The 70,111-nt window shown below is 39.4% G+C and overlaps 8 protein-coding genes across 17 annotated transcripts in view; all 8 read left to right on the forward strand.

Moving 5' to 3' along the window:
- LOC310729515 (telomerase protein component 1-like) overlaps positions 1-251 on the forward strand; it is a 50,641-nt gene extending 50,390 nt beyond the window's left edge. The window contains exon 56 of the mRNA XM_083547721.1: positions 39-251. Coding sequence (XP_083403847.1) covers positions 39-158 — 120 coding nt within the window. The 3' untranslated portion in view covers positions 159-251. The remainder of the gene's footprint in view (positions 1-38) is intronic.
- A 3,749-nt stretch (positions 252-4,000) lies between these two features.
- Positions 4,001-7,142, forward strand: LOC310730059 (uncharacterized protein). Of its 2 annotated transcripts, none has more exons than XM_083548812.1 (3): positions 4,001-4,098; positions 4,409-4,496; positions 5,869-7,142. In XM_083548812.1, exon 3 carries the CDS (start codon positions 5,914-5,916, stop codon positions 6,370-6,372), a length of 459 nt encoding a protein of 152 aa, XP_083404938.1. In that variant the 5' UTR covers positions 4,001-4,098; positions 4,409-4,496; positions 5,869-5,913; the 3' UTR covers positions 6,373-7,142. The 2 variants fall into 2 exon arrangements, with proteins under 2 accessions (XP_083404938.1, XP_083404939.1); XM_083548813.1 differs by having other exon boundaries at positions 4,014-4,098; positions 4,439-4,496.
- A 2,836-nt stretch (positions 7,143-9,978) lies between these two features.
- Positions 9,979-23,652, forward strand: znf414 (zinc finger protein 414). 4 transcript variants are annotated; one of them, XR_014534607.1, is made up of 8 exons: positions 9,979-10,095; positions 14,584-14,628; positions 17,557-17,667; positions 18,310-18,415; positions 18,944-19,404; positions 20,506-20,573; positions 22,108-22,257; positions 23,194-23,652. XR_014534607.1 is itself a non-coding variant. In XM_083548125.1 (8 exons), the coding sequence occupies exons 2-8, from the start codon at positions 14,622-14,624 to the stop codon at positions 23,268-23,270; spliced, it is 975 nt and encodes a 324-aa protein (XP_083404251.1). In that variant the 5' UTR covers positions 9,987-10,095; positions 14,584-14,621; the 3' UTR covers positions 23,271-23,652. The 4 variants fall into 4 exon arrangements, 2 of the variants coding, with proteins under 2 accessions (XP_083404251.1, XP_083404250.1); XR_014534608.1 differs by having other exon boundaries at positions 9,987-10,095; positions 20,509-20,573; XM_083548125.1 differs by having other exon boundaries at positions 9,987-10,095; positions 22,113-22,257.
- On the forward strand, positions 10,330-13,349 carry LOC310729605 (tigger transposable element-derived protein 4-like). 2 transcript variants are annotated; one of them, XM_083548002.1, is made up of 2 exons: positions 10,330-12,062; positions 12,500-13,349. In XM_083548002.1, exons 1-2 carry the CDS (start codon positions 10,896-10,898, stop codon positions 12,734-12,736), a joined length of 1,404 nt encoding a protein of 467 aa, XP_083404128.1. In that variant the 5' UTR covers positions 10,330-10,895; the 3' UTR covers positions 12,737-13,349. The 2 variants fall into 2 exon arrangements, with proteins under 2 accessions (XP_083404128.1, XP_083404127.1); XM_083548001.1 differs by having other exon boundaries at positions 10,330-12,416; positions 12,466-12,658.
- Positions 23,653-24,189: 537 nt separating the features above from the next.
- LOC310729643 (protein ENL-like) lies at positions 24,190-30,620 on the forward strand. 2 transcript variants are annotated; one of them, XM_083548079.1, is made up of 9 exons: positions 24,190-24,889; positions 25,803-26,128; positions 28,107-28,299; positions 28,431-28,515; positions 28,836-28,929; positions 29,069-29,156; positions 29,242-29,301; positions 29,412-29,483; positions 30,261-30,620. In XM_083548079.1, exons 1-9 carry the CDS (start codon positions 24,767-24,769, stop codon positions 30,387-30,389), a joined length of 1,170 nt encoding a protein of 389 aa, XP_083404205.1. In that variant the 5' UTR covers positions 24,190-24,766; the 3' UTR covers positions 30,390-30,620. The 2 variants fall into 2 exon arrangements, with proteins under 2 accessions (XP_083404205.1, XP_083404206.1); XM_083548080.1 differs by having other exon boundaries at positions 24,579-24,889; positions 28,434-28,515.
- A 9,724-nt stretch (positions 30,621-40,344) lies between these two features.
- mmp13b (matrix metallopeptidase 13b) lies at positions 40,345-46,855 on the forward strand. The gene is made up of 10 exons (XM_083547650.1): positions 40,345-40,465; positions 41,379-41,617; positions 41,703-41,851; positions 41,948-42,073; positions 43,004-43,159; positions 43,266-43,386; positions 43,498-43,631; positions 44,738-44,897; positions 45,023-45,147; positions 45,634-46,855. Exons 1-10 carry the CDS (start codon positions 40,367-40,369, stop codon positions 45,732-45,734), a joined length of 1,410 nt encoding a protein of 469 aa, XP_083403776.1. The 5' UTR covers positions 40,345-40,366; the 3' UTR covers positions 45,735-46,855.
- Positions 46,856-52,238: 5,383 nt separating this feature from the next.
- n4bp2l2 (NEDD4 binding protein 2-like 2) lies at positions 52,239-57,340 on the forward strand. 4 transcript variants are annotated; one of them, XR_014534596.1, is made up of 6 exons: positions 52,239-52,561; positions 52,964-54,081; positions 54,524-54,648; positions 54,736-54,824; positions 54,938-55,882; positions 56,395-57,340. XR_014534596.1 is itself a non-coding variant. In XM_083548003.1 (6 exons), exons 2-6 carry the CDS (start codon positions 52,964-52,966, stop codon positions 56,733-56,735), a joined length of 1,527 nt encoding a protein of 508 aa, XP_083404129.1. In that variant the 5' UTR covers positions 52,240-52,561; the 3' UTR covers positions 56,736-57,340. The 4 variants fall into 4 exon arrangements, 2 of the variants coding, with proteins under 2 accessions (XP_083404129.1, XP_083404130.1); XM_083548003.1 differs by having other exon boundaries at positions 52,240-52,561; positions 54,938-55,014; positions 56,618-57,340; XR_014534597.1 differs by lacking the exon at positions 52,239-52,561 and adding an exon at positions 52,573-52,619.
- A 4,340-nt stretch (positions 57,341-61,680) lies between these two features.
- pds5b (PDS5 cohesin associated factor B) overlaps positions 61,681-70,111 on the forward strand; it is a 40,747-nt gene continuing 32,316 nt past the window's right edge. Inside the window, exon 1 of the mRNA XM_083547803.1 lies at positions 61,681-61,905. The gene's annotated coding sequence lies outside the window, so the exon portion shown is untranslated. The remainder of the gene's footprint in view (positions 61,906-70,111) is intronic.

Genomic DNA, 70,111 nt, shown 5'->3' on the forward strand with positions numbered 1-70,111 from the left:
TCTCTCTCTTTCTCTTTCTCTTTCTCTTTCTCTCTCAGCTGGGTCTGTTTGTGTGTAAGGCTCCGGTCGAGGTGCTGCAGTTGAATCCGAATGACCCGAATCAGATCGTATGTGGAGACGCACTGGGGCAAATCTACTTCCTGTCCTGGAGAGGATGATCAACACCTCCACACTACACACACATGCACTTTGTTTTTATTCAGGGCTGAATGTTATTTTGAACCATTAACCCAATCCTTAGAAACACAGCTGTATTTATAGGGATAAAGGACATTAATATGCATAAATATGCAAATGAGACACTCATTTTATCCTGCCTTTCCAAATATCTGGCTGTATTTCAGTGTGTAATTTTAAGGTTATCATTAAAATTTCGTTCGAACAAGCACTTGATAGAATTAATATTTAATAAAGAGCATGATACAAAAGACTTTGCGTTTATACATGTCCAGTAAAATTGGATTGTCAAATGAAACGAATGAATTATATTATTGAAATTCAGTAGGGTTTAGTTAAGAGCTCTATAGCAGAAGATCCTTCTCTCCAAACCATATAAACCATATCCTCATGGAGCTGGCTTTCAAATTAAATCAAATCAAATTGTATGTGTCCGTGTGCGGTATGGTGTGGTGTAAAGTGTCCATAAAGTGTCCCTGTGCGGTATGGTGTGGTGTAAAATGTCCATAAGTGTACGTGTGCGGAATGGTGTGGTGTAAAGTGTCCGTGTGTGGTATGGTGTGGTGTAAAATGTCCATAAGTGTACGTGTGCGGAATGGTGTGTAAAGTGTCCATGTGTGGAATGGTGTGGTATAAAATATAAAGTGCACTGTGCCGAGTCCAGAGTTTAATGTGTCGTGGTGCGAAAGGTGAGATATGTACAGAGAAGTGTGATGATGGAGTTTTTAGATCCTGGGTGTCTCCTGGTTTAAACTCTGAATGGCCTGCGGGATGAAGCTCCTCCTCATTCTCTCTGTGTTTGCTTTCAGGGAGCGTAAGCATTTCCCTGACCGCAGCAGAGAAAAGAGTCCATTATTGGGATAACAGTGGTCCTTTATAATCTTCCTGGCTCTGGTCCGGCACTGCGTGCTGTAGATGTCCTGCAGGTCAGGGAGCTCAGTGTGGATGGTACATTCAGCTGAACGCACCACCCTCTGGAGGGCTCGCCTGTCCTGCATGGTGCTGTTCCCGAACCAGGAAGTGATGCTACCCGTCAAAATGCTCTCAATGGTGCAGGTGTAGAAAGTCTTTAGCACCTGAGAGGGAAGTTTAAAGTCCCTTAAGCGTCTCAGATGGTACAGACGCTGCCGGGCCTTCTTCACCAGGGTGTTGATTTGACAGGACCAAGATAGGTCCTGTGTGATGTGAACACCAAGGTACCGGAAACTTTTTAGCAGTTGGTATGACCGCTCCTGCTTCGTGCTGAAATCCACGATCAACTCCTTAGTCTTGCTGACGTTCAGGAGAAGGTTGTTCTCCTGGCACCCTCTCTCTAGGTTTTTAACCTCCTGTAGGTAGGCCGTCTCGTCGTTGTTGGAGATCAGGCCCACCACAACGGTGTCGTCAGCAAACTTGATGATGGTGGTGGAGTTGTGCACATGAGGTTTGGGTTTCCAAGTTCGCAGAGAGAACGCTACATTTTTTTATACTGCATCTTATGTGTTCCTCCAACTTTGTGGTAATAGCTTGGAAAAGAAACCACAAACTGGGCTGGATCTGGCTGAGGTTTGGCAATGAGTTTGGCCCACATACCACATTGTATTAACAGCCCAAGATTGGACCTACAGTGAGGAAAATAAGTATTTGAACACCCTGCTATTTTGCAAGTTCTCCCACTTAGAAATCATGGAGGGGTCTGAAATTGTCATCGTGGGTGCATGTCCACTGTGAGAGACATAATCTAAAAAAAAAAATCCAGAAATCACAATATATGATTTTTAAACTATTTATTTGTATGATACAGCTGCAAATAAGTATTTGAACACCTGTCTATCAGCTAGAATTCTGACCCTCAAAGACCTGTTAGTCTGCTTTTAAAATGTCCACCTCCACTACATTTATTATCCTAAATTAGATGCACCTGTTTAAGGTCGTTAGCTGCATAAAGACACCTGTCCACCCCATACAATCAGTAAGAATCCAACTACTAACATGGCCAAGACCAAAGAGCTGTCCAAAGACACTAGAGACAAAATTGTACACCTCCACAAGGCTGGAAAGGGCTACGGGGAAATTGCCAAGCATCTTGGTGAAAAAAGGTCCACTGTTGGATCAATCATTAGAAAATGGAAGAAGCTAAACATGACTGTCAATCTCCCTCGGACTGGGGCTCCATGCAAGATCTCACCTCGTGGGGTCTCAATGATCCTAAGAAAGGGGAGAAATCAGCCCAGAACTACACGGGAGGAGCTGGTCAATGACCTGAAAAGAGCTGGAACCACCGTTTCCAAGGTTACTGTTGGTAATACACTAAGACGTCATGGTTTGAAATCATGCATGGCACGGAAGGTTCCCCTGCTTAAACCAGCACATGTCCAGGCACGTCTTAAATTTGCCAATGACCATTTGGATGATCCAGAGGAGTCATGGAAGAAAGTCATGTGGTCAGATGAGACCAAAATAGAACTTTTGGGTCATAATTCCACTAAACGTGTTTGGAGGAAGAAGAATGATGAGTACCATCCCAAGAACATTATCCCTTCTGTGAAGCATGGGGGTGGTAGCATCATGCTTTGGGGGTGTTTTTCTGCACATGGGGCAGGGTGACTGCACTGTATTAAGGAGAAGATGACCGTGGCCATGTATTGCGAGATTTTGGGGAACAACCTCCTTCCCTCAGTTAGAGCATTGAAGATGGGTCGAGGCTGGGTCTTCCAACATGACAATGACCCGAAGCACACAGCCAGGATAACCAGGGAGTGGCTCTGTAAGAAGCATATCAAGGTTCTGGGGTGGTCTAGCCAGTCTCCAGACCTAAACCCAATAGAGAATCTTTGGAGGAAGCTCAAACTCCGTGTTTCTCAGGGACAGGCCAGAAACCTGACTGATCTAGAGAAGATCTGTGTGGAGGAGTGGGCCAAAATCCCTCCTGCAGTGTGTGCAAACCTGTGAAAAACTACAGGAAACGTTTGACCTCTGTAATTGCAAACAAAGGCTACTGTACCAAATAGTAACATTGACTTTCTCAGGTGTTCAAATACTTATTTGCAGCTGTATCATACAAATAAATAATTAAAAATCATACATTGTGATTTCTGGAATTATTTTTTTTAGATTATGTCTCTCACAGTCGAAATTAACCTACGATGACAATTTCAGACCCCTCCATGATTTCTAAGTGGGAGAACTTGCAAAATAGCAGGGTGTTCAAATACTTATTTTCCTCACTGTAATTCTGTTTACTGAAAGTCAGCCAGACTGATGCTGGAAGCAGACGAGAACACAACTTCACAATGCTCCCAAAAGTCAGTCCTAGCTGGCTCACAACACTGCTGGAATCCACAGATGTCAAGACGAGTCAAACTGCCACCACATTTCCTCGAGAACTCAGCCACAACATGTCCAGAGGCACCAGAAAATATTAAACCAGAACTAAACCGGAAATTAATGTTATATAATATTTATATATTTTGCAAGGTATAATAAAATAATATATAGTGTTTTATTTATGCAAAATGGGAAAAAAGCCAAAAGCAACAAATAAATGGACACAATACAATAACAAAAAGACAACAACAAATTAAAATTAAAATACTACACAATTAGCATATTGCAATTTATTGTAAATAGGCCACTTATGCACTTGTGATCAGATGCTAACTGTATTTCATTGGCTCTGTACATGTACTTTGCACAAATACAAAATCTAATCTAATCTACACGTGGTATTACCAATATGACACATTATACAGTTATTACGGTAAAACAGGTTGGGGTTGGGAACCGTTAACTCTTGTTTAGAAAAGTTTGCTTCCGGGTTCCGTGACGTCACGCGAATCGTGTTTTTCCTATTGGTTAAAATTGTTGGCTGCGTCTGATGTAGTGCGCGCGCGTGCCGCTACACATCCTCGTGGAAACGAAAGCATTGGGCGGCTCGCGGAGGTTTGTGTTGCTTTAACACTCGAGAAATTAATCAGAGATCAATTGCATTAATTTTTTTTTATCGAATAAATACTTTATTTACAATAATAAAAGGCGCCCAGAAAGTGAGTCGCGTGCTAACTAGCTGGTCGCCATGTTTATTCAGTAGTTAGGAGGAGACCCAATCATGTGTTTTTGTTTATTTTATGGTGTTTGTGCGCATTTATATGTATACAATGAGCTAATTTTTATACACTTAGGAGTAAATATAGCTTTAGAAATGCATTCTTTCCCATATAAAAGTGTTGATTTAGTGGTTTGTCCTGTTCAGGTTGAGGTTTCTTGTCTGATTTCTACCTAGAAGCTGATCCAGGGTCATCCGGATGTTTTAAAGGATCATCATTATCAACTATATCAAAGTACGTGGGATGTATATATATATATATATATATATATATATATATATATATATATATATATATATATATATATATATACGTTCTACGTATTCACTCCAGCTAACAGCATGTTTTTGAAGGTGTAAAGAAACCAGAAAACCCAGAGGAAACCCATGCAAACGTACAGAGACCACAGACAAATAAAAGCACATACAGAAATCAACCCAGAATTGAATTGGGAACGCTATACTATTGTGCTTTCGAGCAGGAAGAATAATTAATATTTGCATCAGTCCAAACATAGAATGTATAAATGAAGGTATATAATGTTGCACCCATCATGATTAGAGGTTGAACAAGTGGATTATACCCATAGCAGATTAATCGATCGATTTTTTAAAAATGGATACTGGATAACAAACATAACAGGTAAAATAGTATTGAACTTTATTACGGAAAAAAAAACAACACTGGATCATGAAAATGTGCTAAATTAAATCTTTTTCTTTTGGCTGCTCACAGCAGATCATCCATACTTACTCTGTCCTCTACATCTGCCTCTTTCTAACCATGTCTTCCCTCAACACATCCATCCTCCTTGGTCTTCCTCTGTTCCTCCTTCCTGGTGGTTCCATCCTCAGCATTCTCCTACTGATATACCCCGTCCCTCCTCTGCACATGTCCAAACCCTCTCAATCATGCTATCTTAGCTATCTTACGTATAAAAACAAGCAGCATGTCATGTAGGTGATTCGCCTCTAGAGGTCACTTTTGACAGCAGAATTTTTTTAGCCTCTACAGCAAACCGGAAAAACTATCAGTATGGATTTTTGCAGATTTTTTCAGCAATCAACTATCGGTTCTGGTTAATTGGCAAAAGCAGGGAATCGGTCGTCTTCTATTCATGATGTAGAATCACTAGCTAGTCAGTGTAAAAAAAAATTATAATAAAAACACATGCCCACTGCCACATACATATATACTGTATAGTTTATACAGTACGCTAGTGTAAATTGCTCAGTTTTGCTAAATTATGTAATCTGTTAAATTATTAATGTCTCCCTGTCTCGATATTTTCAAGTAACGATGGGGTCATCAGAACAGTGATGGACACTTGAGGGAAAGACATCCAAATGTATTCTTAGGGTCTTTAATCCCCTTCACAGCGATTTTAGAGACCCTTAGGTTTCTCATGTGGAACCTTACTCATCTCTGAACAAAAAAATGAGTAGATAATAAATCACAAGTGCAGATTTTGTTTTTATAGTCTTGTTGTGTTTTTTCTTTTTTTTTTTAAACCCACCCATTTTTTGTGATGTAATCCAACATTATGGAGCCTGTGACTAACATGTTGTAACCGTTAATAACCCTGAATATCTCCTCTCGGTTTCAGTCCTGGATTTCTGCTGTGAAGAGTACAATTGTTTTTTAAACCAACATGAAGACCAGAGAGCTGACTATGGAAGAGAAGCAAGACATTGTAAACCTGAAAAAGGAGGGAAAAACAATCCGAGCCATTTCCCAAGCACTGGGAATAGCTAATACCACCATCTGGAACGTCGTGAAGAAGCAAGAAACCACCGGAGTCCTAACGAGCAGACATCGATCGGGCCGGCCGAGGATCACGACAGCCGTCGATGACAGGATCATCGTGAGAGCAGTGAAGAAAGACCCCCAAACAACGGTCAGCAACATCACCAACAACCTCCACAAGGCGGGAGTGAAGGTCTCTCAGTCCACCGTCCGGAGACGTCTTCTGGAGCAGAAATACAGGTTTCATTACATAACGTGCACGCCTCTAGAGGACGCCGAGAAACAGGAGGACGGATCGGAATTGGAAGAGAACGCAGAGATGAGAAACGAGGAGTTAAAAGAGGAGCGGTGTCTCAAATCGTAGCATCGGAATTGTGTCCCGCAGGACAAAATGGGACGTGGCCTGGGAAAAAAACGAAAGACGAATAACAGCTTCCATGTTGCGTAGCCTTCCAACAAGAAATCTGTTTCAGGGGTCACCAACCTTTATGAAACTGAGAGCTACTTCTTGGGTAACGATTAATGTGAAGGGCTACCAGTTTGATACACACTTCTAAAATAACTAATGTGCTCAATTTACCTTTAATTATGTTATTATTATTATTATTGAACGATATTCATCTATGTGAAAACACTGATCATGTTAATGACTTCTCACAGTAATTATTAACAATGACTTAACAAGGTAGGAAACAGAGAAATATAAATATATTTATACCAATGCGAGTGTGATTTAAAAAAGAATAGCAACAAAAAAATTTGCTCACTGGTAAGTGGTGCTCTGGTGAGCTATTTTTAGAAAAGCCCAGACTCACGTGGTCCTTGCGGGCGACCTGGTGTCCTCGCGGGCCCCATGTTGGTGACCCCTGGTCTATTTACTGTTATGACTATATGAATGTAGGTTTCTTCATCATTCCAATATGGCAGAAGATACTAAATGTCCAATACGAAGAACACTTTCAGTCTGTTATGGGGTTCTCTTTGGGATCATCTTACTGTACTGTGCGTTGGCTAATTATCGCAAAAGAACGCAGTTGCACAGGTTTACGCATTAAATAATAAACCAGTCTGTGTAATGCGAAGGACTTGGCTTGTGGAGGATTTAATGAACATTAAAAACAGCATTAAAGACCGGTTTGTTGTGTGTGAAGTGTTTTTTTTTTTTTTTTACTCAACTTACAAGGACGTTTACAAGACGGATGTTGTGTGAAAAAAGTAAAAAGTGTAAAAGGTTCATACTGATGTTATTGGGGGAGGTGCAGCTGTGGTTACATCGAAAGGAAACGTGTTGAATTGTGTCTATTGGCGTTCTTGCTTTAGAAATGCCATCATTCCCACTGTATGAGATTCCTGTCTGGGATGCAGCACTCTGTTATATTGCGTTTATCATATTGATGGTTTCTACAGCCGTGTTGTCATGACGACTGTAAGCTGTGGATTGATTCAGGTAGGACACCCCCTAAAGGCCTGGGTGTGTAACGCACGCCCCCCCACATATATCTTGTGTGTGTATATATATTTATAAAGATCAATAATGTTATGTAATACAAAAAAAAAAAAATCACCCTGTTTAGTAGTTAAAAAAAGAAAAACAGATTTTACTGTGTTAGAAAAAAATCATTTTAAAATAGACAGGGTTCATTGTGAGGGTTTTTATCACCCTCACTAGCCGTGCATGCAGCAAATATGAGCATACATTATTAACACCCTGTTACAAAATCCAGTTACAGATGATTAGAATTATACTGCATGGTAAAAATGTAGGTTGTTTGGACTTTTTGGTTCTTGAGAAGAAGAAAAAATGCTATTTGAAGCCAATAACAGATATTCAGGTTTTATCTTCTTTCGGCTGCTCCCATTAGGGGGCGCCACAGCGGATCATCCATCTCCATACCCCCTGTCCTCTACATCTGCCTCTTTCACACCAACTACCTGCATGTCATCCCTCACCACATGCATGAACCTCCTCCTTGGCCTTCCTCTTTTCCTCCTACCTGGTGGCTCCATCCTCAGCATTCTTCTACCAATATAATTCATGTCCCTCCTCTGCACATGTCCAAACCATCTCAATCACACCTCCCTCACCTTGTCACCAAAACGTCCTACATGGGCTGTCCCTCTAATAAAATCATTTCTAAGATATTCAAATTTCATGATTGTAGCTAAATGTCAAATACCTGCTTAATATAATACCTGATTTGATATCAACTAAATCTATATTTCTGGTGAACACTGATATCAAAGCAATAGCACATGTCTACAAAATGACATTCTCACCCCCACACAAACCTAAACACTTCCTGCCATTGTTTCACAAAATCCTCCCCAGGACCTTCATTAGCATAACACCTTCAGGTGGTCCACCTGACTTGGGGTCCACTCTGACAGTAACTACACTGTGTGTCTAATTTTTATGAACAGCAGCTACGCTAATTGCTCTCCACTGCTTCTCTTTCTCTCTCCATCCCGAGACACCCTGGAATTTGGCCAGCTCCGGTCACCTCCCACCTCGTGATGATTACGGACCTTTGAAGAAGTAGATGCCGAACTCGCAAACATCCCGAACCATCTAGACATACCAGTGCCAATTGGATCCCGCTACATGTGTGGAGTTTTGACATTGGACCTCCTGGAGTGTTTAAAGGCTCTGGCATGGAGAAGCTGATGCTGGATCTGTGATGATCACAAATGCTGAGCTCATAAAACTAGGAGCTACTAACCATATAGACTGTATAAGACTGCAGAAAGAACATCACTTATAATCTTATACTCCAGTAATCATGCTAGTTCTCACTCTCCAGTGTTCTGTATTGTTAAAAGATTTATGATCAAACTCTTGATGTCACCCATATGAGGATGGGTTCCCCTTTGAGTCTGGATCCTCTCAAGGTTTCTTGAAAAGGGAGTTTTTCCTTGCCACTGTCGCCACGGCTTGCTCATCAGGGATAAATACACACCATTTACCTTAACTGTTGATTTGTGTAAAGCTGCTTTGAGAGTGTCACATCTATATCGTCTCATCGTCTTGTCTTTATTCTGTCTCCATTGTTCTGTATTGTTTAAAGACTATAATCACACTCTTGATGTCACCCAAATGAGGATGGGGTATCCTTTTGAGTCTGGTTCCTCTCAAGGTTTCTTTCTCAAGACATCTAAGGGAGTTTTTTCTTGTCACAGTCGCCACGGCTGCTCATCAGGGATAAATACACACTGTTCACCTTGCACTTTTTGTTCCCTACTTAGTATTATGGCTTTTTTTTTTTTTTCTTTTTGCATTATCCTGTATTTTATTTTATTTAATCCCAATTTAATCGACTACTCTATTGAATCAGTTAAATTTATTTATTAAAAAAGGTATTGCATAGGTATTGCATTAATTGATTTATTCTATTTTATTTGTATATATTTATATATTATTATAATATTATATTTGTATATTTTAACATATCTGAAATATTATTTTATATATTATTTAACCATTTTATGTAAAATTGTTTTAAAATGTAAACTGTTCACAAATGTTAATAATAATAAACTGCGTTAATTAAAAAACGACAAGCAATTTTAGGTTTTGTGTGTGTGTGTGTGTTAATCTTCCTCTCTCACCAGTCACTAATTTGTTTATTCTACTGCCATGCGCCCATTCATTCATTGTCAATGTGTATTATTGAAAGATTTATGACCAAACTCTTGATGTCACCCATATGAGGATGGGTTCCCCTTTGAGTCTGGTTCCTCTCAAGGTTTCTTCCTCATATCATCTAAGGGAGTTTTTCCTTGCCACTGTCGCCACGGCTTGCTCATCAGGGATAAATACACACCATTTACCTTAACTGTTGATTTGTGTAAAGCTGCTTTGAGACAATGTCTGTTGTGAAAAGCGCTATACAAATAAACTTGACTTGACTTGACTTGACTTTACTTCCGGGCTTCGTTCAAGACACGTTTTCCGATTGGTCGGAGCGTCTTGCGTGCGTCTGACGTAGCAGCGCCGCCGCCATTCCCCTGCGCGTCGTGGTGCACGTACAGTACGGCGTGTAGATCCTTGTCGAAACAAAACAAACACTCCATCTGCAAATTTGTGACGGTTTGTGATTTATTTATCAACTAAAATTCAATTTTTCTAATTATATTTAATCGCCTTTGTAATAAATTGTGTTATTTTAATAACAGTAAATAAGCTAGCTGCGAGGGTTATGTTGTTTATGTTGGTGTTAGCGTGCTAATTTATCTTTCAGCAAATAAAATAAATACAAAATAAACATAAACGAAAGATAATACATGAAACATGATGTTTATATTTAAATTGCATACTTGTACATATTATTAAATACTAAATATAACTATATACAGTCGAACCCACTTATCTCGACCTCGGTTAACTCGCTTAACTGTCGATTCTTCTATAACCCTAATATCTCGACCACAAGGGGGCGCAAATTTGCCACTTAACGTCGGTTATCTCGATCTCCATGACCAATCGCCGGCTTTTGAAAATATTAGTTATCGATGCCACTTCATCATCTCACTACCGTGTTTTCGCATATATAAGAGGCGTCTTATACAAAGTTTTACATACCCCTTACCCAGGGTGCGTCTTATAAGGCGTGGGCGTCTTATCTAAGTATTTAATTTACACGAACGGTACAGTGTGCGATATTGAAGGGCGATTATTGCGGTCGATATTTACGTTTCACGATTTTCATTCCGTGTTCAGGAATCACCACAATGATCGTACTGTACTTGGTTCACTGCGCAAGAGTTCACGTATCACGTGATCAGGGTCCGCATGGTCGTTCACTCCAATGACAGTTCACTCACGCTTGTTGATGTTGTCTGAAGGATAACATGCTGTAGCTATTCTTTTTTTTTTTTGCCTTCTAAAAAATGTCTGGAGGTGTTAAGAGAAAACTGGACAATCAGTCAATAGAGAAAAAGTATGAAATCATACTGCAGCTAGAGAAAGGGAAAAAACCAGCAGACCTTAGTCGTCAGCATGGCATTCCAGCAAACACCATTTCAGGATGGAAAAAGAAGACCGACGTGATAAAGGAAACGTACGAGAAGTCTGTGTTTGATCCAGCAAGAAAAAAACTTAGAGTGGCTAAGCACAAAGATGTCGAAGACGCGGTGTTTCAATGGTTCACAAATACGCGAGCAACAAACCTTCCCGTCAATGGGCCCTTGCTGATGGAGAAGGCGGACATCCTCGCTGCAAAGCTAGGACACCCCGACTTTAAAGCATGTCAGGGGTGGCTGGATCGTTTCAAAAAGAGGCACAACATTGTCTTCAAAGCAATTTGTGGAGAGTGCGCTGCGGTTCAACGGGAACAGTGGCTGAAGACTCAAATGCGCACAATTTTGGATACCTATGAGATTCGGAACATTTTTAATGCTGATGAAACTGGGGTGTTTTGGAAATGCCTTCCAGACAGAACTATGGCGTTTCGTGGGGAGGCTTGTCACGGTGGAAAAAACTCGAAGGACCGGCTTACAGTGCTAGTTGCTGCTAACATGGACGGAAGCCAAAAACTACCGCTCTACGTTATAGGAAAGTCCAAGAATCCCAGATGCTTTAAGCAGACCAAAGTTCTCCAATGTGATTACGATAGCCAGCCAAGCGCCTGGATCACCAAAGATCTATTCAGTGCATGGGTGAAAAAGTGGGACAGGAAGTTCCAAGCAGAGAAAAGGAAGGTGGCGCTGATCGTGGACAACTGTAGAGCTCATCCGGATGTTCCTGGTCTCAAGGCCATTAAGATCTTTTACCTCCCACCTAACACAACCGGAAAGCTCCAACCAATGGACCAGGGGATAATCCAAGTTCTTAAGGTGCACTACAGGAAAATGTTGATGCGCCAATACCTGCTCCATGATGAAAAGAAGGCACAGTACACCCCTTCCCTTCTAGATGCAATAAACTTCCTGAGATCAGCCTGGAATGACGTGAAGAAAGAAACAATTTCCAACTGCTGGATGCACTGCGTGATTCAGGATATTTCCGATGGGGAGTTTCAGGCACAGTGCCGTGCAGCCGCAGAACATTTCGCGGAAGTGGCGGAAAAATCAAGCATTGCAGATGCTATCTTGGAAGAGGAGGCACAGGAGTTAGCCATCACTGTCCAGGAATTCCGAGATTACATAGAAATCGACAAAGACGTCGTTCCTCATGGCGTGATCACAGATGATGACATCGTATCAAGTGTGCAGTCAGCACAGGCGAGCACATCTGCATGCGGCAATGACGAAGATGATGAAGAAGATGCAGACGAAGATTTGGAACCAATTCCCTCAGCTTTTGAGGTGGTAGAAATGCTACAGAAAATTCGACAGTACGGTTCTTTTGTGGGAGATGTAACTGTTTTAGACAGCATAAATAATATTGAAGCATTTGTTTTCAAACAGACTGTTAAAGGCAAAAAGCAACAAAGAATTTTTGACTTTGTAAAGAAACTAGCGTAGAGTGTAGGATATGTTCAGATCTGTGTCAGACTCGTGAATTTTATTTTGACACTGGTTATCTTTTTGCAAAACGGAAAAAAATAATATTTGTAACGAACTACACCCCGCAGGTTTTTTTTTTTTTTTTTTTAAACGATCTTTGTGTTTGCAATGTTAGGAAATATAATAAAGAATTTTTTGAGAATCGACGGTGGTTTGTATTGTATACTGTATATTTTTATAGCATGTCGCTTCATCAAACAAATCGCGGCAAAGCTGTTGTGTAAAAAAAAAAAACCTCCAAAAACACGTGCATGCACATTCTCATTTAATAACGCACATCATGTACATAAAGAAATTTCAAGCACGTTGGTTTTCGTTTATCTCGATCATCGGTTATCTCGACGCTTTTGGCAAACCCCTAGGTCGGCGATATAACCGGGTTCCACTGTATATACAGTACAGACCAAAAGTTTGGACACACCTTCTCATTCAAAGAGTTTTCTTTATTTTCATGACTATGAAAATTGTAGATTCACACTGAAGGCATCAAAACTATGAATTAACACGTGGAATTATAAATGGAATTATATACATAACAAAAAAGTGTGAAACAACTGAAAAATGTCATATTGTAGGTTCTTCAAAGTAGCCACCTTTTGCTTTGATTACTGCTTTGCACACTCTTGGCATTCTCTTGATGAGCTTCAAGAGGTAGTCACCTGAAATGGTCTTCCAACAGTCTTGAAGGAGTTCCCCGAGAGATGCTTGGCACTTGTTGGCCCTTTTGCCTTCACTCTGCAGTCCAGCTCACCCCTAAACCATCTCGATTGGGTTTAGGACCGGTGACTGTGAAGGCCAGGTCATCTGGCGCAGCACCCCATCACTCTCATTCTTGGTCAAATAGCCCTTACACAGCCTGGAGGTGTGTTTGGGGTCATTGTCCTGTTGAAAATAAATGATGGTCCAACTAAACGCAAACCGGATGGAATAGCATGCCGCTGCAACATGCTTTGGTAGCCATGCTGGTTCAGTATGCCTTCAATTTTGAATAAATCCCCAACAGTGTCGCCAGCAAAGCACCCCCATACCATCACACCTCCTTCTTCATGCGTCACGGTGGGAACCAGGCATGTAGAGTCCATCTGTTCACCTTTCCAAAGATCTCAAATTTGGACTCATCAGACCAAAGCACAGATTTCCACTGGTCTAATGTCCATTCCTTGTGTTCTTTAGCCCAAACAAGTCTCTTCTGCTTGTTGCCTTTCCTTAGCAGTGGTTTCCTAGCAGATATTCTACCATGAAGGCCTGATTCACACAGTCTCCTCTTAACAGTTGTTGTAGAGATGTGTCTGCTGCTAGAACTCTGTGTGCCATTGACCTGGTCTCTAATCTGAGCTGCTGTTAACCTGCGGTTTCTGAGGCTGGTGACTCGGATGAACTTATCCTCCGCAGCAGAGGTGACTCTTGGTCTTCCTTTCCTGGGGCGGTCCGCATGTGAGCCAGTTTCTTTGTAGCGCTTGATGGTTTTTGTGACTGCACTTGGGGACACTTTCAAAGTTTTCCCAATTTTTCGGACTGACTGACCTTCATTTCTTAAAGTAATGATGGCCACTCGTTTTTCTGTACTTAGCTGCTTTTTTTTTTTTTTTTTGGCCATAATACAAATTCTAACAGTCTATTCAGTAGGACTATCAGCTGTGTATCCACCTGACTTCTGCACAACACAACTGATGGTCCCAACCCCATTTATAAGGCAAGAAATCACACTTATTAAACCTGACAGTGCACACCTGTGAAGTGAAAACCATTTCAGGTGACTACCTCTGGAAGCTCATCAAGAGAATGCCAAGAGTGTGCAAAGCAGTAATCAAAGCAAAAGGTGGCTTCTTTGAAGAACCTACAATATGACCATATTTTCAGTTGTTTCACACTTTTTTGTTATGTATATAATTCCACATGTGTTAATTCATAGTTTTGATGCCTTCAGTGTGACTCTACAATTTTCATAGTCATGAAAAAAAAAAAAAAATTATATATATATATATATATATATATATATATATATATATATATATAAAATTATTATTTTATATATATTCAATATATAAAATTTACTAAAATGTGTCTGCAGGTACGATTCAGCATCCTGTCCATCAATCCTGAACCACCATGGAGGGTACGTACCAATCAATCCAACACCTAATCCCATAGACAGGTAGAGTATCTGGTAGATTCTCAGATCTCTCAGGAGTTATTTGTTATCAAGGAAGACAGGACAGGAGTAACGAGATTCACTAATTGTTCGCTTTATTGATCCACCGCACATAACCTTCAGCTGACATCATCAGCACTTTCCAGGTCTCAACCTCCACTTTCTGCTTCGCAATCACAGTAACACAATACTACACACGAATACTAACAACTAACCTCAATTATCTCCCCTGCTTTATATCTATAAGTACTGCACTGTAAGAACAGTCACTCATTTCTTCATCCCAGAATTACACACACTGTTGCTGCTGTATTTTGTACAAAAGTCCCAAGGTATCTTCTTTCTTGTGATGTGACATTACATTATAATTACATTACATTATAACATTATAGATTAATTTAATCTGTATTGTCTCATATAGTCTGTATTGTCATGTTAGAGAAGTGAAGAAAAGAGTGAAGGCAGGATGGAGTGGGTGGAGAAGAGTGATAGCAGGATTGATTTGTGATAGAAGGATCTGCAAGAGTGAAAGGGAAAGTTTATAGGACTGTGGTGAGACCTGAGATGTTGTATGGTTTAGAGACAGTGGCATTGAGTAAAAGACAGGAGGTGGAGCTGGAGGTAGCAGAGCTGAAGATGTTTAGGTTTTTAATGAGAGTGACGACGATGGACAGGATTAGAAATGAGTTTATCAGAGGGACGTCCCATGTAGGACGTTTTGGAGACAAGGTGAAGGTGGTGAGATTGAGATGGTTTGGACATGTGCAGAGGAGGGACATGGGGTATATCAGTAGGAGAATGGTGAGGATGGAGACACCAGGAAAGAGGAAAAGAGAAAGACCAAGTAGGAGTCTTATGGATGTGTGTGAATGAAGACATGCAGGTAGTTGGTTAGAAAGAGACAGATGTAGAGGACAGAGGGTATGGAGACGGATGATTCACTGTGGAGACCACTAATGGGAGCAGCCGAAAGAATAATAAGAATAAGTCTGTATTGTATTGTCTTGTATTGTAGTCTCTTTTTACTTCTTGAAAAAGAAACAGCCCATGTTTACCATCAAGGTATATACAGTGAGGAAAATAAGTATTTGAACACTCTGCTATTTTGCAAGTTCTCCCACTTAGAAATCATGGAGGGGTCTGAAATTGTTATCGTAGGTGCATGTCCACTGTGAGAGACATAATCTTAAAAAAAAAATCCAGAAATCACAATGTATGATTTTTTGACTATTAATTTGTATGAAACAGCTGCAAATAAGTATTTGAACACCTGAGAAAGTCAGTTAATATTTGGTACAGTAGCCTTTGTTTGCAATTACAGAGGTCAAATGTTTCCTGTAGTTTTTCACCAGGTTTGCACACACAGCAGGAGGGATTTTAGCCCACTCCTCCACACAGATCTTCTCTAGATCAGTCAGGTTTCTGGCCTGTCTCTGAGAAACATGGAGTTTGAGCTCCCTCCAAAGATTCTCTATTGGGTTTAGGTCTGGAGACTGGCTAGGCCACGCCAGAACCTTGATATGCTTCTTACAGAGCCACTCCTTGGTTATCCTGGCTGTGTGCTTCGGGTCATTGTCATGTTGGAAGACCCAGCCTCGACCCATCTTCAATGCTCTAACTGATGGAAGGAGGTTGTTCCCCAAAATCTCGCAATACATGGCCCCGGTCATCCTCTCCTTAATACAGTGCAGTCGCCCTGCCCCATGTGCAGAAAAACACCCCCAAAGCATGATGCTACCACCCCCATGCTTCACAGTAGGGATGGTGTTCTTGGGATGGTACTCATCATTCTTCTTCCTCCAAACACGTTTAGTGGAATTATGACCCAAAAGTTCTATTTTGGTCTCATCTGACCACATGACTTTCTCCCATGACTCCTCTGGATCATCCAAATGGTCATTGGCAAACTTAAGATGTGCCTGGACATGTGCTGGTTTAAGCAGGGGAACCTTCCGTGCCATGCATCATTTCAAACCATGAAGTCTTAGTGTATTACCAACAGTAACCTTGGAAACGGTGGTCCCAGCTCTTTTCAGGTCATTGACCAGCTCCTCCCGTGTAGTTTTGGGCTGATTTCTCACCTTCCTTAGGATCATTGAGACCCCACGAGGTGAGATCTTGCATGGAGCCCCAGTCCGAGGGAGATTGACAGGCATGTTTAGCTTCTTCCATTTTCTTAAGATTGCCCCAACTGTGGACCTTTTTTCACCAAGCTGTTTGCCAATTTCCCCGTAGCCCTTTCCAGCCTTGTGGAGGTGTACAATTTTGTCTCTGGACAGCTCTTTGGTCTTGGCCATGTTAGTAGTTGGGTTCTTACTGATTGTATGGGGTGGACAGGTGTCTTTATGCAGCTAACGACCTCAAACAGGTGCATCTAATTTAGGATAATAAATGTAGTGGAGGTGGACATTTTAAATGCAGACTAACAGGTCTTTGAGGATCAGAATTCTAGCTGATAGACAGGTGTTCAAATATTTATTTGCAGCTGTATCATACAAATAAATAGTTATTTATAAAAATAATTTTTTTTTTTTAGATTATGTCTCTCGCAGTGGACATGCACCTACGATGACGATTTCAAACCTCTCCATGATTTCTAAGTGGGAGAACTTGCAAAATAGCAGGGTGTTCAAATACTTATTTTCCTCACTGTATGCTTTTTTGAACTTCCTGTGTTTTTAACTCAGGAAAGGCACATTATAAGCGATGCCTGGTCCTCGTCACCAATTTGTGTTGTCTATTATTGGTCTTCCTCCAACTGAGGCAACTTGGCAATGCTGGGATTTGAATTCATGACCCTCTGATCAGAAGACCAACATCTAAACCACTAAACTACTACTACTTCAGTCATTTTTAATACACAGTGTTGTGTCTGTGGCTCATCTTGTCTAGGTTGCCCTTTATCCTGTTCGTTTTATAACTGTAAGCGGACCTACAGTCACCCAGACGCTCTGAACAGTCACGTGAAGGATCATCATAAGAACCCGGCACAGTCTCTGCCTGGTAAGTAGGAAGTATTGTGTATATATTGTGCGTTCATTTCCATTTCCATGTATAGCATATTTATTTTTATTTTCACCAGACGCCCTTATCCAGTGCGAGTGCTTTAAGTCTCTGTGGAGAAATACTTTAGATTCTGGTTTATTAGGATGCAGAAGACCATCAGTCTGATGCTCTGGAGGGAGAAAAGTGACTCGGTTGTTCAGACGTTCTGCTGATTGTTCCACCTCTCAAAATTTGGAAATTTCCCCTCCGAAAAGTCTTTAAGCATGTCTTCCTTGTATGCTGAATGATGGAGAGACCGGTCGAGCAGTTGGAGAGGATGGAGGGAGCGAGGTGCAGTGCAGGCAGAGGGCTGCTGGTCTATTTTTGGCGAGCGTCATCGTTTTAATTCTGACGCGGGCAGCTACAGAAATCCAGGGGCGAGAGCGTAGCACAGGCGTGGTGTAGAAGAATTAAGGACGGTTAAGAACAAGCTGCATTTCACTGCAGAGGTCGAATGACTATCAGAGGCAGACCTGCCAGGAGCAAGTCCAGAGATGACGAGGGACTGAACAAGCATTCAGATGATCATTAATTAATCACTAAAGATTAAATGTGGTCATGCTACCAGTTCTTTACTGTATTTTATTTATTTTCTTTTAGGGAAGTCCTTTTTGTGCTCGACAATAGGATGCGAAGGATCTTTCTCCGGCATGCAGCAGCTGATGGATCACATGAGGACTCACCACAAGCCGAATTGTTTCTTTCTGTACGTCTTTTAGAGGTGTCCAAACAAAAATGAATGGATGGATGGATGGATAGATGGATGGGTGGATAGATGGATGGGTGGATAGATGGATGGGTGGATAGATGGATTGGTGGATAGACAGGTAGATAGTTCAATGAATGGATGGATGGATGGATAGGTAGATTGATAGATAGGCAAATGGACAGAAATATAGATGAATGGATGGATGGATAGGTATACAGATTGATAGGCAAATAGACAGAAAGATAGATGAATGGATGGATGGATAGGTAGACAGATAGATAGGCAAATAGACAAAAAGATAGTTAGATGAATGAATGGGTGGATGGAAAGACTGATGTGTGGATAGGTAGACAGAAAGATAGATAAGTGAACGAATAGGTGGACAGATCGATTGATGGATGGATGGATAGACAGACAGACAGACAGACAGACAGATAGATACAGTATATAGTCAGACAGAGATATACAGAGACATGAGTTTTCCAGTTTTTTATGCAGCGAGTCTAAACTTACTCTCTTCTGTAGATGTGAGAGCTGCAGAGCAAAGCTCCGCTCCTACCGCACTCTCCTAAAGCATCTCCAGACGTGTGCCAAGGTCACCAAAAGCAAAGCAGCCAGAGTGGACGGAGGTCCGACTCCCGATCCGGCTTTCCCCGGCATTGATTCCGATCCTGCCGGTTCTTTCACGGCTGTAGATGAATCTCAGCAGCAGGAGTCCGATCACTCACTGCATCCGCAAGCGACGTTCCACACAACTTCATCAAAACAAGCTTCCTCGGCTCCTCGGGCCGAACCCACCACTGCTTTGTATGAGGCGCTGAAACCCCTGAATCAGTCGGATTCCTCCTATAGCCCGTTTCCCCCCAGTCTGTCTCCTGCACATGATTCCGAACCCCAGCGTTCATCCCGGGTCAGTGCGGTCGCCATGGAGACCCCGCAGACAAACACTCCGCCAGGATCTAACGCCGTCTGGAGGAAGAACCAAGGTAGACACGGGTACAGCTAGGCTCACGGAAAAATGTGTTTTAAAGGTGAAGGCGTTTTAGTGTATCTGTTCTTCTGAAAGAATATTGGTTTATTTCAAATGCTACAGTTTTATATGATAAAATGTATAAAGGATATTTTTTTATTGGTTACATTTAAAGATATGACCGTTAACACACTTTTGGTCACAAGAGGGCGCTAATTACTCTCTCAGCTTGATGCAAATGAGCATGACCGTCCTTTTGCTTTCAGCCAATCAGACAAGGATATCTCGATGGAGTATACAATGGCACACAGTTGTAAAATTCCAGATTCTCATTGGTCGGAAGATGTCGATTAGTTTTCTGTAACGGCAGCTCTGATAGTAAGGAAGATGCTCGTTATGATACGTAATTGTTCCTGCTGAAGAAGTTGTTAAATGCTGTTAATGTTTGACGGCTCAGGACTGGTTTGGCAGCAGAAAGGGGACCAATACAATATTAGGCAGGGGGTCATAATGTTATGCCTGATTGGAGGCCAAGTTATGCCTAGTCTGTTTAAATAAAAACGCTTGCATTCAAAATGAATAAAGAAGACAAAGTTTTAACTTGTGTCTCACTTGTCAGAACAAACAGCCCGTGGTGTCAGTGATTCACCTATAGAGGCCGCTCTTGTACAATATAATGCCAGCAGATTTCTCAGCGGCTCCAGCAACAGACACAACCCGGAAAAACTATCAGTACTGATATTTGCTGATAGTTCCAGCAATCAACCATCGTTGCTGAATAATCGGCAAAACCAATAAATCGGTTCACCTCTAGAACATAATCTTAAATATGTTTCAGGATCCCGATATTTCTTCTGCGACCCTTTATTAAAACCGAGTAGTGAAACATGCGCACAAACATCACAATATTATCGTTCCTCATCATCATCATCATCATCTTTAGTCATGTTTTTTTTCTTAGCCATGTTTTTCTTTCGTTTAGTTTCTTACCCGATCACTACATGTATCATGTATCTCATGTACCTCTGCACTCTTTTTACGATTCGTGAGGGTTTTCTCCGAGTCGTTGCTGTTGAGTGAAATGTGTCTTTCTTTCGTGTCACACTGTCGCCCCCAGCAGACTTGCCCGCGCCCATCTTGCACAGATGGAACTCTCCTCAGGCTTTGAGTAGAGAGGAAGTTCAGGTGAGGATCGGAGAATCGCATAAACAGACAAACACATTTACACACACGCTTCTAATACGCTTTCCAAAGATTTCCTCACGGCTGCTGCTGCTGCTGCTGCTCCCCCCACCCCCACCCCCCATTCTATTATTACTGACAGTGATTATTACCCACAATTCTGTCCTCTTCTCCTGGTTAAAAAAAAACTCCCAGCCCTCGTCTTCTCTTCCCAGCTTTCCCCTGGCTGATCATCAGCTCCTGGTTTGATGGATGTGTGCTAAAATTCTGACAGTGCTTTCACATTTCTGCTCCTCTCCCATTTCATCATTTTAGACTTTCAGTCTTTTGCACTTTTGCGCTTTTTTTTTCTTTCTTCTCCCTCATCCCCACATTTGTAATCTTAGAGAAATTATTTAGAGATTCTGAAAAGCTCTAAATGATCTTCAACCTCGCCTTCACCAGAGTATATGCATTACTCTTGTCTAATCTAGATCTAATCCAGAGAGAAAACTAGACCGAATAGGCAACAAACAATTGATATTTATTTGGTATGTCCAGACTTGTTAGATGTGTAGCTCCAGTCAAAAGCATTTGAGGTCAAAAGTCTTTAATGGTTTTTGAGAGATGCTGGCATGTTCCTTTCGTTTTTATGCAATAAATTGGGTCATGTAACGATATGAAGAGTTCCTTTGACCAAACGAAAATAAAAACATCCAGATGTTCCGCTTTATTTTCATTGAAAAATTCTCCTTTAGCATGAATAACAGCTTTACATGGTCTAGGCATCAAAAAAAAAAACAATTTGTTCCACCAAACGTTCACCTGAAATATTTTGCTGTTTCTCTTTTAAAACTTGCAACTTTACTAGTAGGTTTATTTCTTACAATCCAGTTCATTCAGAGCAGTTCAATAGGATTTAGGTGCGGTGACTGGGCAGGTCATTCCATGATAGATATCACTCCAGACGACTGTCTGGTCTCTAAATAACTCTTACAGAACCTGGAGGTACACTTCGACTCATAGTCTTGTTATATGACGGTCCAGACAGAATTACATGGTGGTGAAATATGGAATGGTTGCCATGTTGGTTTAGTTTTCCTTTTCTCTGCAATAAGTCTCCAACTTTCCCTGCTCCAAAACATCTTCAAACCATTATGATGGCAGTCTGCAACCATCATCTTTTATTTTCTCTATCTATCGAAGTCCTTCTCTTAGAGACAAAAATGTCACATTTGGACTCCAGAGAACTTTATGTAAGACTTTCACTGTCCAATTCTTCTGTGTTTTTGCCTTTTACAGAGTTTGTTGCATAAAAACAAAAGGAACATGCCAGTGTGTGGAAACCATAAAACCATAACCATGGTCTCAACCATAAAACACGGCTCTGTATATACACAGTATATATACAGGACACTTCTATTATTGTAAATCCAATAGTCTGCCCTCACCATAATTGATTGCGTCTGTGTCTCAATCCTGTGTGTGTGTGTGTGTGTGTGTGTGTGTGTGTGTGTGTGTGTGTGTGTGTGTGTGTGAAAACACATCTCTCTCTCAGGCCAGTCCTTTAACTGTCGGATCCTATGGGAGCACACCAGGGGGCGCTACAGCTGCCTTCAGTGTGGTCATTGCACCCCCGAACGCAAAGAGATGACTGCACACATCGAGGAGCAGCACAGGAGCCCGGGAGCCAAAACTAACGACTCTGGTATCACTCGATGCTCTTGTGTCTGTAATGATCAGCGCTGAGAAAATGATCCTAATGATAAACTGTAAACTACGTCCTAAAGTGGGTTTGGGGAAATATTATGTCTTAAAATATATGATAATTCTATTTACTAGGGCTTAAACCCTCAATTTTTCAATTATTAACCAGAGCTTTTACCAATATTATATATTCATACTATATTATTATAGTCTTTACACTTTTACATAAAAAAAATAATACCACATTTAATATAATTGATTTAACATTTAATATATTTAAATAACTATATATATATATATAATTTTTTTATTATTATTTTATTATTATTATTAAAAGGTGAGACAAAAAAAAGGTTTTGTGTGTGTGTGTGTGTGTGTGTTTGTGTGTGTGTGTGTGTGGAAAATACAAAAAAAGTGTTAATATTAAAATAATAGTTAAAAGCCAATACAAAGTAGGAAAATACGTAATTATTTATTAATTAATAAAATTTAATAAATGTAATTTAAAAATATCTACAAATAATACCAAACAGCTCCTGCTTTAATTTCTATGTAGTGCATTAACGGTAGTAAAAAATATTCAATTTAACTTTTTGTTAAAAGTTATTTAAAAAAGATACAATTATGTAAAACGTTTGTCTAATACAAACTAATTATTACAATTAAACAATGAATAAAAATATACAATGGATAAATATGTAATAAAAATCTATAAGAAACGTGTAAAAGGTATTAAATAAAATGTAATTTAACATAATATTTTTTTTTCTTCACTAAACAGACAAGACAATTCACTAACATGCCCCTGGTTTATGAAGTGCGCCCTTTTAAAAAAAAAAATAATAGAAATATACCTTCATGTGTCTGTGTAACCCTGGATGACTGAATCTTTTGTTCTTTCTCTTTCTCCCTGTGTGGATTTTATTTTTATGTACAGACGCAGCAGTTGGTTCGCCTTCGTCCCAGGGTAAAACCTCGACGAATTCCGAGAACACGAGTTACACCCAGCTTTAGATTCACACCAGGAATCGGACACACATTGTGGGTCACATGACGTGAATCTATTGGAAATGTACATGCTGTATTACTGTGTATGTTAAAATTCTTAAAGGAATCGCTTTAGAGCCGAGTCCCTTCATCAACTCAAATCCATCAGCTTCGCTTATTTTTATTTGTGTGATATTCTCTCTCTCTCTCTCTCTCTCTCTCTCTCTCTCTCTCTCTCTCTCTCTCTATCTATCTATCTATCTGTCTATCTGTATGTATATATAAAAGCTTTGTAGCTAATTTTATAGCTGTAGTAGAAACTGATTTGCTTGTGCACATAGTAGTGATCATTAATTAGTTATTCCTGCATCGTTTTGATATCAAAGAAGAATAAATGTAACTTCGTCCACCTGTTTCTCAGGGATTGGAGGATTTGTGCATGCCGTTTAACGCATATGTTGAATACTGTGATTTCGATTAAAGAAAAATAATAATAAAAAGGGGGGGGGGGGATTTGATGAACTGGACAAAATTTCCACCTGAAGAGTGAACGCCAACAGCTTCATTATTAGAAAAAGAATTGTAGATGTAAATGAAAATATTAATGTGCCACGAACGGAGGATAGGGTTGTGTTTGTGGTGGTTTTATAGTCGAGACAAGAAGTTACGGTAATAGATTGAGAGAAATCTTGTTCAAATAACACTCATTTATGAAAACAATATCTACCGTGACTACTTAACTTGTAAGCAAGTTAAAATCAGGTCTCTCAGTTCTATTGTGTGCTTTAAAATGACAATTTGATCACTACAGTTGTTCAGTCGTAGCAGGAAGACTAGTTTTAGAGTTTGTACTCGTGATACTGTTGATGAAAAAGACACTATATGAAACAGATTTTGGGGAAACTTGACTTTTCCACCCATTTGTGGTTGTACTTTTACCCCAAAGCTGGAGGTACACAATTGTATAGGACGTCTTTGGGTGTGGTAGAACAAAATTTTCCCTTTACTTGAACAAGGAAATGCTGACTGCACCCCAGGCCTTCTCACTTCACCTACATCAGTACCTGACTTTACTAACACCCTTGTGGTTGAATGAATCTCAAAATTGAGTGGAACAAAAGGAACGTGCAAGTGTCTCAAAAGCCAATAATACCAGGTGTTTTCAAACTTTTGACAGCCTGTGTGTGTGTGTGTGTGTGTGTGTGTGTGTGTGTGTGTGTGTGTGTGTGTGTGTGTGTGTGTGTGTGTGTGTGTGTGTGTGTGTGTGTGTGTGTGTAAAACAGAGGAGTTTTAGTATGTTTGCTTTTAACTTCAACCTTTTTCCTAAACCAGGAGAGCAACCCCCCGGTCAATCACCTACACCATGATTAGCTCATGTTTAGCAACAAGAAACACAAGTTCCACCACAAACTCGTAAACTCTAAACTGGCAGGACGAGTCGCTCAGTCCAGTCTCTCTGGTCCTTGAGTTGCTCCTAGTGGGCTGTATATTTATCTTCGGTGCTCCGTTCCTACACTCGGGTCATGGTTGTGCATGAAGAACCTGGAATGATGCCCAGACCTGGTGTGGATTATTCCATCCTGTCAACAGTTGCGTCATCTTCTGTCTCTGACCATAAAAAGATCAAAACTCACCCTGCTATGAAGGTAAGTGTTTAATTATTGTATTATTGGCTCTAGTCAAATATGGTCTTTCTCAATAAGTGATATAGCAGGAGTTGGCAAACATTTAGTCTCTAAAGATCCAAATAAGCATAAAAGAAATTTCATGGACTTTGTCAGTGCATGTGATTTGGATGAAGTGTTTACATTTATGGGTCTGTTTCTTCCTTTTTCGATCCAGACACTTTTGTATTCATGAACTGGCCTTTAAGAGAACACATTACGTCTCTGTAGGTACTCAAAAGTATTGGGACATTGTGCTTTAGGCTTCTTACATGTACTTTACTGCACAGTGAAATTCTTTCTTTACAAATCCCAGTGATGTTAGGAAGCTGGGGTCAGAGCACAGAGCCATGATACAGCACCCCTGGAGCACAAAGGGTTAAGGCCCAAGAGTGGAAGCTTGGTGATACTGTAGCTTGAACCCCCTCTTCCTTCAACTTGGTTTGTCCTTCCGTCCACTTCCCCCATGTGGAATCCATCTGTGGTACTTTCATACAAAGTTGGAGGCACACAACTGTGTTTGGATTCTGTAACATGAAATTTGAGTTTATTCAGCCACAAGGCTGTAAGCAAAGTCAGGCACTGATGTAGGGTAAGGACGCAGCACAACCCTATTGGTCAGTCTGTCTGTCTGCCTAGCCATCAGATGTGGTTGGATAGGTCAGGTGTCCAAATATTTTTACCTACAGCTGTCTGTCTGTTTGTTTATTAGTTGTATTGCACCTTTCATATATAAAATGTACATAAAAAAAAAAGGACAAGAATTAGGGTAAAATTAGAGAAAATGTATATTATTATACAATTTAAAACAAGGATAAATATTTCTAAGCATATCAGTCAGCACTACAGTAATACATCATCAAAGTCTCTCTTCTCTCAAATCTCTTACATTTAGGAGTTGAATAAAGAAAAAAGAAAAAAACACAAACACCCCCAACCAAGTCAAGGGTATAGAGAAGAAAACTGTAAGAGCAAGACAACTCCTAGAGCACATGAAGGGGGGGAATCCATGCTGGAGTGGCCTTCATCATCATTCTCCTCAAGGATAAGCACAAAAACCCAGGTGGAAGCCAAAGTGGACTTCAAAGAACCCAAAATCACCACAAGAGAATCGAGAGGTGGCGATGGAAATAAAGGTGGAATGCAGGTGGAATTACAAGATGTGAACAAACGTCCTTCATCCACTACAGACTCGTTTCTGAGCACCAAAAACCTGAAGAGGTTGATCATAATCTCTTCATAATTTTATTTCCATTGTCCTTTGAAAATCTTCTACTCATAATGTCATAAATTGCAAAAAATTTTTATCATCTATCCGCCGTTAATAATCTACTAACTATATTCTAATGATCTCTCACATTATAATCTGCCTATGATTTTATTCATTGTTAGCATGCTTAGCCTGAACACTGGATTGTGATTGGCTGGAGCAGTGGTGGACAGTAATGAAGTAGATGTAATTTGTTACTGTACTTGAGTAGTTCTTTCACAAATCTGTACTTTACTTAAAGTCTTCCATTTGGGGAGACTTTAACTTCACGACATTTCAAAGTCAAATATACTTTTTACTCAACTACATTTTACGAAATCAGCAATCAGTGTCGAGCATTTGCTCTGTTTTGAACGTGTTCTGATTGGTGCTTGGTGTATCTACTGATCACCAACATACACTTCAGCCTCAGTTAAACAGCAAGCAGAACATTTAGAGAGGAATAAATGATGGAAGAAACTCCAGACTCAAACTCGCCACAACACCAGTATTCTTATTTGGACTATATATTTTTTTAAATAGTTGAAAATGTTTTGGGCTCCTGATAATTGTAAATCAGTGTGTGACTCATTATTATCATTCTATTAATAGATCTGTGTGTTAAGAGTAACATCAGTCTTTTCACATAAACCGAGTTGATTGAGTAATAAAAATGATAATACTAAAAATATAGCCGTAATAAATCAATGTACTTTTACTCAGTTTAAAGTTTAAAGGGACACTTTTACTTTTAATTAAAGTCATATTTTTCTTAGTGTATCTCTACTTTTACTCAAAGTACATGCTTTGTGTTTGCTTTTTGAGTTTTTATTAAAACTCAAATAAATGTTATTTAATGCCACGTCTTTGATTTGGAGCGTCAGAATTCTTTCTCTAACGAGTCGTATATAAAATAATAAGGAAAACGAAGGGTTGTTTTGTTTTATTTTATTCGTTCAGTCAGTTTTGCTTTGCAAATTTCATCTTAAACTTCTCCATGCATCAAAGTGACCATGGAATGAATTGATAATCTAACGCTAGAATGTGAGGACTTACACCATTTCAATGCTCTCCGCTTCACTTCAGGCCGTTCTTCACTTCCACATATTGTACTAACATCCTGTAACCCTCTCCCAGCCCTGGATTAGCCTTTACTTACTTCATAATCCTTTCCATAATTCAATTATAATCTACTAATAATTATATATGATTATATATCAGTTCAAAGTTGTATAATGTTTCTAATTTCATATTTCTCATCATATAATTCACATTATTCACACACGAGGTGGTATCAAAAGGTTACAAAATTGGTTTTGTAACAAGCCAACAGATGTCAGCACAAGGTTGCACGCACAGTCACAAGGAGCACCGACATCCATAAATCCGTGTGCCAAAAGACATCGTCTTGTGTACGTCAGGGAGCAGTGCAACTGGCCTCACACCTAAGTTTCTCATGAAAACAACATGATCCCACTTCCATACCAGATTTGGCTCCTGTGGACTTCGCCCTTTTCACAAAGAGGAAGCTCCAGCTCAAAGGTCACCGTTTTGATTCCAGCGTGAACAACAGGAGGTGCTCGACACGTTTTGAAAAGAAGACTTCCAGGAAACATTCCAGAAGAGACAGGAACGCTGGGATCACTGTATTGCTGTTAAAGGCGACTATTTTGAAGGTGTAAACGTAGATGAATAAAGTACTGTCTTGTAAATAGAGTTCATCTCAAAACCTTTTTATACCACCTCATATTTGTATCTGTTATAATCTAGAATTAGTACAGAATTGAGTGTTGAACAGATTAGAATCTTGTCACAATGAACTCTCCTCATATCCATCATAGTGTAATCTAATGTTGGTGGCAATACGGCGGTGTTTCTCAATCATCAGCAAAAGATGTTTTACTTCTATTATTATAAACACTGATTATTAATGTGTATGTTTCTATTAAGTTTGAAGGAATATAAAGAAGGATGCTCCATCAATGTCTCCTCTATTGGTGTTCCTCTTCCCCCCACCTGCCTGGAGAAGAAAAGAGCACAAGAAAAAAAACACTGGGTGAAAATGAGACATGAGACTCCAGCAGTGAAGAGACAGACTCATTTCGATTCCAATACAGAAGACAAAACTTTCTTAAGATCTGTGGTAAGAAAAGCTAATGATCGATAGTGTTTGCTTGCTGTATTAAATCTTTGTAAGTGATTGTTGTAATGTTTAAAGAATTCACTTAGCTAAAAGACACTGTGGTGATTCTGTAACTATGCGACTCTCTGAAGCAGTCATTCCAGTCCACCTCATCCAGGTCCAGCTCCTCTTCCAACTCTGACCCCAAGTTTGAGCCGACGCAGATGCACAGCCTGGGTATACGTTTCCTAAATCCTAATTTAAAGATTGTATCAGCTATTTTGAATGAAGTTTATGAATCTTTTATTTTAAAGGGGGTCGTTGGAATTGTCCTTGTTTTAAAAAAATATGGTATTGAGAAGATAGGGCTTGGAGAAGGTGGTGAGGAACATGGGTCCCTCAGAACATGTTAACTTAGCCTCAGGAAAAATATCCATGAGACAAGACGCAGGTTTGGAGTTTGAGTTTCTTCAGAAGCAGGATTGGGCCAAGGAGAGATTACACTCATTAAACTGGACTGTACAAGATCACTGAACGTGTGGGAATGTTGTATGCAGGACCTTTGCACTCCATGGTGGAACATGTGTATATAGACAACTCTGATGAGGTGAAGACGGCCATGAAGGACATCACCACAATCCAGGATCCATGGTACAAACCACATTTAACTCCTCAGCATATAAATCATTGTTGTTGCTTGATTTCAGCTTAAATTTTGTAAAAATGAATTCTTCCAGCATTTGCCCCAGTTTTTTTTTTTTTTATCAGTTTTACTTGCGTTCATCTCCAGCTTGCTCTTAGACAGTGACAGTTATGACATTGAAGAGCCTCAGAAGCAACTGCCACCCATACCCAAACTCAACACAAACAACCTTAAGGTAGGTTTTACCCTGTAAAAAGGTCTTACCCTAGGACACCACACAACTTTTTATACTGGTACTGAGTTCTTGCATTTATTTGTAGATATTACACAAGAAGAACCCAGATTTTTCCCAAAGAGAAAATGTTCTTCAAGAAAACAAGGTAAGAAGGATAAAAAACAAAAACCATTAAATACAAATATATATAAATAAATGAATGCGATATTTCAGTAGGTAACAGGAACATTATTATTGTGATTTCTGTTCTTTAAGGCTTACACAGAGGAGCTGGTGGACCTCCATCGCAGACTGATGGCTCTTAGAGAGAAGAATACCTTACAAGAGGTCAGAAACCAGCTTGTATCTTGGTTCCACTGAACCAGACCTTCTCTGAAGGCCTCAAAGCCAAATTCTGTGACCCTGGCAACACATGATGGCTAAAATATAATTGGATAAAAACCCACAACTGGGAGAAAAGCTGTGAAATTAAGAGAATAGTGTAATATAATACATATTCATCTCAAAAAATATATTCACATGTAAGTCGGTGATTCTGATGGAGTTTAGACCAGCAGAGAAGGTCTTTCTGGCCCTAATGGCCCTCCACGAAATGACTCACTGACTGATTAAATAGTTTAGTTTCACTCCTTGGCCTGTTGACTCAGTCAGGCACTGAGTCAACAGGCCAGGGAGTAAAACTGATCTATTAAATTGCTAAAGCGGATCATCCGTCTCCGCCCCCCCCCCCCCACCCCCGCACCCCACCCCACCCTGTATTCTACATCTGCATCTTTCAAACTAACCAAATGCATGTCTTCGTTCACCACATCCATAAACCTTCTCCTTGGTCTTCCTCTTTTCCTCCTTCCTGTTGGCTCCATCCTCAGCATTCTCCTACTGATATACCCCATGTCCCTCCTCTGCACATGTCCAAACCATCTCAATCTCACCTCCCTCACCTTGTCTCCAAACGTCCTACATGCGCTGTCCCTCTAATAAACTCATATCTAATCCTGTGTTCAAACGTATATACTGTGTATATATATATATATATATATTGTATGTGTGATTTCTTCACCCAAAAATAACACAGGACCTTACACTTATTTGTTTGTATCTTAGATAGTGAACCTCATTGAAAAGACGGGACTCTTCAACATCACCAAAACCACCTTTGACTTCGACCTTTTCTCCTTGGACGTACCCACTGTGCGTAAACTACAGAGCTACCTGCGGGCCAAGAGGTCATGACAAAAAGAAAATCCCAGTCTGGATGAAAGCTCTGTCTGGTATTCAGTGGTGGACATAATGGACATGATGGACATGGACAGGGATTGAAGGCGTTCGTATGGTTTTGCAGTTCATCAAAAGAAATCTAAGCATTTGTACAGTGTATGGAACTTTTTTTTTTATTACTAATGAATTAATTATAGACATTCCACATGAACAGGTTAAGAAACTGTAAAGTTTATTTAACATAAATGTAAGGTGTCTACAATGTCATCTACACTGCATTAGCAAAAGTATTTGGACACACGGCCACCCACCAATTAGGACATCTATAACTGTGCAGAAAGTCTCCGGATGCTGTAGGTTTCAGCATGATAATAACCCTGTGCATGCTCCAATGAAGACATGGTGTACAGTATGTTGAGGTTAAAGTGGAAGGACTCGAGTGTCCTGACCTGATAAGGTAATGAGATAATTGGAGCTCACGCTGTATCAAGGTAGCTGTCAAAATGCAAAAATGTAAATGAATTGAACACTAATTACAAACCAGATCTTCCTGACCTAATTAGAATGCCATATATAAGAAATGAGAAAAATAATGCCTTTACCTTTAATTTAGCATTGAACAAGTTTTTAAGATGCAAAAAAATTTTATATTGAAATAAAAAAATAGAGAATATCACTGAATTTGACTTTTTGTGTAATAAAACCCACATTCACATTTCAAACAGGTTGAAAGTTACATTTTTAGTTGAAACAAAAATCCTAAACGACAGAGGATAAAAAAACCCAGAAAATATAAAAAGAAAAAATGTAAACTTGCAATGGGGGAACAATTAAATCCATGGGAACTCGTGGGAGTCTTAAGGTTTTCCTCTGGAATTAGCAAAGCAAAAGTGAATACAATTGTAAAGACAAGAACTTGTACAGGGCTTATTGTGATAGTGGCCAATTAATATCAAAAGTAACAAATTCAATATCAAAATTAAATGATAAGCAAAAAAGTTCAGGATACCAGATTGTGGTGTCAAAGAAAGACTTTATTCAGGAGAAACAAAGTCAGACAGTTCCACTGAAGCATCCAGAACAGTGTCAATCTCAATATACCCTCTTCTGCCACCCGTGTAACACCCACCTTTTTATTTATTTACCGCATGCCCCACCATTATCTTCAAACAGTTTTCCAATTTAATAAAATAATGGTAGCAAAACCCATCCATCATTATTTTTTTCAAAAGTAACATGATTTACTCATAGTCCAGGCCTTGGCTTGTTTATACTCCTCTTACACGGAAACCACCTCAAACCCTGACCAGCTTTTCCTCTGACACTTTTATTACTCTTCACAAATCACCCTTTCAGAAGTTCAGAAGTACATTGTTCTGACTCATGCTTCAAATATGCTGAGTCTAACATACACTAATCACTTGCTTTGAAAATACTGATTTGTCTGAGTAGCACAAAAACACATGATAGAACCAAGTCAAGTCAAGTCAAGTCAAGTCAAGTAGGCTTTATTATCATTCCAGCCAAATACAGTGCAGTACACAGTGAAACTAAACAATGTTCCCCCAGGACCGAGGTGGTACGAGTCAAACCAGGTCAAACCAGGACTTTTGAGTTTATAAAAGAAGAGAACAAATTTCAAGGATTGGAAGATTTGTCTGTATGCCTGAACCATCGGTGGACCGAATGCTTTACTCCGTCAACAGTGCTGAAACTCTGACCTCCGAGGAACTCGTAGATTATCCAGGATCAGGTGTTCCAAGCGCTGAATGTTTACAGGAATGATTGCTGTGGGGTAACATTTTAAATCCCGGTTTGACTTGAATTAACAAAAAGGAACACAGACCTTCACAAAACTAACAACATACAATAATAATAATAACTTTCTTTAGGCTTCTCCCGTTAGGGGTCACCACAGCGGACCATCCGCATGTTTGATTTGGTACATGTTTTTACGCTGGATAACGACCGGCACTAAGGCTTGTGCAACCCTAATGGATGGGGTTGGTTCCCTGACCGGGGATCGAACCCGGGCCGTAGCGGTGAGAGCGCCGCATCCTAACCACTAGACCACCAGGGAACCCTACAATGACCAGGCATAATATTGACTTACACTGGTGAGTGAATAACACTGATCATCTCTTCATCATGGCACCTGTTAGTGTGAAGGATTTATTACGCAGCAGGTGAACATTTTGTCCTGAAAGTTGACGTGTTAGAAGCAGGAAAAATGGGTGAGCGTAAGGATTGAGCGAGTTTGACGATGGCCAAATTGTGTCTAGATGACTGGGTCAGAGCGTCTCCAAAACTGCAGCTCTTGTGGATGTTCCTGGTATGCAGTGGTCAGTATCTATCAAAAGTGCTCCAAAGAAGGAACAGTGGTGAACCATCGACAGGGTCTTGGTGGCCGAGGCTCATCGAAGCACGTGGGGAGTGAAGGCTGGTCTGTGTGGTCCGATTCATCAGACGAGCTCCTGTAGCTTAAACTCGATGGGTCAGAACTGTTTTGGCAGCAAATGGGGACCAACACAATATTAGAGAAAAAGGGACAGCATAAGACAAGGAGACACAGTGACACTGTAGCACCGAACAGTACGCTACAGGCTTGTGCAACTGGAATGTCCTTACAAAAATAAATACTGTACATGAAGTTCTAGCAGCAGGAAATTGTAAAAGACAGAAATTTTTGTGCAAAAAAGAATTTCTGCTGGGGTGGGTGTGTGTGTGTGTGTGTGTGTGTGTGTGTGTGTGTGTGTGTGTGTGTGTGATGGCTTGCAGAAAGAAACTGTTACACAGTTTTTACGTGAGGGCCGAATACCTTTTCCCAAACGGCAGTAAAGTGAAGAGTGTGTGTGTGATCAGCCACAATGCTGGTGGTTTTACAGTTACAGTGTGTAGTGAAAATGTCCGTGATGAAGAGAAAAGAGACCTCGACAATCTTCCCAGCCGTCCTCACTATCCACTAAAGCGATGCAGCTACTAGAAAAATAACAAAAAGTACCATAATAGACACAGGGAAACAAAAATGCAAGAAACAGACTATATAACTCCAACAACAAAGCAACAAAACTGTGACAAAGTAGGAAGAAGACATACAGGAGGTAAGTGAATACAGGTGAAAACAATAGGAAACTAATGAGTGACACAGAGACACGATGGCGACATCTGGTGGGTGAACAGAAGGAATACATATATATATATATATATATATATATATATATATATATATATATATATATATATATATATATATATATATATATATATATATATATATATATATATATATATATATATATATATATATATGGAAGCCTAACAGGAACCCCTTAAATCCTGATACTTTTGGCCCTTAATCTAGTTAAATATTTGGCCCTTTATTGGAAAAGTTTGGCAGCACTGGTGACTGTAGTATATTTGAATACAAAGAATTCATCATTTGCCTTAATCAATTCAGTGATCATCGTTTGCCTCAATCAATTCAGTGATCTGTAAAAATTAAAGGCTGCACTAAGAGTATTTTCTTATATGCTAATACCTGAGAGTCTTTTCTGATATGCTAATACCTGAGCGTGTATACTGAGATGCTAATACCTACAAGTGTACTCTAAGATGCTAATACCTGAGTCTTTTCTGATATGCTAATACCTGAGAGTCTTTTCTGATATGCTAATACCTCCGAGTGTATTCTGATATTCTAATACCTGAGAGTGTATTCTGAGATGCTAATATCTAAGAGTCTTTTTTGACATGATAATAATACCTGAATCTTTTCTGAGATGGCAATAACTGAGAGTCTTTTCTGAGATGCTAATACCTCCGAGTGTATTCTGAGATAATAATACCTGAGAGTCTTTTTGAGATAATAATACCCGAGAGTCATTTTTGAGATAATAATTCCTGAGAGTCTTTTTTGAGATAATAATACCTAAGAGTCATTTTTGAGATAATAATACCTGAGTCTTTTCAGAGATGCTAATACCTGAGAGTGTATTCTGACATGCTAATACCTACAATTGTACTCTGAGATGCTAATACCTGAGAGTCTTTTCTAATAAGCTAATACCTGAGAGTCTTTTCTAAGATGCTAATACCTGAGAGTCTTTTCTAATAAGCTAATACCTGAGAGTCTTTTCTAAGATGCTAATACCTGAGAGTCTTTTCTGATATGCTAATAACTGAGAGTCTTTTCTGATATGCTAATACCTGATAGTGTATTCTGATATGCTAATAACTGAGAGTCTTCTCTGATATGCTAATACCTGAGAATGCATACATGACAGAAAAAGCTACAGCAACTAGCTAATGTTTTTGCATTTATAGATATATTTTAAGCAGGTGAATGTTTCAGCGCTGTTGAATGCTAACATTTGTGGGAATAGGAAATATACTTCAATTTTAGCTACTTAACTGTTACAGACTTTGCAAAAAAAATTAACAAATCTCTTCCAATGCACATTTAAAACTCAGACTTTGCATTTCTGCAGCTACATGATGCTATTACCTCAGCTCACATTTTTTGGTTTTTGGTCAAAACAATATACTGCAGTGTCACTGCGCTTTGGTAAAACGAACAGATTTACGCCTTGGGTTTGTACAGCTAAGTGTTTACTGCTTGGAAATGTATTGTGTGGTTCTCCCACTGGGTATTTCAGCTAACCACCAAACATTAGTGACCCAGTGAAAGACAAAAAATTCAACATTTCCTATTCCATTTTTTTAAATTTCCTAAAAATAAGTTTGTGAGTTGAAAACCCTAACCACAGCAAGCTGCCATTCCTGGGCCCCTGAGCAAGGCCCTTAACCCCATAGGTGCTCAGGTGTATGAATAAGATAAATGTAAGTCGCTCTGGATTAGAACATCTGCCAAATAAATGTGGTTGATTCGTTCTCATCCCAATATGCTGCATTTCTCCACACAGAGACATTTCAGATTCAGCTGCTCTATACGTATATCTTTATCCTCGTGATGATGTTTAGTACTGAAGCAGATCGTTTAGAAAAAAAGCCCCCTAACTCTCATTACTTTATGACTCACAGCCCTTCAGGCGGATTTGGATCAGCGGTCCGTACAACCAGACAGCGATACGAGACACTTCTGCATTCCGAGTGTGCGTGTCATGACGAATGTGTAATCCTGTAAACAGCTTCTTTTGTCCTCTTTTCTGTTACATACCTCCTAAATTCAAGGTTGTCACCACGTAATTGTTTAAAAGACTAGGATTCTTGTCCCCACATTTTTGCACTTTGTAAGTGTGTGTGTGTGTGTGTGTGTGTGTGTGTGTGTGTGTGTGTGTGTGTTGTTATCAGGACATGTCCCCACGTGTACCACGTGCGACTACAGGGCAGTTTAACATTCCAAACAGAAAACAAACAACCGAACACTGATGATCTTCTCTGTTCACAGGAAAATAAAAATTGTTCTACATCTCATAAGTTCTACTACATACCCTATAAAGACAAAAGTATTTGGACACCTGACTGTTCCATCTATATGTGATTCTTCTCCAAACTGTTACCACAAACCTGAATTTACACAATTGTATAGGATGTCTTTGGATGCTGAACCATAACATTTTCCCCAAATCTGTTCCTGCATGACAATTCCCCTGTGCACAAAGCCTGCTCATGAAGACATGGTTTACATGAATGATCTTGGAATGGAAGATCTCCTGCTATAGAGCCTTACTGAACATCTTTGGGATGAATGTGAACGCTGACTGCACCCCAAACACACTCCAAAATCTAGTGGAACATCTACCCAGGAGATTGGAGCTTATTATAACAGCACAAGGAAACTAAATGTGGAAGAGGATGTTCAAAAAAACACATAGTAAATCTTATAGTCAGGTGTCCTCAAACTTTTGCCAGTATAGTGTGTATGTATATATATATATATATATATATATATATATATATATATATATATATATATATATATATATATATATATATATATATGTCTTTCTTTATAGTTATAGCAACAATCAATAGTAGATTGTTGGACAGTGACTGTATCCAGTTCATTAGCGTCCATTTCTTCCATTTTCTTGCAATCTTCAGGTGAATTTCTCCTATTTTCCATAACTTTTTAGTGACTTTCCTTACTAAATAGATACGACAGCCTCATGCGCATCGCTTTATCATGATCTGGCATTGGTTACCTTTATTCCCTGCTTGTTTTCATTCTACAAGGCTGCCTTCTGTCACTGCATGATACATAAATCTAACCAAACGATCTCAGCTCAGTGTGTGTATGCAGTGCCCTGTAATGAACTAGATTGCTATTTTTTTTATATTAAATTATAATATAGATTCATCGAAATGCAGTTCATATTTCCTCTATAGTAGTAAGATAGTAGGATCTATCCATGACTCTGATTAGGATAAAGTGTTAGTCTGAAGAGAAATACTTCGATTTTAAGCTTTGACCTGGATTTTGAGTTTTGAAGGATGATTGTGTTTAAAATTATATATATATATATATATATATATATATATATATATATATATATATATATATATATATATCCCAAGATTTAACTGTTTGGCCTCAATTCTAAACATTATGTCTGAAGAAAACCAGTCACTGCTCAACACTTGCCCAAAACCATCCCAACAGTGAAACATGGTGGTGGTAGCATCATGCTCTAGGGGTGTTGTTCAGTGGCATGATTTCATGCCAATTGGTCAGGGTTGAGGGAAAGCTGAATGGAGCAAGAGATATCCTTAATAAAAACCTATTCCACAGTGCTTAAGACCTCAGTCTGGGTGGAAAGTTCACCTTCCAGCATAACAACAACAATAGGCAAAGAGCCAAGGCAACTGAAAAGTGGCCTGGGACAATCCTGTGAATGTTCTAGAGTGGCACAGTCCTGAATTGAATCATATTTGCCATTAATAATGGGAGAGAATCCCCAATCCAGGTATGAAAAGCCTTTTGAGTCATCCCCAAAAAGACTCGAGGCTGTAATTCCTGCCAAAGGTGCTTTAACTAAGTACTGAGTAAAGGATCTGAATCAGGCACCCCTGAAAAAGGTCAAGGAGGTCTAAATACTTTCTAAATACACAGTATCTTACAAAAGTGAGTTCAGTACACACCTCACATTTCAGCAACCACTTCAGCAATCTTCTTAAGGGACAATACTGTAGAAATAAAACTTGGATATATATATTTAGAGTATAAATGTGCAGCTTGTATACAGTACAGATTTACTCTTCTCTAATAACTCAATATACAGTCATTATTGTCAAAATAACTGGCAACAGAAGTGAGTACACCCTAAGTGATAACTGCTGTACGTCATGTAACCAGGCAAAGCCACACGTCCTATTCATCATGTTCATGTTTTTGTGTATCTTGTATTAGAGGAGTTAAAATTTGGTGCTTTGGGTAAAATTCTCTCATACTGACTACTGGATGATTTGAGAATTTGAATTGTTGCTCTCCACAAAGATTGCTTAGACTATTAGGAGATCAGTAACACCCTGAAACTGAGTTACAGTACAGTGGCCAGGGTCATACAGATGTTTTCCAAGATGGGTTCATCAAAGAAGTTGAGTCCTCGTGCTGTGTGTCTTGCTGTGGATATATATATATATATATATATATATATATATATATATATATATATATATATATATATATATATATATATATATATATATATATATATATGCTGTAATCGTATTTACTACTAAAATGACAATTTCCGCTGTTATATCCATTTCAAGGCGCTTATGTCAGGGATGAGGTTTGCGTCAAACTGTCAGTTTCCTGTTATTAAATTGTTTATTTATTTTCTAGCTAAATACACTGTATATTGTATTCTGTACAAATTTAAGGGGACATTTTGCAGTATACATCCTTGTATTGCATAGTTTTCACCAAGTCTTGTCATATAACTCTCTTCGAAATTCATTGAAATTGGTTAGTACATGTACGTTACCTGAGAAACACCAAATTACACAAACTGTGGAAAAACAAACACAAGGAAATGATATCCGGGTGACTAGTTTTATTCATCGGGTTTGCTTAAAAATCTCTGTTTACTCTCTTTTTCAGTGAGAGAGTTTATTTTTAATAATTATTTATTCCGAAAAATATCGCAGGTCACAGGTTCAACATAAATCGGATTAGAATTTAGATAAAAAACAAAAATACCTATTTATCGCAATTTATTTATTAATTCCCAAATCTTCACACTGAAGCCCACCCCTATAAGACATCTGTCTGTAAATGATCTAAGACCTGACCGCATGTTGAGAAAATGCAGAGATGCCTCCTTTTCACCGTTTACTTCACAAAACCACAAAAAGTCCCTCACCATGTCCCCCCCCCACCTGCGCCTCCATGTGTTGTTTTGAAGAATGGAGGAGTCAGCGTGAGGTAAAAAACTGTTTACTTTACGAAATCTTACTTCCAAATAGCTGCGACCTCTCGGTGAGGTCATTCCACGCTGTGCTTTTTTTGGTTTGCTCTGTTGGAATGGGAAGAGAGGAAGTGGCTGTGGTGCTTTTTCATGAATCATTCTTAGTGTCTTGAGTGAAAATGGTGACATCGATGACCCTTTTATCTTCACTGTATAGTGTATAGTTTCAATAAGGTCACTTTTCATAGATTTTTATAAACAACTTGTATTTAAGTCCGAAGTTATTTTGCTTATTGTTCATTTATGCATTTGAAAGCATCCCATTCCACATTTAGTTTAGATATAATAAGCTCCACTCTTCTGGGAAGATGTTCCTCTAGATTTTGGAGCGTACTTGTGTGAGATTCATTAATTTTGTTCATAAAAATTACATTTACCTTTGAAATACTGACCCCACATTAGTGAATGACCAAGAACGCTTACTCAAAGCAGCATGGACATGCATCACAGTCATGAGGCGAAAAAGTGTGATCAGTCTCCTAGGAACGTCTGTTTAAATTTAGCAGCAGACGTTCAACATATGGTCTGGTTCACTTAGGTCCAGATATCTAAGCAATAAAACACAGAAAAACTCTGTGAAAAGCAGATCTACAGTGACCACACATCCTGAAGTTTTCAGCAAGACAAGCTGATATCAGTTATTAATTATGTTGCAGGACTTTGTCTTGGAAACGACTTCTGAGTGTGAGAAGCAGCATGAACAGCGATTGTAAAAAAATTCATCTGGCTCGGTGGATATGTTTCATTGGAAGCACATGTCAGCATTTACCCTCCGTAAGTGGCAAAGAAAAAAAGATTTATACTTGTCACATGTACTTTACAGCACCTTGAAACTCTTAAAATTTCTTTGCATATCCCAGAGATGCTAGGAAGATGGGGTCACAGCACAGGGTCTGACATTGCACAGCGCCCCTGGACCACAGAGAATCAAGGGCCTTTCTCAAGGGCCCAAAGAGTGGCAGCTTGGCAATACCAGGGCTTGACCCCATGACATTCGCATCAGTAACCAGGAGCCTTTACCACTGAGCATCCACTTCCAATCTAACCAAAAAAAATCTAACCATTTGGTAGACGTGACCTGCAATTCCTCGAGTACAAAGCAGAGGCAGTTTGGTGGTGGTGGGACTTGAACTTATAACCTTCCAAGCCTAACACTTTAATCTTAAAGCTACAGCTACTATGTATTGTCATGTTCCTGTAATACGGAAGTGAGAGACGTCAGTGCACCTAATGCCTAATTTGCGTCTAAATAAATTACATGATTTCATTTCAATTAAAATAAACCCAAATTATAACCATGACGCGGTTTGCCAGAAATCTGAAATCATTTGCTAAAATGCAGTGATGAATAATTGGACACTCTTTCCAAAGCATTTCTCTCCCTAAAATTAACCACAGCATTGCTGCTGCCTGCACTTTTCTCTCTAGAAGGAAGTGCCCAAGGTACTTTTACATGAATCATGGCATGTTAGAGCCAGAGAGGTGGGAAAGCTTAGAAGTCAGTATAAAAGCCCTGTGTTTCAGGAGCACTCATTCGCAGAGGCACTCGGTGCAGTAAACATGGAGATTATAGCTTTAGCTGTACTACTAGTGGCTGTGGGACAGTCATTTACAAAACCGCTTCCCACAGACGAGAGAGAGAGGTGGCTGTTGGCAGAGGTGAGGAAACATTTTCAAAGATGCAACAACTCTCTCTCTCTCTCTCTCTCTCTCTCTCTCTCTCTCTCTCTCTCTCATATATATATATATATATATATAATCTGAGCAAGTGAAATTAATTTTTGTAATAATCTGGAAAAAATGTAAAAAAAAATTTATTTTAGTGAACAAAAAATTAATTACTACTCTAGATCTGATCATAGGTAAATTTATGAGACTTGAATTTTTTTGGACATTTTTTTTATTACTTTGAGGATTGAAATTTGGCAAATATAAAAAAAAATAATTAACCTTTTTCTTTTTTTTTTTTACTTAAAAAAACAAAATAATGTCTAGCAAAAGGTTTCCCAATAATTGGGATTGTCTCCAGAATTTGTCTATATTCAAATATGGAATGTTATACTATTTAATATTTGTCCCTTCATAGCTAATAAAAAAAAAAAATAAATAAAAAGAATATATATATATATATATACACACACACACAATGTATTACAATTTATTTACTGTATATCTCAGTGAATGTATTTTTTTTCTTAATCTAGGGCACATTTGTTTTGTATTTACTCTTTATTAGTTATTTATACAGTTTCTATTTTGCCTTATTTTATTCAAAATTTTAAATTAATTTATGCTTCTTAAAAATAGTACAAACTCTTGAACTCTTGAAAAAAGAACTCATTGTTTTCTATTTTAAATGTGTGTGTGAATATGCTATATTACAACAATATCTAAGACATCCAGTGAGTGCTAGTTTAAGAAGTATATTGCACATGGATATGATACTGCACAAGGTAGAAGAGATAGTAGTGTGATGCAGTATAGATTGATATATAAGATATAGACTGATAATAAACATCACCTTTATAAAATATGATCTTCATGTAAGTTTCCTCTATTTCTTCTTGTGTAGCGATACCTCAGACGGTATTACGGCATGCAGCCCGGCCTGCTGGGAAAATCCAAATCTTCAGACGTGATGGCCGAGAAGATCCGTGTCATGCAGTCATTCTTCAAGCTGGAAATCACTGGGAAGCTGGATGATGACACACTTGAGGTCATGAACAAGGCGAGATGTGGTGTCCTAGATGTAGGAGAGTACAATCTCTTCCCTCAGAAGCCCAAATGGAAAAACACAGTTGTGACGTTCAGGTGAGTCTTTTTTTTGGTAAAAAATTTTTTTTTGCATCTGTTTTTTATTGTTATCTGTTTAACTGTTATCTGTTTTATCACACAGGATAACAAACTACACTCCTGATCTGAAGAAGGAGGATGTGGATAAAGCCATTCATAATGCTCTAAGGACCTGGAGCCTTGTGACTCCTCTGAAGTTCAAGAGGTTGCGTGAAGGCAACGCCGACATCATGATCAGCTTTGGGAGCGGAGGTAGATTCGCTTTTATGATGACTCAGGCTTATCGCATGAAATATAATTACCTTTTCAGACCTGTTTTTTGCTATCTCGATGTGGTTCAAATCGCAGAACATGGAGATCACAACCCTTTCGATGGGCCTGAGGGACTCCTTGCGCATGCTTACCCACCAGGATTAGGCATTGGTGGGGACACACACTTCGATGAGGATGAAACGTGGACGAAAGACTCGAACGGTAACGTATGGTTCTGGAATAATCAATGGCACATTTTATAATTTATATTCACAATGAATGCATACGTTCTAATACACTATTGTTTTCATTGTAACAGCTTATTCATGTGGACTTATATGTAGTATAGCAGACTCTTTAAATTATCTAAAACTAATAATAAATTAATGTACAAATATTAGGATAAAACAACACCATTCTTGGCATCGGCCTTAATTATTGATGTAAATAATTTATATATATATATATATATATATATATATATATATATATATATATATATATATATACACACACACACACACACACACACACACACACACACTATATTGCCAAAAATATTGGGTCACCTGGGCATTTAGATTTTTGAGCATTGCATTCCACATTTAGTTCCTATTTGCTCTTATATTTCCCTCCACTCTTCTGGGAAGATGTTCCACTAGATTTTGTTGTGTGCTTATGGATATCTGTGTTCATCAGCCACAAGGGTATTACAAAATGCAGGTACTGATGTAGGGTGAGGAGACCTGGGATGCAGTCAGCGTTCCAATAATTCCCAAAGGTGTTTAGTAGGGATGAGATCAGAGCTCTATAGCAGGCAATCAGGATCTTCAGCTCATCTTTCCTCAAAGCAAAACTTCTTAGAGTACTTTCTTAACAGCTTCTCCACATTTTCCGTTGTCCAGAGACTGTATATTAATATCCTGTACATAAATGTACATATTTATCTGCACTTATCAGTGCACAATGCTCATATTTGCACTTCTGATAGATACTAAACTGCATTTTGTTGCTGTGTACCTGTACAATAAAATTAAAATAAAGTTGTATCTATCTAAAGTTGTTCCTATAAAGCTGAATGAAAGAATTAGTCAATCTACTGTATATAAGAAATTAAAAGTTTTTAAAGAGTTCCTCCGATTCCTCTTGCAGCATACAACCTGTTCTTAGTTGCGGCTCACGAATTCGGCCACGCTCTCGGCATGGCTCATTCTAACGACCCTGGCTCGCTGATGTTTCCGGTTTACTCATACGCCAAAGGATTCCCTCTGTCTGAAGATGACATCAAAGGCATACAAGAACTCTACGGTAAATACAACTTATGATATTGTTAATAGAACAGTTGACGATACACATCTCAATTGGTTGTCATAGCACGCTTGTAACCAGCCTTGTGTTTCTGGCTTATTTGTAGGCCCCAACCCGGATCATGAGAAATTTAAACCTAAACCCGAGGCTCCAAACAAATGCGACCCCGAGTTAAGCATCGATGCCGTGACTGAGCTCCGTGGAGAGACGCTTATTTTCAAAGACGGGTGCTCTATGATAAAGATATTTTTTGGCATTTCACTCCAAAAAATTCATTACTGCATCATTAGTTTTAAACTCTGCTCTAAATGTAATTGTGTTTCTACTTCATCTGGCAGATATTTTTGGCGCTTGCACCCACAGTTCACTGAACCCGAACTCACGCTTATTCATTCCATATGGCCTCAACTCCCAAAGAAAATAAATGCGGCTTATGAGAACCTTGAGAAGGATCTGGTCATCATATTCAGTGGTTTGTATTTTCCTTTCACATAATGCTCTTTAAATAATATCATTGTTCATTATAAAATGATTATTTTGATCAGATCGCCACCGTGCTGTCTAACTGGCACATGTCACACTCATGCACATTATCTAATTACAACCATACAATTGCAAACTAGCTAAGTATAGCATGCTAGCTAGCATTATGCTAACTATCACGGTTATGTAATTGAAGCCATAAATCAGGTTTGCTAGTAAGAAAGCTAACTGTCTAACTATGCTTACATGCTAGTTGTAATGTTGTGCTGATTATTTCATAATATAGGTCATTAGCCATATTTGCTTCCAAGCTAACTAACAATAAGCAATTGCAATCTTTAGCTTCTTTAGCAAGCTAACACTTGACAGGATATTATCCTAAATTAAGTGTATATATATATATATATATATATATATATATATATATATATATATATATATATATATATATATATATATATATATAAAGGCTAGCTTGTTCAGCCCATTAAATTTTTTATGGCAAACTATTATTCTAATTAATCCAAGCATTGGCTAATCCAAGCATTATTGCAACAAAGCAAATTAGTCTAGCTAATAAAAGGCAAACTATAAGGCTTGAACTGCAAAAGAGTAAAAAATATGATAGCTTTAGCTTCCAGATAACAAATAACCTTTATCTTTAACAACATATTATTATTATTATTATCATCATTATTATTATTATTATTATTATTATTATTATTATTATTATTATTATTAGTAGTAGTAGTAGTAGTAATATTGTAGTATAAAATCTATGAATATCTATGGTATTGTCAACATTATATTTATACTCATCTTTAATTGTTTTTTATGTTATTTGGTGGGAAGTGGTAGTTCATTGGCTAATGGTGGGGCTTACTAATTGGAAAGTCAGAGGATCAGTATCACCAAGATGCCACTGCTGGGACCCCAAACAAAGGCCCTCAACCCTCTCTGTTCCAGGGACACTTCACTATGGCTTACACTGCAATCAGACCCCAGTTTCCCACCAAGCTGGGATATGCAAGAAAGTATTTCACTGTGCTGTAATGTATATGTGACAAGTGAAATGTCTCTTTCTCTTTGTTGAAGGTATCAGAATGTGGGCTCTCAACGGTTACACCCTGGTGCCAGGCTACCCAAAATACATCCACACGCTGGGACTTCCTAAATCCATACGCAAAATCGACGCTGCGGTTCACATCCGTGACACGGGCAAGACTCTGCTCTTCACTGACGAGGAGTACTGGAGGTAGATTGAAACTCATATCAAAAACATCAGAAATTGGAAATACATAATAAATTAAATAGAGAAAATCAAGAATAAAGTGTGTGCAGAAGGCAGAGAGAGAACACTGACATCGATTTCATTCACAGTTACAATGAACAGAGTGCCACCATGGATCAGGGATACCCCAGGTCTATAAAGGACGACTTCCCAGGGATGCGAGAGAGAGACGGGGACGAGGTGGATGAGGTGGACGCTGCCACCTATAAAAATGGTAAGGGTCAGCTTTATCATTCTGAACACACCTGATATTCAGTATTGCGCTTCAGACAATATGTGAGATACAGTAAGGTGGGGGTGTGGTGTTATAGGAGAAATAATCCATCCTGAAGTGTTTTATTTGATTACAATCTAAAAACATAATGTCATCTGTTTAGACTTGGATTTAATGTTGGTAGAAAATAGCAGGTAGTCCCAAAGTTACGATAGTTCCACTCTACATTGGCGATAGCGATACGAAAAAATTGTACAAATATTTTACGTTTTGCGCGGCAGGCAAACGTAGCAGTACCATTCTTTAAGAGTCCTGGGTAGGCTAGACCACATCTTTTTAGGTTACGATGCACATATCGGAAAGCATCTCTATCGTAAGTTGGGGGCTACCTGTACAAGAAGAAGAAAAAACACAGTTTGTCATATTATGGGACATTCTAGAATATCTATACATCATTTTTTTCTCTGTGCTTCATTTTTTTAACAGGATACTTGTACCTGTACCATGAGAACCTGCAGTATGAGTACAACTACAATAGACGGAAAGTCACACGCATCATGAGAGCCAATGAACTGCTGCACTGCTGAGCTCTTACAATGCGCACGTCTCTCACAACCTTTACTTTATTACTAACTTACAAACAATGCGGGATGGTTTTTTTTTTTTAATTTATGAATATTTTCAAATACTGAGCTGGTTCAGTTAAAAACAAAGATGCAGTAGATCTGATTATTTGTGCATGTGTTTATAGTTTGGTGAAATTGTACCTAAAAGCCTTCAGAAAGGCTACAGAAAAAATAAAGAAAATTTTATTTGTCACGTTTATATATATGACATTTTGGCAGACGCCCCTATCTAAAGCAACTTACAAATATCTCATTCATACAACTGAGCAGCCTTGAGCTTTAAGGAGGGCCCTGCTTGGTGTGGCTGGGATTTGAACTCATGACCTTCAGATCCAGTGCATTAACATTTAAGCTACCATTTTACAGCACTGTGAAATTATTTCTCCACTTATCTCCGCTTGTTAGGAAACCGGGGTCAGAGTGCAGGGTCTGCCATGGTACAGTACCCATAAATAGAGAGGGTTGAGAGCCTTGGTCAAGGGCCTTTGTTAACAGTGGCAGTTTGGAAATATTGGGGCTTAAACCCCTGACCCCCTAATCAGTAACTCACAGCCTTAACCACTACGCTACTACTCCTACTTTACTTAGATTAGACCTATAATATCCCTTTACGACAAGTGCCAGGTGACATACAGTAATTTTTTTACGCAAATCCAGTGTGTTAATCGGTTAAACTGACATCATAATTGTCAAAAGCACTGAACGAGGTGGTATCAAAAAGTTACGAGACTTGTAACATGCCAACAGGTGGCAGCACACGGCTGCACGCAAAGTCACAGAGGGCACCGACTTTCATAAGACATCGTCCTGTGTTTATCAGGAGCTGTGCAACTGGTGCTATTAGAATAATAGAAGACACACTTTGAAAAAGAAGACTTCCAGGACACATTCCAGAGGTGGCAGGAACGCGGGGAGCCCTGTATTGTTTTGCAAGGGGACTATTTTGAAGGTGTCCAAACGTAGATAGATAAAGTACTTTCTTGTAAACAAAGCTATACTCTAAACTGTTTTTGATACCACCTCGTGTGTAACCATTGAAATAAGTCTGCATAGATCTTCTCAATAAACTTTTTATTCCTACAGGCTTGTAATCAAGACTTTTTTTTGTCAATTTAGATTTACACACTTGACTCTGGTGTTCATGATAGACAATAGAAGTGTGGCATTTGATATGGTCCTAGATGGCTCTTATTTCAGGTCCACATTTGTCACTCATAAAATTATTTAGCTTCTGTGAACCTGACCTCATAATTGACAAAATACGTATTCATGACAATTGATATAAACCTACACAGAGCTTATTCCAAAAGGCATTTGGTATTATAAAGACTGTTTTGACAATCATGATGTCATTTGAACCTTTATGGGTATTATTTCATGTACAGGTTTATTCCAAAAGATCAGTCATGATGTCAAATTTGTGGACACCTGACCATGAGGTTTTTTTAGCCTTGCATTCCACATTAATTCCCTATTTGCTCTTATATTAACCTTCACTCTTCTGGAAAGATGTTTAACTACATTTTATGGAGTTTTGTGCTCATTCAGCCACAAAGGTGGTAGTAAATTCAGGTACTGATGTAGGTGAGGTGAGAAGGTCTGGGGTTCAGTCAGCGTTCACATTCATTCCAAAGGTGTTCAACAGGGTTGAGGTCAGAGCTCTATAGCAGATCAAGATCTTCCACAAACTTGCAATCATGCACAGCATATCTTTAGTGCACAAGTGAATTGTCATGCTGGAACAGGTTTGAGTCTCCTAGTTCAAATATGCCTTTGTATATACCATTGTGTCAATCTAAATTTGAGGAAGAAATAAATTTGGGTGGAATAGCCAGGTGTTTCAATATTTTTTTTCCATATAGTGGATGTTATGGTTTCTTTTGGCATAACACAGAGGTTTTGGGGTTTTTTTTCCCCAAAAAAGAGATAAGTACAAGACACACCTTTAATACCTTGTCATCTCATGTTGCATCTTTATCATGTGACTAATATTACAATGAGCAACGAAGTGTTTTAATGTGCGATACATCAGCATACATTTACATTAATGGCATTTGCCAGATGCCCTTATCCAGAGAGACTTCAATTTTTCTCAGTCATACAACTGAGCAGTTAGGGGAGTTGCTCAGGGGCCCAGAAATGGCAGTTTAGAGTGGCTGGGATTTGAACTTACAACCTTAGGTAGCAAATCCAATGCCTCAACCACTAAGCGACTACCTCCCACTCAGGATACATCAGCTCTGAAAGTGACATAACACACCATCAACAAAATTCTGCATCAGGTAACTGATAAAAACTTCTTCTACTGCCATTATCTTTTGTACCAAGCTTTTATAAACAGAAAGATGGGTTTCACATGTAGCCTTTGGAGCACTACCACTATAGGTAACATAGAGTTGTATAAATCTGGAATCATTCGAATACTGAAATGTCTTTCCTTTAACTTTGATGTTGGCACAATGATGAAATAAAGTGTTTTATGTTGACTTAATATTTAATGTATTATTTATTAGTGCTTATCTATGATGGCGTTTTAGTGGCGCACAAATAAAATATTATGAGATTAAAGTCATAATATTTGAAAAAGTCTTACGAATTACGAGAATAAAATCGTTGCAATACAAGAATGAATTCTATATGCAACAACACGTTGGGACCCCAGGTGAAGTACTGGATTTCTACAATCATCATACTCACAGTCTGCTGAGAAACACAAAAGAGCCGATTTCTTTAATGATTGTCTGATTTTACTTTCAAAATAAATTAAGTTTACTACAGAACCGCTGCATCTTCCGTTTACTAATTATAACGCCGTGCCGATGTGCCAAAAGACAACGAATTTCCTTAATGCTAAATCCTATGCTAAAGTAGGATTTTACCAAATCCTCCACATCCATTTTATACAAAACCGGGAAACGTTTCTCGAAAATCCTGTGATTTTAAGCTCGTATTGGTAAGACTTTATTCTAAAAATATTTTGACTGTATTCTCATAATAGTCTTTATTTTCCAAATATTTCAACTTTATTTTTCATATTGCTACAACTTTAGTAACATATCTCCATCGTAAGTAGAGGACTACCTCTATATCCTGTATCCTATCTCAAGTGATTAAAGCAGCAGGTGTGAATTTAGGTAAGATACAGATAAGATACAGAGGCAGCTAAATTATATTTGTACATGAAAAATTATACCGAAAGCTCCTTCCCCTTTCAATCCCCAATATATTAATAGAATGATAGTAATGAGTCAAACACTGACTTATATCTATTCAAACTGTCATGAGCCCCAAACCTTCTTTCCAACTACTTCAAAAGAAAATCACGCAAAAAAAGGTCACGTGTGTTTGGCGAGTTCGAGTCTGAAGTTCCTTCCACAATTTATTCCTCTCCAAATGTTCTGCTTGCTGTTGAACTGATGCTGAACTGTATGTAGGTGATCAGTAGATACACCAAGCCAATCAAAACACGTTTAAATAGAGCGAGCGCTCAATCCTGATTGGTTGTCTTGTTTGACCAGTTGAATTTGAATTTGAAATGTAGTGAAGTTAAATTCAAAGTCTTCCCAAATAGAAATACTTCAGCAAAGTACTGATACACCAAAAAACTACTTCAAAACAGTAATGAATTACATTTACTTTCTTTACTGTCCATCACTGATTAGTACATCACCCTGAACTCTGACCTGCTGACCACGACCCTTGTTGTTTTTCTTTTCTCAAAATGATGTTTTCTCTGTTCATTCTTTTTTTTTATTTCTTTGGATGTGAAATATGTATTTACTGTAAACTGCATTTGCTAGCGTGACTCTACCGTGACACAACATATCCTTCTTTCCCAGTAACTGCAAACTCAAACTAAGCTCAAATCCCAAACCTCAATTGGCAGCTCCATGTGTTTGCTTAAAACCTACACACACACACACACACACACACACACACACACACACACACACACACACACACACACACACACACTCAAACAGAACACCACAAATCTTTCAGTGTGAGGCTTCTTACATGCTTGTTTCTTTTTCTTGATACCAGTCTGGGAAGTCACATGCTTTATGTTATTTATTAGCCTAAATATATGCGGTGGTATAAAAAGAAAGTACAAGAAAGTACTTTATTTATCTATGTGTACACACTATCACCTTCAAAATAGTCCCCTTGCACAGTAATACATGGCCTCTAGCGTTCCGCAACAGCGTCAAAACGGCGTGAGATCGTGTGGCTTGTTCTCTGACAATCATTATGCGCAAGTTGCTGAATAGGCTTGAGCTCGTTGAAGGTGTTCCTGATCTCTCGTCGTCTTCCAGTGACGTTCCCCTCTTGAATCACGTGTGCCACTCAAAACACCTTAACCGACTCTTTGCAGCATCGCCGTATGTCAGACGTGTATCACGTCAAACGTCTCTCGGTTTCATGCATTATTGCATGTTTGCTCTTTGTTTAAACTTGCTGTCCATGATGAAATCGCAGATGTGGTAAAATAGGTGGTCTGATAGCACCAGTTACCATCAGTAGTCTCAGTTTGACACCACTACGTATTTGCTGGAATAACTCTAAAACATTGGGATTGTGTTTGAACTGCAGACCTATAACCATTTTTTCAATAATGGTTCCAAAATTAGCATTTTGAGAAAAAAACAATCATACTGGTCTTGTTTGCTCTTGTTCTGCTGTTTGTCATCAGTTTGGTCTGATTATCTTGACTCAGGGTTCCAAAAGGGAAAAATATCACCAGAAGCTTACTAAGGAAACAGGAATTGCCCAAGAGGAACCTGGAAAACGAAGTCACCGCCAGCAAGATATAAAAATATATATTTTTTTATGTCCAGAGGGATTTTTTCAGCTCTCGTTCTTTATTTTTCACACAACTCGAGGCAAACATTCACAAAATCCAATGGCATAATTTCCAGCAGTGGAGAAGTTCATCAAAGTTTTTTCCTCAATGACGTTTCATAGTAAGTAGATGTTTTTTGAAACAGGATTCATTCCAGCAAGAATTATTCAGTGTAGGATTGTATGTATGTGTAAAGCTAGCAAGGTGAGTTGTTTAGGGTACTGTTTTATAGCATGATACATTTTTGTGTATTTTTATATATTTGTGTTACTTTTTTGGACTTTTTCAAGTTTACATACGTTTACTTTGGTGTAACCTGTGTGCATTATATTCGCAGATTTCTGTTACTGTTTGCCAGAAGTGGAAACTGATGTTATTCTGTTGTGCATCAAGACTTGGAGTTTTGTGTGTCCTGAGATGCTTTTCAGCTCACCAGAGTCATAAAGAGTGATGATTTGAGTTTCCCAGACAAATACTGGAGCCTGAGCAGTATAAATCTTGAATCCAGAGCACAGGCAGTGGATATCTCTCAACAGACATTTGGTCTGGCTTTCTAGACATGGTACGTGAATGGAAAACTTTTGTGTTATAAGTAAACGTGAAATGCTGAACTGTAGTCATGAAATTTGGTGGAATATCAAAAAAGATTTGGCACATCATTGAGTGAATTACCAGTGGCTAGCTAGCAGACATTATCCATCATTCTAATAATAGGAGTAACTCATATACGTTCCATTTTTCCCATATAGTGAACTATACTATAGGGATTAGTGAATTCAGAGGAACGCCATCAGAGATAGCAAGACCTTCTCTGCTCACCTAAACTCTATCAGAATCAATGTCTTATGTTATAATGTATTTTTGGCCATGAATATGTATTGAATTATTCACGAATATATTATATTTTCTTGATTTCATATCGTTCCTCTCGGGTTTATGGTGGAGTTTATCTCAAATAAAATTTCAGCTGTCAGATCACATGTTGTAATGGTTAAAGATATCTGACATAAGGCCTTCACCATCAGCACCTGCAGGCTTTTTTTTTAACCATAAACTCTATAGTGCTTGAAGCTGTCGCTTCGAACAATCAGACTGTGATTTAGCCATTCTGAGGCCCTCTCTTGTCTGAACATGTCGGCTTTTTCATGTTCTTCGATTAGACGGTCAGAGAGCTCACTAATCAGACTCGCAAACCGCATCTGTAGCAAATTGCACAAGCTAAAATATATTAGTTGGTTTTCTCTAGAAATTGCACAAAAAACATACAATTGAAATCCCCAGGTAAACCGTAATGCACAGAATTAAAAATGAACATAAATACAGGGAAAACCCAGGGTCATTTTATGAGGTTAATATCGATGCTTCTGCTGTTGATGATGTATGCGGGAGGTGCGGTTGTGGCTCCAGTGAAAGGAGACGTGTTGAATTGTGTTAATTGGGGTTCGTGCTTTAGTGATGATGTTCATTCTGAATGTATGGGATTCCTGTCTCTGTTTTACTGTGTTTCTGTACAATATTGATGGTATCCATAGCTGTAGTGTCATAACGATGGTATTAAGAGGTCGCATTCCAATATGGCGGACGCGATTGGCCGTTAGGTGTCAGTAGAGAGTCACGCGTTACAGTTTCACACCCACGAAGAAAAGCAACTTCCCGTGTTTCGTTTTTCGCTGACGGTCGTTTCTCGTTTTTTTTCCCCACTCGAGAACGTGAATTAATGCTGACCGATTTTTCTTTTTATTTTACGTAAATATTGTATTTAATTGTCTACATTCCGGTAGGTAATTAGAAACTATTTTATTCTCAGACCTGGAGTTTTTTTTTTTTTAAAACACTGCTTCAAAACACTGTTCAGGGTCCAATCCTAAATAGTGACTTATCGGATATGAAGTGCACTATGGAGGGCTCGCAGTGTGTTATCTCACACCCTATGTAGTCCACTCAGGTAAGTGAGGACGAGTCTGTTTGAGATTCGGCCATGAACATGTAATAAACATGCTTGAGTAGGTAAATGTTGTGAATCTGTTTTTAATAGAATTGAAAACTATTAACCTATTTATTAAATTAATTATTTAAGCGAAGTTTCCGAAGGTTGAACAGTTTCTAGGGAAATAAATTGAATCTTTATTGGTTTTTAGGTAGAGGTCGACCGATATGTGTTTTCCTATGGCCGATATATGATACCGATTATTTTTGGACCGATTGAAGCATCGGTAACAATACAAATGCAAAGATTTATTACTCGTTCTCTCTTAAATGTAGCATCATTTTAACCAATAAAATGTTAATCTCAGAGCAGTTCAATACAATGGTATTGTATCACATGTAATGCTTTCATCGTTTCCAGATGCCTATTGTTACTCCAACTGGATCTTCTCCTCCATCTGTAAGTGGAAGTGTTGAAAATCCAAAGAAGCTGGACCGAGCTGACACATTGAGCTGTAGCAGAACGTTTCCACAGGATGCTCCTGGTCCTGCTCCAGGGCTTCCTGAACAGTGGAGCGTATTGGACTGTATAGAGGTCTTACAGCTGAATCCCAGTCCCAGGCAGAAAACCTCTGGAGATGTTAAGCGAGTGTCCGGTCAGTCAAAAAAAAGAGAAGAGGCCATTAAAGGGATCAGCATCAGCAGCACGGCTTTTATCGGCCCGGCATGTCGGCCGCAGCCTGTAATCGAGGACGAACTGAGCGAGTTTTATAAAGAGCTTGCGCAGATCGACCAGACGGATGCTGGAGATGGGAATAGTGAAAATGTCTCTCAAGCCTGTACTGAAGAAGGAAATAGCGAGTCTGTGTCTCAATTCTGGGTTCCACCACACACTGGAGGTAGGACTAGTGAGAAGGTTAGGTTCTGGGCTCCATCAGACACTATAAACGGAAATAGTAAGAATTTATCTCAGTCCTGGGCTCGATCAGACACGTTCGATAGAAACAATCAGCCTGTATCTCACTTCTTTGCTCCACTGGACAGACAAGATGGGAATTTTGAGAATGTACGTCAGCTCTCAAGCCAACCAGCTATTAAAGAGAGAGGAAACCCGCACAGGAACGCCTACAGGCCTTATCCTGCTCCATGGCCAAACACAGCAGACAGGAACGCACCACAATGGAGACAGAATTATGACACGACCTGCAATTGGTCAAACCCACACAGCTATCAAAATCAGTGGCAGCTTCCTCCACCAAACTTCCGCTTTCATCCTCCACCTCCGAATCCCACGTACCCGGCGTACTCCCAGTCTCACGGACACCAGTACGGTCAGCTCGAGGACAGCAGCTTCCAGCTCGGTCCTGACCCCAGACCCGTTTCATCTCACAGCCCTGCTCCGTATGAAGCGTTCAAACGACGGCGGTATGAGGACCAGGATTACCAGGACGTGAACCGACACCAGCGTTACGACTCTCCGTCTCAGGTGTTGATTTTGATGAGAGGAGTCCCAGGTTCCGGGAAGACGACTTTAGCTAGGTGAGTTTTTTGATTGTGCAGGTGAATAAAACACAAAAAAATCTAGTGATCTTTATAAGTATTTAAAATTTTTATTGATCATGCTTTAAAATAAAACTCGACTGGTCTTCTCAACTCTGAGTATAGCAAGTGATGTCAAATCAACGTAACTGCGTTGTTCATAGTAAACAAAGAAGAATTCGCTTTCTGACTTCTAACACATGGCCCCTTTCACAAACAGGTCTTAGAAAAGAGATGAAATAAAACCAGACGCTCTTATCCTGCGATGTCTGCAGGAAGATGCAGCTCTACCTCTGCCATGTCAATCTGTATTATATGTCTATAATCCTAATCCCGTTTTAGCAGAGCGATGCAGCGGTGCTTTAGTCGTTCAGACTGACATTCGGATATTTATAAATCCACTGTAATAACACAGAAGGTTGTGCATTTTTCTTTTTTTTAGGCAAATATCATCCAGCGGTCCGAGTGGACTGATCCTCAGCACCGACGATTACTTTTACCAGAAGGACAGCTACCACTTCGAGCCCGCTCTGCTCAGAGCCGCCCACACCTGGAATCAAAACAGAGGTGAATCTGCGCTGATTTTTCTAGAGGTTTTAATGATAAAATTATATTTTTAATGGCTGTTTTGTGATTTGTTTTGCCCAATTATAGCCAAAAAAGCCATGCTGGACGAGTATACACCGGTTATTATAGATAATACGAACATTCAGGCCTGGGAAATGAAGCCGTACGTGGCAGCGGTAAGTCCCTGCAGTGGGAATGGAGCTTTAATAAAGGGCACAGATTTTGTTGATTTATGTTTGTACTTTCTTTGATCAACGTATCTTTGTTTTCCTTTTTTATCACGTTGCAGGCACTAGAGATGGGGTACAGAGTGGACTTTGTTGAGCCGGACACCAGCTGGAAATGTGATCCTGCCGAGTTAGAAAAGTAGGTCTGCTCATAGTTTGACTGATCCTAAACCCAAAGTATAAAACTAGACAAAAGCACTTTTATTAAAATCTATAGACAACAGAATTTGGACACTTGACTTTTCCTGCCATATGTGGTTCTTCTCCAAACCATTCTCACAGTTATCGGAGGCACACAATTGTATTGGACGTCTTTGGATGCGGTAGAAGTGAATTTTTCCCTTCACTTAAACTAGGAGACCCAAACCTGTTCCAGCATGACAGTGCCCCCTGTGCACAAAGCAAACTCCATAAAGATATGCTTTACATGGGTTGGAGTGGAAGATCTCCTGCTATAGAGCTCTGAACCTCTCTGCACCACTTTACTAACACCCTTATGGTGAATCTCACACAAATCTCCACAAGCACACTCCAAAATCTATTGGAACATCTTCCCAGAAGATCTTCCCAGAGGTTATTATAAGAGCAAATTGGGACTAAATGTGGTTCGGTATGTTCATAAAGCACACTTAATCAGGTGTCCACAAATGTTTTGCCCATAGAGTGTGTTCTGTAAGTCAGTATAGTGAGATTTGTTTTTACAAATTCTTTTCAACAATGTACATTAATACTGAAGACGTCCAAATTAAGAAAAAAACACACATGGGATTATGTCGTGAACAAACAAGGTTGTCTCCTGGAATAGTTTTCCACCAACCTTGAAGGAGTTCCCAGAGGTGTTAAGTACTTGTGAACTGCATTTCATTCAGTTTTAAACTTTCTCAACTGGATTTAGATCGGGTGATTGTGGAGGTCATCTGATGCAGCACTTCGTCACGCTCCTTCTTCTTGGAAAGCAGATGCAGCCACATGGGGTAGCATGTCGATGCAAAATGCTGTGGTTAAATGTCCTCGATTTTGACTAAATCATTAACTAACCAGCAAAGCCATCACACTTCCTCCTGCATGCTTCTCAGTGAGAACCACATATTCAGGAACTGTCCGGTCACCTTCTCTATGTCTAACAAATACATGGTGGTTAGAACAAAAAATCTCAAATTTCGAGTCATCAGACCTAACGACAGTTCTCCGCTAATTTAATATCCATTCCTTGTGTTTCTTGGACCAAACAAGTCTCTTCTGCTTGTTGTTCTTCTGAAGTAATGGTCTCTTTGCCGCAATTTGACCATGACTCACTCAGTCTCCTCTGAACAGTGGATGTTTAGATATATCTGCCACTGGTAATGCTAATAAACTTATCCTCTGCAGCAGAGGTAGCTCTGGGTCTTCCTTTCCTTTCATGAGAACCTGCTTCATCATAACTTGTGATGGTTTTGCATGATTTCTTGCTACAATAATGATTTGAACATTTAGTTGTTGAAGCACTAATTAGGGCTCTTGACTCCCACAAGACAACTAGTGGTCTAAAGCACATAAAGAAGGCAAGAAATGTATTCTGGGATGTTTAACACGTTTTCACAATTCCATGCATGTTCTTTCTTAGATTGGTTTTTCGTCAGTATTAGTTGTACAATGTTGAAGGAAAAAAAAAAAAAAAAAAAATCAAGACTAGACACTGAAGGAAAAGGCGTATCCAAACTTTCGAATTCTTTCAGTAAACTCCTTCCTCCTTGTGTCACCAGGAGGAATCATCATGGAGTCCCGAAGAAGAGTTTAATAAACATGCTGGACCGATTCGAGCTCCCGATCAGCGTGGACATTGTGATGAATTCCCATGAGCCTTCTCATAAAAGAAATTAACATCATTCCAGACACAGAAAATGAAAAATATCCAGAAAAATAATGCGTAGTTTGTTTGTTGATTAATTAACTCAAATTTACAGTGTTTTCTCAGGGCTAATCTGTTTTTAGGTATAAAAAAAGTACTCTGATCTCTGGGTTTAAACAAATTGAACATCACTATACTAATAAGATGAGGTCTATGAAGCATTCGATCTTCAGAAAATGTCCAGGAATCTTCCCTGGAGAACCTCTAAATTAATTATTTATCAAAAAAACTGGAATGCTTGAGTTTTTCTGCATATTGTGAGCATTTTTTGCCCTTTGATATTTTTATATCGGACGTCTGATGCTGCATTCAGTTTCTACCTAAAATCTGAGTCAGTGAGCTGAACAGATCAACCCAGAGATCATTTCGTTTTTATTTCTATGATCTAATTTTAATGACACTGTTGAACCCTCAGGTAAAATGACAACAAAAAAATTCCATAATGAAAAATATGTACATTCTGTTTCATCTTCCTGTTTTTATTATTAGTGTTTATTACGAATGTTATGTGTTTATAATACTAATTATTACAACTTTTGAATAGTAGAATTGTAATAAAATATATACATTCAACACATCCTGCACATCATTTTTTATATTCTTGTATTCTATTATTCTTACACAATATCAATAATTATTATTATTGATAATGATAATTATCAATAATAATAATAATAATAATAATAATAAGTAGTAGTACTGATGCTAATGTTTGGAACAAGTAAAAAAAATTTGTAATAATTATTTATGGTGAAAAAAAAATCCCATGATTATTTTCTTTTTTTTTTTTTAAATCAATACTCATATAAAAAAAAAATTACAGCAGTGTGTGAGAGAAAGGTATGAATTTGAGTGTGTGTCTGTGTGAGAATGAGTGATAAGTGTGTAAGAGTGATATTATAAACGAGTGTGTTTGAGTGTGACATGATTGTAACTGTGTGTGAGAGAGTCAGGTTTGAATGTAAGAGTGTGTGAGAGTTAGATGTGAGTGTTAATGACTGATGACTGTGTTTGAGTGATGTGGTTATGAATGTGTGTGTGTGAATGAGTGATTGTGTGTGAGAGTGGCGTGGTTATAAATGTGTGTGAGAGTGGCGTGGTTATGAGTGTGTGTGTGTGTGTGTGTGTGTGTGTGTGTGTGTGTGTGTGTGTGTGTGTGTGTGTGTGTGTGTGTGTGTGTGTGTGTGTGAATGAGTGATTGTGTGTGAAAGTGGCGTGGTTATGAATGTGTCTGTGTGTGTGTTCGTGTGATAGAATAAAATGTGTGTGTGAGAGTGACGTGGTTATGAATGAGAGTGTGTGTTTGTGTGAAAGAGAGACGTGATTATAAAAGTATGGGTGAGGGAGTGAGGTTTGAATATGTGTGTGTTTGTGTGTGAAAGTGAAATGTGAGTGTGTGTGAATGAGTGACTGTGTGTGAGAGTGATGTGGTTATGAATGAGTGTGTGTGTTTGTGTGTGTGAAAGTGAAATGTGAGTGTGTGTGAATGAATGACTGTGTGTGAGAGTGACGTGGTTATGAATGAGTGTGTGTTTGTGTGTGTGAAAGTGAAATGTGAGTGTGTGAATGAGTGACTGTGTGTGAGAGTGACGTGGTTATGAATGTGTGTTTGTGTGTGTGAAAGTGAAATGTGAGTGTGTGTGAATGAGTGACTGTGTGTGAGAGTGACGTGGTTATGAATGAGTGTGTGTGTTTGTGTGTGTGAAAGTGAAATGTGAGTGTATGTGAATGAGTGACTGTGTGTGAGAGTGACGTGGTTATGAATGAGTGTGTGTGTTTGTGTGTGTGAAAGTGAAATGTGAGTGTGTGTGAATGAATGACTGTGTGTGAGAGTGACGTGGTTATGAATGAGTGTGTGTTTGTGTGTGTGAAAGTGAAATGTGAGTGTGTGAATGAGTGACTGTGTGTGAGAGTGACGTGGTTATGAATGTGTGTTTGTGTGTGTGAAAGTGAAATGTGAGTGTGTGTGAATGAGTGACTGTGTGTGAGAGTGACGTGGTTATGAATGAGTGTGTGTGTTTGTGTGTGTGAAAGTGAAATGTGAGTGTGTGTGTGAATGAGTGACTGTGTATGAGAGTGACGTGGTTATGAATGAGTGTGTGTGTTTGTGTGTGTGAAAGTGAAATGTGAGTGTGTGTGAATGAGTGACTGTGTGTGAGAGTGACGTGGTTATGAATAAGTGTGTGTGTTTGTGTGTGTGAAAGTGAAATGTGAGTGTGTGTGAAATGAGTGACTGTGTATGAGAGTGACGTGGTTATGAATGAGTGTGTGTGTTTGTGTGTGTGAAAGTGAAATGTGAGTGTATGTGAATGAGTGACTGTGTGTGAGAGTGACGTGGTTATGAATGAGTGTGTGTGTTTGTGTGTGTGAAAGTGAAATGTGAGTGTGTGTGAAATGAGTGACTGTGTATGAGAGTGACGTGGTTATGAATGAGTGTGTGTGTTTGTGTGTGTGAAAGTGAAATGTGAGTGTGTGTGAAATGAGTGACTGTGTATGAGAGTGACGTGGTTATGAATGAGTGTGTGTGTTTGTGTGTGTGAAAGTGAAATGTGAGTGTGTGAATGAGTGACTGTGTGTGAGAGTGACGTGGTTATGAATAAGTGTGTGTGTTTGTGTGTGTGAAAGTGAAATGTGAGTGTGTGTGAATGAGTGACTGTGTGTGAGAGTGACGTGGTTATGAATGAGTGTGTGTGTTTGTGTGTGTGAAAGTGAAATGTGAGTGTGTGTGAAATGAGTGACTGTGTATGAGAGTGACGTGGTTATGAATGAGTGTGTGTGTTTGTGTGTGTGAAAGTGAAATGTGAGTGTGTGTGAAATGAGTGACTGTGTATGAGAGTGACGTGGTTATGAATGAGTGTGTGTGTTTGTGTGTGTGAAAGTGAAATGTGAGTGTGTGTGAATGAGTGACTGTGTGTGAGAGTGACGTGGTTATGAATAAGTGTGTGTGTTTGTGTGTGTGAAAGTGAAATGTGAGTGTGTGTGAATGAGTGACTGTGTGTGAGAGTGACGTGGTTATGAATGAGTGTGTGTGTTTGTGTGTGTGAAAGTGAAATGTGAGTGTGTGTGAATGAGTGACTGTGTGTGAGAGTGACGTGGTTATGAATAAGTGTGTGTGTGTTTGTGTGTGTGAAAGTGAAATGTGAGTGTGTGTGAATGAGTGACTGTGTATGAGAGTGACGTGGTTATGAATGAGTGTGTGTGTTTGTGTGTGTGAAAGTGAAATGTGAGTGTGTGTGTGAATGAATGACTGTGTGTGAGAGTGACGTGGTTATGAATGAGTGTGTGTGTTTGTGTGTGTGAAAGTGAAATGTGAGTGTGTGTGAATGAGTGACTGTGTATGAGAGTGACGTGGTTATGAATGAGTGTGTGTGTTTGTGTGTGAAAGTGAAATGTGAGTGTGTGAATGAGTGACTGTGTGTGAGAGTGACGTGGTAATGAATGAGTGTGTGTGTTTTTGTGTGTGAAAGTGAAATGTGAGTGTGTGAATGAGTGACTGTGTGTGAGAGTGACGTGGTTATGAATAAGTGTGTGTGTTTGTGTGTGTGAAAGTGAAATGTGAGTGTGTGTGAAATGAGTGACTGTGTATGAGAGTGACGTGGTTATGAATGAGTGTGTGTGTTTGTGTGTGTGAAAGTGAAATGTGAGTGTATGTGAATGAGTGACTGTGTGTGAGAGTGACGTGGTAATGAATGTGTGTGTGTTTGTGTGTGTGAAAGTGAAATGTGAGTGTGTGTGAATGAGTGACTGTGTATGAGAGTGACGTGGTTATGAATAAGTGTGTGTGTTTGTGTGTGTGAAAGTGAAATGTGAGTGTATGTGAATGAGTGACTGTGTGTGAGAGTGACGTGGTTATGAATGAGTGTGTGTGTTTGTGTGTGTGAAAGTGAAATGTGAGTGTGTGTGAAATGAGTGACTGTGTATGAGAGTGACGTGGTTATGAATGAGTGTGTGTGTTTGTGTGTGTGAAAGTGAAATGTGAGTGTGTGTGAAATGAGTGACTGTGTATGAGAGTGACGTGGTTATGAATGAGTGTGTGTGTTTGTGTGTGTGAAAGTGAAATGTGAGTGTGTGTGAATGAGTGACTGTGTATGAGAGTGACGTGGTTATGAATAAGTGTGTGTGTTTGTGTGTGTGAAAGTGAAATGTGAGTGTGTGTGAATGAGTGACTGTGTATGAGAGTGACGTGGTTATGAATAAGTGTGTGTGTTTGTGTGTGTGAAAGTGAAATGTGAGTGTATGTGAATGAGTGACTGTGTGTGAGAGTGACGTGGTTATGAATGAGTGTGTGTGTTTGTGTGTGTGAAAGTGAAATGTGAGTGTGTGTGAAATGAGTGACTGTGTATGAGAGTGACGTGGTTATGAATGAGTGTGTGTGTTTGTGTGTGTGAAAGTGAAATGTGAGTGTGTGTGAATGAGTGACTGTGTGTGAGAGTGACGTGGTTATGAATAAGTGTGTGTGTTTGTGTGTGTGAAAGTGAAATGTGAGTGTGTGTGAATGAGTGACTGTGTATGAGAGTGACGTGGTTATGAATGAGTGTGTGTGTTTGTGTGTGTGTGAAAGTGAAATGTGAGTGTGTGTGAAATGAGTGACTGTGTATGAGAGTGACGTGGTTATGAATGAGTGTGTGTGTGTGTTTGTGTGAAAGAGGGACGTGATTATAAAAGTACGTGTGAGAGAGTGAGGTTTGAATGTGAGTGTGTATGTGTGTGTGTGAATGAGTGATGACTGTGTGAGAGTGACATGTTTATGAATGTGTGTGTAAGAGAGCGTGTCGTGATCATAAATGAGTGTGTGTGTGAGTGGGACATGATTATGAGTGTGTGACGTGATTATGAATGAGTGTGTGGGTTTGAGTGTGTGAGTGACGTGGATTATGAATGAATGAATGTGTGTGTGTGTGTGTGTGTGTGTCTCCCAGTAGAGGTCAGTGTCGGTTTGTGCTATGCGCGGTCGCAAGATTTGGCGCCATTTTGAAGCTCACACACGCACACACACACACACACACACACACAGATCCCGGAGTGTATGTGTGTGTAAATGTGAAAGATACACACACACACACACACACACACACACACACACACACACACTGAGACTCGGCGGCGGGCTGCGGAGCTACCTGGAGGATTTATCCCGGAGAGGTACACATTTCCGTATATTACTATACATTTATACTCTCTCTCTCTCACTCACACACACACACACACACGTGCGCGTGCAGGAGGTGTGTGTATGTTTCTCGGAGGGTTGAGTTATAATGATATAATGGCGGGGTTTGAAGCCGGAGGAACCCTGGTGTGATGTTAGCAGTAGCCTGGCTAACACTCGTGTCTTCTCTCCCTGTATTTATATCCCTCCTGCATCGCTTTTATATCACATATCTCGTAGTTTTTATTTATTTTCATTTCCCTTCATCCAAATGTATGCTTTATTTTCATTTTCTCCCCTTGTTTTTATTTTATTTTGGTTGGTTGTAGCTATGCTAAGCTAGGCTAGGCTAATCCAATCCACTATATGTGTTTATGTAATGAAGCTAGAGCCGCACATGCACGCGCCCCGGGGGCAGAAGCGCGAGCTCGTATATCTGCCCCTGGGTGGCAAATAAACATTTAGATTGGCTTGTGGTGATGCTGGGAAGCTACACGGCTAACATGGAGCTCGTTGTTAGCTCTGATGTGGAGCGCCATTGTGATGGACTTTGGGATGAAGGTGCGGAGATGAGGATCAGCCCCTGTGTCTGTATCTGTCAGGATTAAGGGCCACGCTGGGGGTCCTTTTTACCTAGGGGTATGTGGGTGTGTTGTATAAATAGGTGATGCCAAGTGCTTAGTGTGTTGAAGGGTTATAATGCGACATAAGACATGTATAATATGTAATGAATGGGGTTTTTATAATTGTAGGTTTAGGGTGTATGAAAAGGGTTTATCAAAGCAATTGCTTGGACTGTTGGATGGGTATAATGCGACATAAGACAGGCATAATGTGAAATTAATGGTGTGACTATAGATAAGGGGTGTGGGTGTGTGTTGGATGGTTTTATTACTATGGGATATTAAGTCAAGTGCATGGACTGTCTGAGCATTATAATGCGACATAACGCATGCATAATGTGGAATTGATGGTGTTCCTATCCCTCTTGGTGTAGGGTGTGTTCTTGGGTGGGTGTGTGAATTGGGGTTGACAAAGCAAGTGCTTGAGCTGGAGAAGGGTTGTAATGTGACATAAGACATGTATAATGTGTAATTGATGGTGCTACTATCACTCTTTGTAGCTTTGAGGTGTGAAGGTGGGTGTGTATATGAATAGGGGCTATCAAGTCAAGCGCTTGTTGGAAGGTTATAAAGTGACGTAAAACATGCATAATCTGGAATTTATTGATAAATTACTGTCGGTGTGTATGTTTGTGTGGACGTGTGAGTATACAAACAGTTGATGTTGTTAAGGGTTATCAAACCAAGTACTTGGGCTGTTGGTTATAATGCGACATAAGACATGCATAATGTGGATTTGGTGTTGCGATCACTATGTGTAGGTTTGGTGTGTGTAGGTGGGTGGGTGTTTGAATAGGAGTTATCAAAGCAAGTGTTTGGACTATTGGATGGTTATAATGCGACATAAGACAGGCATAATGTGAAATTAATGGTGTGACTATATAGATAAGGGGTGTGTGGGTGTGTGTGGATGGTTTTATTACTATGGGATATCAAGTCAAGTGCATGGACTGTCTGAGCATTATAATGCGACATAAAACATGCATAATGAGGAATTGATAGTGTTCCTATCCCTCTTGGTGTAGGGTGTGTTCTTGGGTGGGTGTATGAATTGGGGTTAATAAAGCAAGTGCTTGAGCTGGAGAAGGGTTGTAATGTGAGAGTGTAAACATATGATGTCTATATATCAAATCAATTATGGTTATGGGTGTCATAATGTATAATAAGACGTGTACTGTATAATTGATGGTGTTACTATCACACTGTATGTGTGGGTGTTGGAATAGGGGTTATTAAATCATGTGCTTGGTCTGTTGACGTTTATAATGCAAAATCAGGCATGAATAATGTGTAGTTGATTAAATGATGGTGTTACTTTCACTGTGCGTTTGTGTGTGTTTGTGTGCGTGTGTGTGTGTGTGTTTGTTTGTGCTCAAACATTTGGCCTGGTCTATTGAAGTGTTATAATGTGATATGAGACCTGCATAATGTGTAATTGTAAAATGTACCGCTTAGATACACTTGATCGACAAAAGATTGTGGACACCTGACCATAAGATTAATGCATGCTTTTGAACCTCTCATTCCACATTTATTCCCCATTAGCTGTCAGAATAAGCTCCACTCTTCTGGGAAGATGTTCCACTCGATTCTGGTGTGTGCTTGTGGGTATTTGTGAAATTTATTCAGACACATGGGTAAAGTCAGGTACTGATATAGTTGAGGTGAGGAGGCCTGGGGTCCAGTCAGCCTTCACATTTATCCAAAAGGTGTTCGGTAAGGTTGAGGTCAGTGCTATACGGTAGACCACTTCCAAGATCTTCCACTTCCAAGATCTTCCATGTAACGCATATCTTCATAGAGCTGCCTTTGTGCACAGGGGTATTGTCATGCAGGAACATGTTTGTCCTCCTAGTTCAAGTGAAGAGAATTTCATACTACTGCATAAGTCTAACAACGTCCTCATATACACTTGTGTATCTCCGTCCATTGTGGAAACAGCTTGGGGAAGATCTACATATTGATGGAAATGTCAGGTGCCCCAATACTTTTGTGGATAAATACATGTAAATGAGCTTCTGGGGTTCAGGTACTGCTTGAATTTTATTTCTGCCCTGGGCCCAGATCCATGATCACTTATGCATGTTTCTCACGCTGAGGAAAATAAGATGTTTACTGCTGCTTGCACCGTATTTTCAGTGACCCTCAGATATTAGATACTTAATGAAAAGACAAAAAATGGCCTCCTCTGTGTTTTTATTGTGTAATGCCGTGTGGATGGTAGACAGGGAGATGGACAGCTGGATCACTTTATTCATTCCAGGGAAAAATGCACATTGGAACGTGACCATGTGATGCAAACCTCCAGCTTTGTAGAAGATACAAATCACTGGGAACTCGTGTCTCCTCTGGAAATTGTATTGGTGAGAGTTTTATCACTGAGGACACTTTTATCACTATTTTATTTGCAGTGTCTCTCTGATAAACGAATACAATCTAAATAGAAGCAGAAGCAGTGGAGACGTTCTCAAAGTGCAGTCCAATTTTGTGGTAGCTCAGAGGTTAAGGTTCAGTGTTACTGATTGGAAGATCATGGATTCAAGCCCCAGTATTGCTAAGCTGGCACTCTTGGGCCCCTCAGCAAGGCCTTTCTCCCTCTGTGCTCCAGGGGCACTGTATCATGGCTGACCCAGTGCTCTGAGCCTAGCTTGGGACATACGAAGAAAGAATTTCATGGTGCTGTAAAGTACATGTGAAAAACATGAAGCTTTCTTTCCGTTTTTCTTTCAAATGTTCTGCACCCTGTGTACACCTCAACCCAGTTTAACAGTTGTGGCTGATTTTGAGTGATGCATAAGTCAATCAATACCGCCTGAGCCTTTTTTTCTCGATGTGTATAAAATCGATGGCAGGCAGTTCTGGTGGCTAATTGTGACCTTGCATTCGTTTTTTTTTTTTTTTTTTTTTTTTTTTTTTTTTTAGTACATACTTTGTGCCCAGCTTGTGTGTCTGCAATGCCAGAATTTCAGCAGTAAGGAATTCTATGAACTGAGTGCTGATAACAAGCCAGATAGTCCCTCCCCTCTTTAGTCCAGAGGACATTGGTGTCCATGATTTACCTTTATTTGTGGATGACATGGCAAACTGTGTTCATGTGAAAAAATTTCCGGAGGTGTTAACGAGCCAATGAAATGATCTCTATTGCATGACCATGACTGTTTTAAACGCAGTGAGAAGTAAGGGTCTGAAGATCACTGTAATCCAATGTTGAGTTTCTCCTGTGTGAAGTTTTCTCTGAAAACTTTTCATGATATTATGTACTGCAGTGGTTCCCAACCTTTTTTCCCCCCTGGAGGCCCCTATTTTAACATTGCAAATTTGTAACAACCCCTATGATAGAGTGGAGAAAGGTAGACATGTTGTGTTCAGGAGACCAAGTGGAAAGAGAGTAAGACCAGAAACATTGGAGGTGGGTATAAACTGTTTTATCATTGTGTGGATGGAAAGAGAAATAGTGTAGGGGTGATCCTGAACGAAGAGTACAGTAAGAGTGTAGTGGAGGTAAAAAGAGTTCCTGATGAATGTGAAGCTGGAAGTTGAAGGGGTGATGATAAATGTCTTCAGTTCCTTTGCTCCACAAGTGGTTTGTGAGATGGAGGAGAAGGAAAAATTCTGGAGTGAGTTGGATGAAGTGGTAGATGGTGTACCTAGGAGAGAAAGATTGGTGATTGGGGCAGACTTTAATGGGCATGTAGGTGAAGGGAACAGAGGTGATGAGGAGGTGATGGGTAGGTATGGCCTTAAGGAGGGGAATGTGGAAGGGCAGATGGTGGTAGATTTTGCTAAAATGATGGAAATGGAAGTGGTGAACACGTATTTTAAGAAGAAGGAGGAACATAGGGCATAAGAGTGGAGGAAGGTGCACACAGGTGGGCTATGTAGGAGATGCAACCTGAAGGAGATTGGAGACTGTAAGGTGTTGGCAGGGGACAGTGTATCTATACACCATCGGATGGTGGTCTGTAGGATGGTTTTGGAGGCGAAGAAGAAGAGGAGGAGAGTGAGAACTGAAAAAAGAATAAGATGGTGGAAACTAAAGGAGGAAGAGTGTAGTGTGAGGTTTAGGGAAGAGGTCAGACAGGGGCTTGGTGGTGGTGAAGAGGTGCTGGATGATTGGGAAACTACTGCAGAAGTGATGAGGGAGACAGTTAGAAAGATACTTGGTGTGACATCTGGAAATAGAAACGAAGACAGAGACATGGTGGTGGAATGAGGAAGTGCAGGAGAGCATAAAGAGAAAGAGGTTGGAGAAACAAAATTGGGATCGACCAGACAGATGAGAAAAGTAGGCAGGAGTACAAGGAGATGAAGCAGCAGGTGAAGAGGGATGTGGCGAAAGCCAAGGAAAAGGCATATGAGGAGCTGTATAAGAGGTTGGACACTAAGGGAAGAGAGAAGGATTCGTAGCGATTGGCCAGGCAGAGGGACCGAGCTGGGAAGGATGTGCTGCAAGTTAGAGGAATAGGGCTGGGCGATAAATCGATTTTATCGATTAACTCGAATGTGTAGTTTACATCGGTCTGTTTTAATAAAAATCTTTTTCTCTTTAATGTCCGCCGACGCTCCCCTATGGGCTCCCATAGTTTCGAACGAACTCTGTCTATTACTCTCTTACATTTTATCTCATTTTACTGTGGAGTTTTGGAGAAAAGTAAAGGCAAAATCACTTAAAACCTCAGGTGCATTTTCAATCATGTTCCACATTTAAACACTCATAAAACATTTTTCTTTGTAGGTTTGCTCATTTTATGTTATGTTACGTTCTATTTTCACAATTTACAAAGGCAGGGCCTGCATCTTGTATTTTTGGCTTGTTGTTTCTGGGTTTATTTAACCCAAAGTGGGTTATAATCCCAGAAGGGTAAATAAACTTTATTTAATAAAGTTAAAACTTTTTTTTGAAAATTTTTTTGTCATATGCAGATTGATTTTAAGCAGGGGGAAAAAAATAGATTTAAATCGCAAATCGGATTTCTTGTGAAAAAATCGGGCCATATCGCCCAGCCCTAAGATGGAAATGTGTTGACTATGTGTTGAGGTGGAGGGAGTATTTTAAGCAGCTGATAAACGACCAGTTTATGACCAAACTAAACGTATATATTTGTATGTAAATAATGCAGTATACATTTCTAATAAATTCCTTTTGAGTTTCCAACTTGAAATCTTTCTCATATTCCCCAGATGAATTTCCCATGGGAAGTTTCTGGAGATTTACCAGACATTTTTCACCCGTTTGCAACTTTGGTTCCTAATCGTGTTCTCAGTGGGCGTAATTTACACACTTGTTTGAATCCAGAAGTACATTTTCTCCAAAACTGTCATGTCTGATATTTTGAAACAAGACCTGCTCGTGTACACAGACCCAAGAACGAGCTCATCTGATGTCTGATGGCCATTATGTCATCATCCTATTCCTCTGCCAGAACCCTCTGTCATTCCTCTGCTGTTAGAATGCTAAAACATCAAAATCTTAGCAGGAGCAGATATTGTGTTTTCCGTGTGGTTATCGTGTCTTTTGCCTCTTTTTGTGTTTCTCATTACGAATTTAATTGGCGCCAGGAGCGAATATATCCTTTCCTGAGAAACATCCTTTGTAGGCAGCGGGGGCTCTGTAACTACCCTGCATTTTATGGACTAGTTGTATCTACTCCAGCTTCATAGAGCTCCTATAAACCTGTCCTCATTTGTCATTCGATGAATTGGTCTCCTAACGCTGATGATTAGTTCCGAATGAAAACGGTTTATATAACAGTCGTGATCTTTTTTGCTTTTCTAGCTGTTAATAGTCACATCTTCATTTCTTCGGATGCCCCTGATCCAGTGCTTAACGAGAGTCTGGATTCCTTCAGAAGATTATTTCATTTATTATATATGAATTGGTCCTTATAAACGAGTCAGTGGTAAAGCCAAGGAAACGCTTCCTGAGATGGTTTGGAAAGAGACCATTAGGGGGCACCAATGTCCGAATGTCCATTCATTACGGTTCTATCATTGTTCGGGTCCATCAAATGTTTGCCGATTGATAAATGCAAAACTGTCCATGACAAAGGGCTTCGTGTAGAGGTCGACTGATTCATCGTTTTTTGCCAATTAATCATCGCTGATCGCTGAGTGCTGGATCGGCGATCAGTTTAAAAAAAAAAAACGGCCTCTAGAGGCGAATTACTGACACTACATGCTGTTTGTTATGACACGCGAGGTGCCTTTGCGTTGTACCCAGGGTTGCAAAATTCCAGGAACTTTCAAGTCCGGGAATTTTTTTATGGGAATAAACTGGGAATTAATGGGAAGAAACTAAGAATTTACAAAATTGCAAGTTTGCCTATAACGGTGAACTTGAATGTAGTTAAAAAAAAAAAAAAACTTGCAGGATCATCTCGGTTAAAACCACCAGAGTTAATGCAGTTCCAGTAGAACTTCTCCCCTGCACATTCATCAGTCATATACACAGCACACTCACTGCAGGGCCACTAAGGCCACGCCCCCTACATGCACATACATCATTTATTGAATCCTACACACGAAATGTGTAGGAATGTTTGAGTGTTCATGTAAATTACTTAAATACTTCATACATTTTTGTTTGCAAATTCTTTTTTAAATTAATTAAATACATTTAATTAAATTTTCAATCAGTATTATTTTGCATGCATGTCAGCTTATTGCCAAACAAAATGTTTGATTGTATATTAAACAGTTTATTAAAATTTCTAAACTGTTTCGATTGATTCCTATTAATTGCCATAAATTCCTGATAAGCTCCCAAAGTTTTTGGCAATTTGCCAGAAAACCTTTCCGAACCTTTGCATCCCTCATTCATTCAGCAGATCCTCATTCATGTCAGTTCATAGTGCATTAACCAACGTTTAACAGATGAAACGAAAATGAACTTGATATAAAAATATACACTGAGCAAAATTATAAAGCGCAACACTTGTTTTGCATTTTTCATGAGCTGAACTCAAAGATCTAAGACTTTTTCTACATACACAAAAGACGTATTTCTCGCAAACATTGTTCACAAATCTGTCGAAATGTGTTAGTGAGCACTCCTTTTTTTGCTGAGAGAATCATCCACCTCACAGGTGTAGCAGATCAGGATGCTGATTAGACAGTGTGATTATTGCACAGGTGTGCTTTAACCTGGCCACAATAAAAAGGCCACTCTAAAATGTGCAGTTTTACTGTATTGGGGGTCCAAAAACCAGTCAGTATCTGGTGTGACCACCATTTGCCTCATGCATTTTGCCCTGTACAGTGAAAACCAGGATTCATCTGTGAAGAGAGAACACCGCTCCAAAGTGCCAGGCGCCATCAAATGTGAGCATTTACCCACTCAAGTCCGTTACAATGACGAACTGCAATCGGGTGGAGACCCCGATGAGGACGACGAGCATCAAACGAGCTTCTCTGGGACGCCTTCTGACAGTTTCAGCAGAAATTCTTCGGTAATGCAAAGCGATTGTTGCAGCAGCTGTCCGGGTGTCTGGTCTCAGACAATGTTGGAGGTGAAGATGCTGGATGTGAAGGTCCTGGGCTGGTGGGGTTACACATGCATGGTCTGCGGTTGTAAGGA

Source organism: Silurus aristotelis (genome assembly GCF_946808225.1).
Source record: "Silurus aristotelis genome assembly, chromosome: 8".
Classification (NCBI taxonomy): domain Eukaryota; kingdom Metazoa; phylum Chordata; class Actinopteri; order Siluriformes; family Siluridae; genus Silurus; species Silurus aristotelis.

Coding starts and splice junctions, on each gene's coding strand:
- LOC310730059 (XM_083548812.1), top strand. CDS start 5,914: ATGAAGACCAGAGAGCTGACTATGGAAGAGAAGCAAGACATTGTAAAC.
- LOC310729605 (XM_083548001.1), top strand. CDS start 10,896: ATGTCTGGAGGTGTTAAGAGAAAACTGGACAATCAGTCAATAGAGAAA.
- znf414 (XM_083548125.1), top strand. Junction 17,668..18,309: donor CCCGGCACAGTCTCTGCCTG/GTAAGTAGGAAG, acceptor ATTTTCTTTTAG/GGAAGTCCTTTTTGTGCTCG. Junction 22,258..23,193: donor AGCCAAAACTAACGACTCTG/GTATCACTCGAT, acceptor TTTTATGTACAG/ACGCAGCAGTTGGTTCGCCT.
- LOC310729643 (XM_083548079.1), top strand. CDS start 24,767: ATGGTTGTGCATGAAGAACCTGGAATGATGCCCAGACCTGGTGTGGAT. Junction 28,930..29,068: donor ACCACAATCCAGGATCCATG/GTACAAACCACA, acceptor GTTCATCTCCAG/CTTGCTCTTAGACAGTGACA. Junction 29,157..29,241: donor TCAACACAAACAACCTTAAG/GTAGGTTTTACC, acceptor ATTTATTTGTAG/ATATTACACAAGAAGAACCC.
- mmp13b (XM_083547650.1), top strand. CDS start 40,367: ATGGAGATTATAGCTTTAGCTGTACTACTAGTGGCTGTGGGACAGTCA. Junction 43,160..43,265: donor AGGCATACAAGAACTCTACG/GTAAATACAACT, acceptor GCTTATTTGTAG/GCCCCAACCCGGATCATGAG. Junction 45,148..45,633: donor CGCTGCCACCTATAAAAATG/GTAAGGGTCAGC, acceptor TTTTTTTAACAG/GATACTTGTACCTGTACCAT.
- n4bp2l2 (XM_083548003.1), top strand. CDS start 52,964: ATGCCTATTGTTACTCCAACTGGATCTTCTCCTCCATCTGTAAGTGGA. Junction 54,082..54,523: donor GGGAAGACGACTTTAGCTAG/GTGAGTTTTTTG, acceptor TCTTTTTTTTAG/GCAAATATCATCCAGCGGTC. Junction 54,825..54,937: donor TGAAGCCGTACGTGGCAGCG/GTAAGTCCCTGC, acceptor ATCACGTTGCAG/GCACTAGAGATGGGGTACAG.